At 38.2% G+C, this 72,089-nt stretch overlaps 5 protein-coding genes across 6 annotated transcripts; 3 read left to right on the top strand and 2 right to left on the bottom strand.

The window, feature by feature from the left end:
• Nucleotides 1-4,578: 4,578 nt before the first annotated feature.
• On the top strand, nt 4,579-11,383 carry nr4a1 (nuclear receptor subfamily 4, group A, member 1). 2 transcript variants are annotated; one of them, XM_046870064.1, is made up of 7 exons: nt 4,579-4,730; nt 6,422-7,212; nt 7,574-7,703; nt 7,834-7,988; nt 8,500-8,702; nt 9,168-9,346; nt 10,045-11,383. In XM_046870064.1, exons 2-7 carry the CDS (start codon nt 6,424-6,426, stop codon nt 10,299-10,301), a joined length of 1,713 nt encoding a protein of 570 aa, XP_046726020.1. In that variant the 5' UTR covers nt 4,579-4,730; nt 6,422-6,423; the 3' UTR covers nt 10,302-11,383. The 2 variants fall into 2 exon arrangements, with proteins under 2 accessions (XP_046726020.1, XP_046726022.1); XM_046870066.1 differs by having other exon boundaries at nt 4,604-4,730; nt 6,513-7,212.
• A 12,713-nt stretch (nt 11,384-24,096) lies between these two features.
• Nucleotides 24,097-25,522, top strand: rprm3 (reprimo, TP53 dependent G2 arrest mediator homolog 3). The gene is made up of 2 exons (XM_046869912.1): nt 24,097-24,715; nt 24,820-25,522. Exon 2 carries the CDS (start codon nt 25,017-25,019, stop codon nt 25,329-25,331), a length of 315 nt encoding a protein of 104 aa, XP_046725868.1. The 5' UTR covers nt 24,097-24,715; nt 24,820-25,016; the 3' UTR covers nt 25,332-25,522.
• Nucleotides 25,523-41,320: 15,798 nt separating this feature from the next.
• zgc:56699 (uncharacterized protein LOC405758 homolog) lies at nt 41,321-46,464 on the bottom strand. The gene is made up of 8 exons (XM_046869443.1): nt 46,446-46,464; nt 46,131-46,244; nt 44,361-44,470; nt 44,116-44,242; nt 43,800-43,880; nt 43,174-43,237; nt 43,002-43,072; nt 41,321-41,679 (listed from the first exon to the last, which is right to left on the bottom strand). Coding segments are annotated over exons 2-8 (537 nt in total). The 5' UTR covers nt 46,213-46,244; nt 46,446-46,464; the 3' UTR covers nt 41,321-41,677.
• Nucleotides 46,465-47,942: 1,478 nt separating this feature from the next.
• On the top strand, nt 47,943-58,292 carry letmd1 (LETM1 domain containing 1). The gene is made up of 9 exons (XM_046869440.1): nt 47,943-48,195; nt 48,792-48,946; nt 49,031-49,146; nt 51,014-51,096; nt 52,304-52,490; nt 52,580-52,681; nt 54,268-54,420; nt 55,347-55,443; nt 56,527-58,292. The coding sequence occupies exons 1-9, from the start codon at nt 48,077-48,079 to the stop codon at nt 56,601-56,603; spliced, it is 1,089 nt and encodes a 362-aa protein (XP_046725396.1). The 5' UTR covers nt 47,943-48,076; the 3' UTR covers nt 56,604-58,292.
• A 484-nt stretch (nt 58,293-58,776) lies between these two features.
• LOC124398918 (CD63 antigen-like) lies at nt 58,777-71,874 on the bottom strand. The gene is made up of 8 exons (XM_046869442.1): nt 71,720-71,874; nt 69,786-69,863; nt 62,136-62,324; nt 60,540-60,614; nt 60,264-60,359; nt 59,544-59,684; nt 59,311-59,394; nt 58,777-59,199 (listed from the first exon to the last, which is right to left on the bottom strand). Exons 2-8 carry the CDS (start codon nt 69,843-69,845, stop codon nt 59,134-59,136), a joined length of 711 nt encoding a protein of 236 aa, XP_046725398.1. The 5' UTR covers nt 69,846-69,863; nt 71,720-71,874; the 3' UTR covers nt 58,777-59,133.
• Between the last annotated feature and the right edge of the window lie 215 nt (nt 71,875-72,089).

Below are 72,089 nucleotides of genomic sequence, written 5' to 3'. Positions count from 1 at the left end.
GTTGCAGAAGAGCTGTAATATGATCCCACACTCTTTCACTCTAACTATAACTGTTACTGCGTGCTAACGGAATGCTTTTTTACAAAGTCATTGACAAGGTCAGGTTGTTTCAAACATAATAAACACTAACACTAAACCTTTCATGTCCATGTTCACTCTCTTTCATCTTTTTCATTGTACATTTATGTAAATGTATTTATTGGCATGTAATTTATGTATAGAACACATAATATATTACTTAATACATAACACATCTATATATTTCTCACACAACTTTGTTTTAAACTGGTTAACTTTTGCCGTGTATCCTTAAAGGAAGGATTTGGAATTTACACAGTTTTTCCTTTAACCAAAAATGTGGTAAATCAGCCATGACAAACAAGACATTGCTCCTTTAGTTTAGCTTGGAAGGTACCTTGGGGAATGTAACTACCATGTTAGCGTGGGTGAATGACTCAATGATATGAGTTGAAGGGTATCTCGAATGTTATGGGGTTTCTGATATAAAAAATATAAAAGGCAGATCAATTCCTTCCTCAGTTAGCACATGGCATTTGGTGAGATGACCAAGAAAGCCAGAAGTGGCATTGAATTGTAGGTCAGAAATCACTGTTGTAATACGGCAAACTCAGGTAATATGATTGTTGTGTGTGTGTGTGTGTGTGTGTGTGTGTGTGTGTGTGTGTTTGTGTTTGTGTTTGTGTGTGTGTTTAAATTATATATACATACAGTGTACACATTATGAAAACAGTTGGTTTCTGAATCCATTTTTCCCTCAATGAACCGCAGCTCCCCAGTAATAACAGCACTAAAGCAGCCCCAGACCATGATGCTGCCACCACCATGCTTGACTGTAGTCAAGACAATTTTCTTGGTCATCCTCACCAGGCTGTCGCCACACATGCTGGACACCATCTGAGCCAAAAAAGTTTATTTTAGTCTCATCAGACCACAGGACATGGTTCCAGTAATTCATGCTCTTGGACAGGTCGTCTTCAGCAAACAGTTTGCAGGCTTTCTTATGAGCCAGATTCAGAAGAGGCTTACTTCGTCTTGTTGCACTGACAAGCGGGCCTTCTGCTTCTGCAACCTCTAAAGCAGTGATCCCCAACCTTTTTTGCGTCACGGACCGGCCTTTAAGGTGTGGCGGATAAATACAACAAAAAAAAAAAAACCTTTAAGAAGGTAGCGGATGGAGGTAAGACCTGTGACCGGGGCATCATGACATGCATCAAGAGTGAGTCATAGACAGATGTGGTGGAGAGAATCCGGTCATTTTCCAAAATAAAACATCGTTCAGAATCAGATAATAAATAAAACGGAAATAATGTAAGTTATGTATTCTTTCTGTGCGGCCCGGTACCAACTGGGGGTTGAGGACCACTGCTCTAAAACAATGCTGGCAGCACTCATGTGTCTGTTTTTTGAAGCCAGCTTCTGCACCTGATGGACAGCATGTGGACTCACCTTCTTTGATGGACCCTTGTGAAACCCTTGGAAAACTTCTGTATGACCCTGGCCACTGTACTCTAAATTCAATTTATATATATATATATATATATATATATATATATATATATATATATATATGGCGTGGGTAAATGGCTAAATGATATGAGTTGTAGGGTATCTCGAATGTTATATATATATATATATATATATATATATATATATATATATATATATATATATATATATATATATATGTAAATAACTGTTTCAACTGTTTAAAGCTTAATTATACATATCCAAAGCTCAGGCCAGAGGCCTCTATTTCCCCCTGCTCATGTTGTAGATCAGGAAGCAGGCTTTTTCACCTGTTACTCTACAGGATGCTAAGAAGCACTGTGTGGTGTCTATAATGCTGCGGTGCTGCTGCAGGAAAATCGACACGTCATTTCTCGGTGTGTGTGATGTGAGGTGGACAGGGGCCTGGTGTCTGCTCTGCTCCGCTGGGCTTCCCCATTTCGAGGATTCCTTCGACGTCAGTTGGACACGTCATCAGACCTGCTCATCTTACTTTTCTCCGTTCTAAATGGAAGTGAACTAGCGTGAAGTTGGGCCTGTTCGAGAAGGCCTGATAAACAGCAAGCGGAAGTGGGCGGGGCTTTGACTCAAGGAGAAGAGAGAGAGAATTAGAGCATAAAAAAACGATGTCATTGAAAAGATAAGAAGAAAGGAAGAAAGAAAGATGTTGATATTAAATGGTAGATAGATCCCATGAAGATCTTTTTCAGAAGAAGTCCACATCTTTCGGATGAAAAATTAAACTTACACTTGAAAAATTTTTGTAAAAGTTTCCTTTAAAAAAAAAAAATAAAAACCTGCAACTTTCGATCCTAAGGCTAAAAATAGTTCTGTGTAAAGAATCCACAGAAGTAATCTTGAAGCTGATCTCGATCAGGGTCTGGACCAGCAGATGTAAATAATATATGGTTTTTAAAGTAAAATCGTTCATCAACACATCATTATCCGGCTTCTTACATAAACATTTAAGGGACATTACATGCAGCCATGTGAGCAGCCATGTTGTGGGTATGGTGAGAACCCAAATCATGTGGCAGAGAGAGGGCCTGTCATGGGAATATGTGTGTGTGTGTGTGTGTGTGTGTGTGTGTGTGTGTGTGTGTGTGTGTGTGTGTGTGTGTGTGTGTGTGTGTGTGTCGAAAGTGAAATCCAAAGGAGGTGATAGGAGACTATTAAAAGCAGGAGGATTCGTCTGTGGCTCTGTTAATAGCTCCTGCTTTCAACATCTAACAGGCTGTCTCATTCACGTGGCACACGTATGAGAGTGACAATAACTCCTGCGTGTTTCTATTTACAATGCTTGAAACTAACACTACTCCTGAATATGAGAATTAGACTTCTGCTCGGTGTGGCTCAGTGTGTGCAGTGCAACTAGTCTTGAGTCTTCATGTTATGATTTTTCTTTTTAAAAGGAGGCTTGGAGAGTCCCAGCCTGCTGTAATGATCTACACTCAAATATACAGTATGGAATATATCAGGGGGGAAAAGGTACTAAACCGGATCAGTTGTTGTTTTTGCCTTCAAGTGAACAAATATTGTACCATCTGTGTGTATATGAAGGTTTTCCTAGAAAGGTGCATAGTGTAACTTTTAAAAAAAACGACAGTGTTTCTAAATAAACCATGATTTAGTTTGCATGTAATTATGAAGAATTTCCATGATATGGAGTGAAACACACACATACAAAACACACACACACACACACACACACACACACACACACACACACACACACACTAGAGTAGGTATAATAAGCAATGGTAATCAACAGATCCTACCATAAGCATTGACTAAACATTACTTTATAATAAAGTATATAAGGCAAAAGAGTATTTTCTCTCTCTCTCTCTCTCTCTCTCTCTCTCTCTCTCTCTCTCTCTCTCTCATAGGTACAAGGAAGTACAATGAACTGCACATCCTGTCTTAAACATACTTTAAGTGTTCGTTTGCTGGCCAATCAGTAAGAGAAAGAAAGAAAAAAAAGAAAAAAGAAAGACATTTCTCTCTCTCTCTCTCTCTCTCTCTCTCTCTCTCTCTCTCTCGTAGCTAAAGGGAAGTATAATGAAAAGCACATCCGGTCTTAAATATATCACTTCAAATGCTAATCAGAAAAAGAAAAAGGGAATGAAAAACAATATGAACTGAATAAAAGAAAGAAAGAAAGAAAGAAAGAAAGAAAGAAAGAAAGAAAGAAAGAAAGAAAGAAAGAGAACATGATGTGCTCTTTCTCTCTCTCTCTCTCGCTCTCTCTCTATTTATCAATCTATCTATCTATCTATCTATCTATCTATCTATCTATCTATCTATCTATCTATCTATCTATCTATCTATCTATCTATCTATAATAAAGTATGAAGAGAAAAAGGCCCTTCCATTAACATGAAATAATCCAAATGAAAAATAAATAAAGTTTAATGTTTATTTAGCAATCACACCATCTGCATAAAAAATTATAGACAGACAGACAGACAGACAGACAGACAGACAGACAGACAGACAGATAGATAGATAGATAGATAGATAGATAGATAGATAGATAGATAGATAGATAGATAGATAGATAGATATTAAAATGAGGACGGTAGATTGTGTAGGTTCTTCTTTAAACACGTTTGTGTCGTTTTTGTCTCTTTTGTTCACGTGTAAACACCCGCCAGCGCGCGCTGCAGTTTCTTTTTTTATTTTTTGTATTATTTTTTTCAAACGGCGAACAGAGGGGATTTTACGCCACTCTGTCTGATCTCCGCTCGTCGTTCTCGATTGTCTCTATCTCTCTCTCTCTCTCTCTCTCTCTCTATTCTCTATATCTCTATTTTTAACCGATTTCTGCGAGTTTTGTCGCCGCTCACTTGCCCCCCTCCGAGCGCGCCACTATATTTAGCTCTGCAGACGCTCCCGGCTCGTTTTGCGTCAATGGAATCCCGAGCGTGCGTCACGCCAACGGAGCTCGCGCGCGCTGATTGGCCCGACGGCCGGAAAGATTTTCTCCTCCGCCCCCCTTGCGCGCGCGTATTGGCGAGTGGAACCTGCGACGTCACGGCGAGCCGCGGTGGTCCCCCGGATAAATATCCCGAGCGGACCCGGGCGGCCCGACGCGTCCGTCTCAGAGCCGGGCAGAGCGCGCGCAGAGCAGCGGCGGTGGTGGTGATGCGCGAGCTTCGTTCGCACTACGGACATTTACACTGAGTCGCAAGAAGAAGCAGGTACGCGGCGTTCTTTATTCCTTAATTAATAGATACAGAACATCTTTAAACAGAACTATATATATATATATATATATATATATATATATATATATATATATATATATATATATATACTTCATAAAATTGTTTTGTTAAGTGACTGAGAGAACCATTTAGGAAGATTGATTTCCGGTCCGGATTGGGTTAGGGATAGGGATTGCAGTTTTGCGTTTGGATGTGGCACCTGTCTTCAGTTTAAAGACACTGTATAATCTAAAAAAGATTTGTAAACATGGGCAATGTTTAATGCACTTTTATAATATTGTTGTCTATAAACCGATGCATTAAATTTCATCAGTCGATTTATTTGACTTCCAATGCTGTTCATAAACTAATCAACTGATTTCATGAATCGATTCATTTGACTTCTGTTGATTTCTTTAATCAACTTGTAAGCAACGATGTTATGTAATAACCACATTCTACAGTCTGAGTAAATGTTCGGCTTATTATAGTTTATCTGATGATCAGAAACAGTGATGAAACTCCAAAAGCTGCTCCACATGGCTTTGTAACAGAATATAACAACAGTCTGAAAAAAAAAAAATCTGAAACACCCCCTAAAAAGTTTTAAAGCTTGTTCGTTATGGCATAGAATTCTCTTTCAGCTGTTTCTCATTACTGAAAGATTAGATACCTAAGACCAGAAGAACGCAAATTCAACCTCACCTCTCAGAGTATCTAAAATCTCTTCAGACTGTACCAGACAGATCTTCATGCAAAGCTCGGATTTGGCTTTTAAATCTCAACAACATGCAAACAACGAAAAATAAGATTTCTTTGCAAGACAAAAGAGCTGCATTTGTTTACCAGGTTGTCATCAGTATCTTCTGAGATGTTAAAAGACTAATTGATAAAATCGATTTGAATGGAATTATAGCCAGAAGTTTTTATATTATGGTCATGCTGATGAGCTATAAACATTTCAAACAGGAGGTTAGATGCATCTCAGGCACCTGATCTGATTCGGCTCGTAGATCATCTTAAGGTCAGTGTGTTAGACGAGGCTAGGCGATAATCTGTCAGGGACAAGGCCTTCCTGGGCTTTAAATAGTCCTATCTGACATGCTCGTGCATCCATTTTTGCTTCTCGTTACATTCCAGACTGTCAAGTTGCACCTCAAAGACTGTATTGTGTTTGTGGTTTTGATCATCGTAGAGCTTCTATGTGTATAGGTTCCAAAACTGAGATTGTAGGCGTTTTCCCATTGACAATTCCCTTCTTATTCCCAATGACAATTCCACAGAATTTCATTTAAACCTGAGACTTTGTGTTTTGCATTCAGGAGATTTTATTGTTGTTGTCTCTTTAATGTCTTCTTCAGCCCTGGTGCACATGTGAAAGCCAGTTCTAGAGTTTCTACAGTTATTTATATATAATATATATTCGTATGGGTGATATATAAATAGCCCTTACGCTGCTTTCCAGGCTTTCTCAGAAACGTCTACTCGAAGTCAGTTCATGTAGTGGTGATTACATTACTCATCAAGTTCTTGCTCTGTTTACTCTGAGATCATATGCATGCTGCAGTCTGGAAAGGGATTTCATTTATTTTTTAACACGAGTATCATTAAAAATGAGCAGGACAAAAAAAACAAGAAAGCATTTTGCGATACTGAAAAGTAGCTCTTGTGGTTCTGCTCTACAGACATGACTTGTGTTCAAAGCCAACATGGAATCCAGCCTTATGAGAGCATTCTCTTCAGCTCAGAGCTTATGAACCCTGACTTCACCTCCAGGTTGGCCATGGACGTGAGCGAACAGCGCGAGCAGCTCTCCACCTCCTCTCTGCCAAGCATCACATCTCTGGTGGGAGGCTACGGGGGAGAATTCGATGCCTACTCCTGTCAGCTTTCTAGTGCTTCTGCAACTGCTTCAACCTGCATCGGCGCCACGTCAGGACAGGACTTCTTCAAGCTGGACGACCTACAGGTTCACGGCTGCTATCCCGGCATGTTTACCTTGAGCTACATGGATGATGCGCTGTCTACATCAGGTGGCTCGAACTGTTTCGGCAGCCCCGTCTCGGCTCCTTCACCCTCGACCCCAGGTTTCCAGTCAGTGCCTTCCTGGGATGGAGCGTATGGGTCCTGCTCTCCTGATGCAAGCTGCTGGGGTTCAGAGAAGACTCCTCTTCCTCAGGCCTCTTCCTTTTTTACTTTCGGACCTTTCTCAGGAGAGGACATGTCTCCTCTGGGGCAGATGCAGCAACATCAGCTTCCTGATCAAGATCCATTTTCCCAAAGCCATCAGAACAGCTTCAGTCCACTCAGGTTGGATCCCAGCAGCAGGGACAGTTCGGTTTTGGTGGACAATCAGCTGTCCCCCAAACTCAAGAGTCCAACGGGAAACGAAGGGTGTTGTGCGGTGTGTGGGGACAACGCCTCCTGCCAGCACTATGGAGTGCGCACCTGCGAGGGCTGCAAGGGCTTCTTTAAGGTGAATATCAAGCTCAATTTTAAAGGGGCAGTCTGTGATTTTTTTAGAGACCATTTTTAGAGTGCCTGCCTTCTCTTCAAACTGACCCCACCTTCTAACTTGAAACTCTGTATGCCTTGTAGGTTATTTTAAGGCCAATCTCTCATACCTTAGTAGGCCTATTTTGGGGCAGAGATTATTTACGGGCCAGAAAACTTGAAACAGAACCCCAAAAACAAGAAGACTATGATATGCTATACATATAGTATAATATAAAGTAGAACTATGTGTCACCTTCAAGATTTTTTGACCCTTATTGCACCTTTGACCGCTTTGACCAAGCAAATTGAACATATGTTTGTTGCTTTCATTTCTTTTGTAGCGTACAGTACAGAAAAATTCCAAGTATGTATGCCTAGCTAATAAACAATGCCCAGTGGACAAGCGACGACGGAACAGGTGCCAGTTCTGTCGCTTTCAGAAGTGCCTGGCAGTGGGAATGGTGAAAGAAGGTGAGAAAAGCCTTAGCAAGTGTCACCTCCTACGCACAACAGATGAATGAATTCAATTATTCTTTTTAGTTTTTTATGGTAATTCTTTTATATTTGTTGTAATGCTTGTGATTTTCTACTTCCTGTTCAGTCGTAAGGACAGACAGCCTAAAGGGCAGAAGGGGTCGGTTGCCTTCTAAACCCAAACCAGTCACAGAATCAGTGTTCCCTGGGAACATCATCACCTCCCTTGTGAATGCTCACATGGAATTCAACCCAGACGCAACAAAACTGGACTACACAAGGGTGAGCATTTATTAAGAGAACAATCTCAAACTTAAGTGATAATGGTCATGCTGTTAGCTTCTTAAATATAGGGGAGATCAATTTCTCACTCACTATTTTCCCTGTCATTTGAATGAGAAACCCCATGTAGAAGTTGCCGACTTTGGACTGAAAGTTCTAGAAAACAGAAACTAAGAGCAAGTTATTAGTAAGCTATAAGGAATTAGCATGAATGTTGAAGCTTAGGAAGCTAATTTGTTTGGAGTTGGGGTCTAAATCTTACCCTACCGCTATTAGTAGGTAATTAATTGGCATTGTGTGTAATGTAACAAAAACTATAATCAAAGTAAAAGGAAAGAAAAAAAACCTCAACAAAATCAAGACCACATGCTAATAATCAAGTCATTCTTTTGTGGGTTTTTCCTTTTTTTTTCCCTACATTGCATTTATGATCTTTATGCTTGTACACTTATATACTCATGAAGTAAGAAAGTCCAGTTGCTGATGATACCTGTTCCTGGTTTCTTCTCAGTATCAGCAGACCATGGTTAGCATGTCTGAAAAAGAGGACGCCCATGACATCCAGCAGTTTTACGACCTGCTGACCGGCTCCATGAGCGTGATCAGGAAGTGGGCCGAAAGCATCCCAGGATTCACCACGTTCTCAAAGGAGGATCAGGACTTGCTTTTCGAATCAGCCTTTGTCGAGCTCTTCATATTACGACTGGCTTACAGGTATCTCACTACGATAATGATCGTAATGTAACTGAATACTCAAATCAGGAACTGGTCAGAAATCGTTGATGAATTTTAAAGAGGAGATTTTTTTACGTGATCTAAGGACAATAATAAACAAACCGAAAAGTATTTTAACAATGAAAACAATATAACTGTTAATATGGTGAAGGGTTCTGATGAGTTCATATTTATGGACAATGTTTATGTATTAGTGCTTATTAGTGTCTTTGCACTTTGTGATTTATTAGCAACAAGTCAAACTGTGCTTCTTTAAATCTATTTACCTTCAAGACAGAAAATAAACAGACACATTTGTGGGAGGATGTTGTTTATGGCTGCTGTCATTGGGAACAGGAAGTCATTTGTTTTGTGGATGTTTCATGACATTCATTGAAACCACAAAAAGAAAAGAAAAATTACGTGTTTTTTATTCATTAAAAAGTTGCGTTTTTTCCATTTTAGATTGCAGCCCGATACGGACAAACTGATCTTCTGCAACGGGGTGGTCCTTCACCGCACGCAGTGTGTGCGTGGATTCGGCGAGTGGATCGACTCCATTATGAAGTTCTCACAGAGTTTGCATCGTCTAAACTTGGACGTGGCGTCGTTCTGCTGTCTCGCCACACTAGTCATTATAACAGGTGAGTTCTACACTGATCTTTGTGCCTTTTTGTTACATTGTTCTACAAAGACACTGTTATGGAAAGCAACCCTCAGCATACCGAGAATGCTAAAACCAACCGTTTCTGTGGAGCGTTTGTGCACTATATTAACGTATTCTCCGTTTAAGTGACTGCAGGACAGATATTTATTGGAGGAAGTGAAATTAAAGTGTGGTACAATGAAGAAAATTTCCATGAAACAGGGCGTCTCTGACAAAAGTTCTTCATCAGATGAAAGCGTCCTTTTTTAAAAAGCTGATGAAGGACTTTTATGCGAAACATCCTGCTTCTCTGGAAGCGCCTTCGTCACTTATTTCTATTTTTATTGTTTATATTGTTAATGATAATATTAAAATAATTGGCAAAATTATGTAGTCTTGAGCTTTTCATTCATCAAATCATTGTGCAGGAAATGATCAAGAATGAAGCCGAATGTAGAAGTCAATTATTATGGGATGGCTCTTGGAATGTTTGAGCTTTCTGCGCAAACCTTTGGACAATAAATTTCATTAAAAAAAAGAGTCAAAGATTTGATTTACCGACAATATATTGTTAGGCAAAAATAATAGATTTGAGAAGCTGTAATTATTTATTCATTACTATCAATTATTAGAGCCTATAGATTATAGAAGCAGCATAGAACCTCCTACCCTTACATTCTTCTCTCTTCATCACAGATCGCCACGGCTTGAAGGGGCTCAAACGGGTGGAAGATTTACAAAATCATCTTATAACGTGCCTCAAAGACCACGTCACCACGAGTGTCTCCGAATTGGCACGTCCCAACTACCTGTCCCGGCTGCTGGGGAAACTGCCTGAGCTCAGGACCCTTGGTACTCAAGGCTTTCACCGCATCCTTTACCTTAAACTAGAAGACCTTGTCCCACCTCCTCCGATCTTGGAGAAGATCTTCATGGAAACGATGCCTTTTTAAATCTGACTGTAATGCTATTTTGAGACACGGTTTTCAACACAAGATTGTGATGACATGAACAAACGTGAACGTGGCAGAGAAGATATTTGGAAGCACTTGTCAAAGCCTGGCAGCTGTTTATTTTATTTCCTATTTTTATAATTTTTTTAAAAATACAATCTTATCAAAAGGAGAAAAATTATCATTCTGGGAAAAAAACTTGCCTCATGTTCCCCTAATTCAGTTTTCCTACTCCGGAATCGTGGCTTTTTTTTGTTTTTCGGAACTTAAACAACAAAAATCTGTAATTTTGTGCAGCTTATCGATTGATACACGATCAATGATACGTGGTGTGTTTGTATGTGTGTGTTTGAGAGGAATCACAACCTATCACTTAAACAGTATTAGAGCTTTATAACTTATAACTTGACAATACCGATGTCATCAACATCCAGACAACATCGATGGTGCTTTAATAACACACCTGTGGTTTATTTGAAAATAAAAAGGCCATGGACCAAAACTGATATTGTTTACTTGGTTGCACAAAATGACTAAATAAAGCCATATATCTCCACAAGACTTAGGAGTACAAAATGAATGTGAATGCAATAGAAAGAAAGAGAAAATGGGGGGAAACAATCACTTGCTGTGCAGAAAACACAAGATGTTTATGCCGTCTAGACTTTTCTTCACCAGACAACAAAAGTTTACACATCATTCAAATCCTGTTTGGGGAGTTTTTTTTTGCCATACATATTCACATCACTAAGCAGCGATAATAATCAATTTCCATCCCAACATTTCTAAAGATGTCCATGTTTTTTTGTTTTTTTTTTGCAAGCCATTTTATTCTGAGTATTATCACGGACTGAAGAATTTGTTTAGTGTGCCAGCCAGACTTATACATATTTGGATGTACTGTATGTAAAGAGATGGCTCGATATTATGCTATATATTTTGTCTTTATACTGGCATAGTGAAAATGTCTGGGCATTATGGTGTTTTTTTTATATATAATATTTTTGATATTCTTAGATGTTTGCTATCTTTCATTACCACTGTTGTTCAGCACTATACATTAAACAAATATGAACAATCAATTTGATGGATGTTTTTACTTTCAGCAAGAATATAAATGAATAAGGAGACAAATATACGTTTGTACAGATTTTTGCACAGTTTGTTTAAAAATGAAATTAAATAATGAAATGAAGCGGTTGAAGGGAAACCATTCTTCTCCTTTCGGCTGCTCCCATTAGAGGGCGCCACAGTGGCTTATTCGTCTCCATACCACCCTGTCCTCTACAGCTCCCTCTTTTACACCAACTACCTGCATGTCTTCCCTCACCACATCCATAAACCTCCTCCTTGGTCTTCCTCTTTTCCTCCTTCCTGGTGGCTCCATCCTCAGCATTCTCCTACTGATATACCCCATGTCCCTCCTCTGCACATGTCCAAACCATCTCAATCTCGCCTTCCTCACCTTGTCTCCAAAACGTCCTACATGCGCTGTCCCTCTAATAAACTATTTTCTAATCCTGTTCATCGTCGTCACTCCCAATGAAAACCTCAACATTTTCAGCTCTGCTACCTCCAGCTTCACCTCCTGTCTTTTACTCAATACCACTGTCTCTAAACCAAGTAAAGTATAAACAGTGTGGTATGTACAAATTAATCTGCAATGTATATTATGATATCGTGCAAAAACTACTATTCCAATATGTATATTCAATGGCTGTACCATAGACATGGTACATGCATTGTTTATATGCAGCAAACTATGCAATTAAACGCTTTGAAGATTTACTTTGACCAAACAAAGTTCTAAATGTACAGAAAAATCCTCCTTTAGCCTGAAAAGCTTTCCACACTCTGGGTACCCAATCAGTTCGTTTCTCCAAACATTCAGTTGAAATACTTTGCCGTGTCTCTTGTAAAACCTGCCAAAGGTGTTTTTTGCTAGTTGAATGAATTAATGAGTTTATTTATACTTGATCATTTATACTTAATCAGGGACAATGAACAGAAAACATTAGTCTAAAAAAGAAGAGATGTCATAATGATATATACTGTATAGGATTTTCAAGGACCTGCTGTAATGAAGTTCATTATTACTGTAACCATTTTCTTTTCACAATAACAGCACCCCCAGAAGTGCTTTATTTCTCTTTTACCAACTGCAGTATGACTCCAGTGAAAGTAATTCCTTTAGATTATTAATATTTTAGTTTAGTTTTTTTTTTTTAGACAGTGGCATTAACTAAAAGACAGGTGGCAGAGCTGAAGATACTGAGATTTTCATCAGGAGTGACGAGGATGGACAGGATTAGAAATGTGTTTATTAGAGGAACAGCGCATGTAGGACATTTTGGGGACAAAGCGCATGATTGAGATGGTTTGGACATGTGAAGAGGAGGGGCATGGGGTATATCGGTAGGAGAGTAATAAGGATAGAGCCACCAGGATGGAGGAAAAGAGTAAAGAGTAAAGCCAAAGAGGAGGTTTATGGATGTGGTGAGGGACGACAGCAGATGTAGAGGATAGAGTAGTGTGGAGACTGAAGATGTGCTGTGATGACCCGCAATAGGAGCAGCCGAAAGAAAAAGAAGAAAAATAATGTAATATATATAAATATATTTATTTTTATATTTTTTTACATTCCCACCAAGATGCAGTCAGTCAAGGCAGATGCCATTGGTCATGTTTTGCCACATGCCTCACCCTGTGTTACATGTTCCCCCCTGGGGATCACAGAACAGTTGGCTAATTTTGGGCTAGTGTAACTTGATGACATATCTGATGAGGGGCGTCGGAAATGTTCCAAATGTTACCTGTAAGTGAACTACAGCTGGGTGGAACAAGTGTTGACTCCCCAGAGAGTACATTCAGTCCAAGCCATAGACAGTGAGATATGATAGAGGGGGACTGTTATGCAAGGAACAAATTCTTGGACAGAGTAATAAAATAATCTACTCAATTAAGAGTACAGATATCCCCCAATCACAATGGCTTTGCTATTGATGACCCCAATATAACTTAATTACTAAGTCGAGACGTGGCCTGGCCTGCCCAGTAGTCCTAAAGCATGGTGATCAGTATGAGGAGGTATGTGATTTATTAATAATTTAAAAATGACAGCACATAATTTAACAAAACAGAGCAATTTACACTACCGTATTGGATAAAATATACAGTATATATGTATGTGGCATGGACGAGCGCCAGTTCATGAGTGGAGGACCATGTTCCATGGATAAAAAGGAAAGAGACAAGAGCTAAAGTTGGTCTTTAAAACACCAAAAACACAGAAAGAAATATGCGCTCTAACACTGAGACAACATCGACCGCTAGGCGAGAGTAAGGCATCTCACGAGGTGGGAGATACAAACATCCTGGCAGAGTTCTAATGTACCATACAAAAATGTAAATACTGTGTGCAAATTGTGATAAAAATAAATTGTAACATGTTCAAAAGGTCCCCTAGTGGTCTAGTGGTTAGGATGCGGCGCTCGAACCGCTGCAGCCCGGGTTCAATCCCCAGTCAGGGAACCAACCCCAGCCACTCTTAGTGCCGGTCCCAAGCCCGGATAAATGGGGAGGGTTACGTTAGGAAGGGCATCCAGTGTAAAAACGTGCCAAATCAAACATGAGGATGATCCGCTGTGGCGCCCCCTAATGGGAGAAGCCGAAAGAAAGTTTTTTTAGTTTGTAACATGTTCAAACTGTCGAACTTTTGTAACTCGGGGACTACCTGTACTGTTACTTCAATAAAATAATATTCAAGTACAAGTAATCGGTCTGAAATCTACACAAGTAAAAATAAAATGTAGCTCGTTTAAATTGTTCTCAAAGTAAAATGTACCATGTTGTTTTTTTTTTTCTTTTTAACAGCGGGGGTGGGGATTCTATTGTATTGTTAAAAAGAGAGAGGGGATATAAATCTCCAACTAGATGTTTTTAATTGGAGGAACACCTTTATAAATTAAAGTGCAATAAAAAAAACTAAAACTAACTACAAACTTGAGTCTAATGTGAGTTATGCACTTATTATTATTATATTATTATTATATAACAGCTCCTGTTATGTCATTTATGAAAATGAAAGAAATCGCAAATGCAGATTCAGAATTTAAATAGCGAGTTTACTCGTTGAACAATAAATATAAATTAGTAATAAAAGTAATAAATATTATTTAAAATGTATTAAAATGCAATACTTCAAACAACACATACTTAAATGAAAGTAAACTACTAGTTAAGTAGATAATAAAACTACATTACAGTAACATGTGTAAATGTAATTTCAGTCGTACTAGAAGCAAAGTGGTGCCAAATCTCTCCCAAGATAAGATGTAACGAGGTCAGTACATGACAATCAACATCAAGCAAAGCTTTTTAAATGTATTGTTTTTTATGGACGCAAGAACAATAGCGCCGCCATAGGTAAAAATACACAGAATGGTATGAAGAAGAGACAAACACAGGTCAAGAGCATGTCAAACAAGTCATCTCAGCAACTTTGACAGTGGCTTGGTTGATGATGCCATATGGGCTGCTTTGAGTATTCAAGAATTTTTGCTGGATGCTGGATGCTACACAGAATCTTTGATGGGAGATGACAGAGACAAAAGGGCAAGGTAGGCTACAGTGATTCAAATACGCACTCTTGACAACCGTGGTGAGCATAAAATCATCTCATGTCTAAGCTTGAGCTAGAACAGCTACAACAGAGGAAGAGCACATTGAGTTCCACTCACTGAAACTAGACAGAAAAAGACCAGTCTGATAATAGCATCTACAATACACACACATATAAATATGAATTTGAAATATGAAACCAGTACAGAATCTTCTATTGACTTCTGAGAGAGGATTTGGACAATGCAACTCATTGAAGCAGTGAAAAATATTCCAGAATACAAACGCTCTTTGGAGAACTGCATGAAGTGTAGAAATCGTAATTGAGCATGTTATACCCATTTGTTGTGGAAGAACCATCGGTCTACATTGAAGCGTTAGATAATTATGCACAACACAATAGAAGGTATGCAGATTTTTTTTTCTTTGTGAATATGAACCAGTTTAAGTTTCCACCCTCTCGCTTTCATACGAGACCTGAACGCACAGATGTTGAGTGACAGAGGAAATCCTAGGGTGGATATAAATAGCTCATCATTGTGGTTGAGTAACTCGATCAGCTGCTTTCTGAAGCAAACAAAGAAGTACTCTGACAGGGAACGTTCGCTATATCAAGCCTCCAATGTAATAAAAATTTTTGCCAGAGCAGTGAGATTTTTTAAGAGCAAAACTCAAATGTTAATACATACAGAAAGTGTGCACAAAGAATACAATACCAACATTTAATGAGTGAATAATTCATGAAATACTTTTATAAGAATGATATTCTGAACCCTGGGCTACAGAACATTCCAACTAATATTATTCAATTCATTTTTATTTGTATAGCGCTTTTAACAATGAACATTGTCTCAAAGCAGCTTTACACAGATAATGTAGTGATAAAGAATGAATATGTTCTTTATAAGTGTGAGTTTGTCCCTGATGAGCGACTGTGGTGAAGGAAAAACTCCCTGAAATGGCATAAAGAAGAAACCTTGAGAGGAACCAGACTCAAGAGAAAACCTGAAATCTTCATCTGGGTTGCACCGAATGTCCATTTATTACAGATAAACAATGTTAAGGTGTGCAGTGATGGTGATCAGATGCAGACTGTAGTCCCGAGTCAGTGTAGCAGACTGTTGGCATTAACTACAGTTCAAATCCACAGAGTTCCTGTTATTACTCCGTAATTTCATGGATCTCCAGGGCGTTAATAAGAATCGACATGTTCCAAGGTTAAGGCTGAGGTTAAAGCGATAATGTTCTAAAGATAACGTGTTTAGAATGTTCAGAAAACATTTCCATGATGTTATAATGTAACTTTCCTGCATAGAAATAAACATTATGTAATTATTATTATTATTAATTATATAAAAGCATTGGAAATACTTTTTTTCTACAAATTTTTTGCGTAAAGCTATTAAAAGCTTAACATTCGTAACATATTCTCCTAACCTAGAATTGTTAGCTGAGATGACGGCCTGTTATGAAATATTCAGTCTGGTATGGGAACCCAATAAGTGCAGCTGAAGGACATGGAGATGCTTTAGTAAAAAAGCCTTGGCTCATCCAGAAGGATGTAACTGGATAAAGTCAGTTTCACTCCAATTACAGCTGTTATGTGAAAGCAGCGTCTGAAAATAACCCCATGCCTGGGCCACACTGTGCTGTGCAGGCATCCTGCCTAAAAGCACACTGTACATGCAAGAAATAAGCAGGATTTGCCCTTTGAAAGGAGATAATATTACAGAGCGGGAAGCCGCTCTAAACTCCGACCGCCACCACACACCAACCGACGGTCAAAAGCTCTCGCACTGGCTGTCAGGACATGAGGGGATGAGAATGCAAGGATAATAAAAGAGAGTGACAGGACGGCCCGGGTAGTCGGGACACAAATCTTGGCTGTGGATTTGAAACCTGTTTGTCGCTACGTTCCGAAAGTCAGACGAGGCAGTGAGACGACGAGCCGGAGCTCCTGCAAGACACGTACTGCCAGGTGCCACTCACGCAATCACATTTTTCCCTCAACCAAAGACAAACAAGACTTTTTTGTGTTTCATCACAATGAATTGTTCTTTTAGACAAATGCATTTAAGTCTCTAAAAAAAACCCAAAAAAAACCTGTTCAGAAAGAAAAACCTGTTCATCTTGAACTCTTGAAACAGTTGTGATACACAATGAGCTGCTCCTTATTGAAAATTATGGTGTGTATTTAATGTAATAAAATAAAGCCTATCAGGGTATGAGTCTGCTCAACCTGAATCGTTTTATTACTCTCATACCATAGACATTTTGGCAACAATTATATATCAAAAATATCAAAAACATTGAGTATTTCACAAAAGTGAGTGCACCCCTCACATTTTAACAACCATTTTAGTACCTTCTCAAGGGACAATACTGTAGAAATGAAACTTGGATATATTTTACAGTGGTCAAGTGCAGTTTTTATAGCAGTACAAAACATACATCTATTACAAAATAGCTGGCAACAAAAGTGAGTACACCCTCAGTGATAACAGCTGTATGTGGTTTAACTGTGCAAAACCACATGATCTATTCATCATGCTCATGTTTTTGTCTGCTTGACAGGACCGCTACACAGTGTGTATCTTGTATTAGAGCAGTTAAAATTTGGTGCTTTGAGTCTAATTCTCTCATACTGACCACTGGATGTTCAACATGGCCCCTCATGTTAAAGAGAATTAGAATTGCTGCTCTCCACTATGATGCAGAGGCTATAAGAAGATCAGTATCACCTTGAAGCTGAGTTACAATACAGTGGTCAGGGTCATACAGAGGTTTTCCAAGACGGGTTCCACTCGGGACAGACTTCACAAGAGTCCATCAAAGAGGTTAAATCCTCGTGCTGTGCGTCAGGTGCAGAAGCTGCTTCAAAAATCAGACGCCTGAGTGCTGCAGCATTGCTTTAGAGGTTGCAGAAGCGGAAGGTCCGCTTGTCAGTGCTCAGACTATACACCGTACACTGCAGCAAGTTGGTCTGCAGACCGTCGTCCCAGAATGAAGCCTCTTCTGAAGCTGCTCACAAGAAAGCCTTCAAACAGTTTGCTAAAGAACCTGTCCAAGAGCATGAATTACAGGAACCATGTCCTGTGGTCTGATGAGACTAAGATAAACTTGTTTGGCTCAGATGCTGTCCAGCATGTGTGGTGATGCCCTGGTAAAGATGACCAAGAAAATTGTATCTTGCCTACAGTCAAGCATGGTGGTGGTAGCATCATGGTCTGGGGCTGCCTGAGTGCTACTGGTACTAGGGAGCTGTGGTTCATTGAGGAAAACATTGATTTCAACATGTACTGTGGCATTTTCAAGCAGAACATGATGCCCTCGCTTCAGAAACTGGGCAAAACGGCAATTTTTCCAAAATAATAACAACCCCAAACACACAGCCAAGATGACCTCTGCATTGCTGAGGAACCTGAAGGTGAAAGTGATTAAGTGGCCAATTATCTATCTCCAGACCTGAACACTGTTGAGCACCTGTGGGACGTCCTCAAGCGGAAGGTGGTGAAGCGCCATATGTCTAACATTAAGCAGCCCTGTGATGTCATTATGGAGGAGTGGAAGAGGATCCCAGCAACAACCTGTGCAGCTCTGGTGAATTCCATACCCAGGAGGATTAAGACAGTGTTGGATAACAGTGGTGCTCACATAAAACATTCCCACTTTAGACACAGTTTTGACATGTTCTTTTAGGGTGTACTCACTTTTGCTGCCAGTTATTTAGATAACTGGCTGAATGTTGACTACTCTAAAGTATATACAAGTTTAATTTCTATAGTATTGTCCCTTCAAAATACATAATAAAACGGTTGCTAAAATTTGAAGGGTGTACTCACTTTTGTAAGATACTTTACCTTTAGTGCTGCAGAAAAGCCTGTAAAAGAAGTTCTCTGTCCTGAAGACTAAAAACTACACTCAGTCTGTGTAGTCAGATGCAAACCACTGAATGATTGTGCGTGCATATTATTGTGTATATATTTATTGTAAACTGTCTGAAAAACAGACAGAGAGATTAGTTAGGTAGGTAGACACTGACAGACAGATTTAATATATACTGCTAATTTTCAGACAAGGCTAGACGGACAGACAGACAAACAACCAGCTGAACAGTCAACCAGCCAGCCAGCCAGCCAGCCAGGCAGGCAGGCAGACAGACAGACAGACAGACAGACAGACAGACAGACAGACAGACAGACAGGCAGGCAAGCAGGCAGACAGACAGACAGACAGACAGACAGACAGAGAGATAGATAGATAGATAGATAGATAGATAGATAGATAGATAGATAGATAGATAGATAGATAGATAGATAGATAGATAGATAGATAGATAGATAGATAGATAGACTATTTACATAGACCTTTTTTTCTGAAATCACTTGTGATTCTGTTTTTCTTAATTGCACAAAAAACAAAAAAATAATGCACTGCAAACATTTTAGCTTCAGCAAAACATTACATGTATGCCACAAATTCAACCTTATATTTATTACACATTACACCTTTCTGTTTTTTATGTGTCCTACAGCAATTCTCCAAAGTTTTTTCTCCAATTTTAGTTACATTTAAAGTCTGCATACATGACAAATGAATTCTGTATGATCCTGTCATTGTAAGCTCATTGTTACAAACACGCCAAACAGGTTGTATTGTGGTTGGGACGCACACAATGTAAGGTGCTACTGTCATCATAATTTTTCATTTCTTTTATACACCTTTTTTTTATTTATTGACTATTAAAACTGCTGCACTTCAAATCAAAGTAGCAAAAAAATCTTTTTTTCTGATACAAATTTTTGAAATCACTCTGTTCTTGAGAAATGGTTAATATTGAGGATGTTGAGAAAACTAGGAATGAAACTATGAATGATATATTGTACAATGTGTCCTTCTTTAATAAATGAAACAATGTTAGTGTTGAGAAATTGTTATGCAATAAAAGAAATGAAACACTCCAGGATATGATGTTATTGCAAAATAATGCTGTGGCACAAAGAAAATCTCAAATCTCATTTTGTCTATGATTTAATAAATGATGTAAACCCAAAAACAAACTACAGTCTTACAGATGAGATAACCTAATGCTGTGTCTGAAGCACCTCTTCCAACTGTCACTGCCCTCATCTTGTGGCACCGAATGTCCATTCATTGCAGTTCCATAGTTGAGGTTTATGGTAATACAGGTAAACTGTATATTACTATACATAGACACCATATCCTATACCTTCTGCACCTTCTGTACATCCCCTTATCAATCACTTTCACCTCTGTAAATATTGACCCATACCCTAATTTATCATATTGCTATGTATTGGCTCTGAACAGGTACTTTGCACAAAGACCATGAAGATTCATTTTATCGAATCGAATCGAATTGAATCAGTGCTTAAATGCAGAAATGTTCATGCATCCTGTAGTAAAACCACCTGCCTAATATTGCATAACCCCCGCCCCCACCCCTTGTGACAACAAAACAGTCCTGAGCTGATTCTATGAAGGTGTGTTATGGTATCTGGCACCAAGAAATTGAAAGCAGATTCTTTAAGTCTTGTAAGTTGCAAGATGGCACCTTCATAGATCAGACTTTTGGATTGGGGAATTTAAAGGGCGAATCAACAGCTTGAACTCTTTGTCATGTTCCTCTGAACAATGTTTGCAGTAAGCTGCTGGAAGACACCTACGCCATTAGGGAATACTGTTGGCATAAAGGAGTGTTCTTGTTGTCAATCTGACATTCATATGAAAACCAGGAACATTGCCCAGAGCATCACATTTTCTCCACCGGCTTGCTTTCTTCCAATTGGGCATCCTGGTGCCATCTCTTCCCCAGGTAAGTGGTGCACACACACCGAGTCGTCCATATGATGCAAAAGAACATACAATTCATCAGACCAGTCTACTTTCTTCTATTGTTCAATGGTTTCAGCAATGGACAGGAATTGGCATGGGCACTATCTTGTAATATTCCACTTCTTGATAGCATCAAGTTAATCAATGTTACTCTTTTCTCATGGCTTTACGTTTACTGTTGTTTTTTTTCCCTGAATATTAAATGATCATCCTCCAACGTCTCATCTGGCACAGAACTGCTTTAGCAATGGATCATTTTCTAATTTGTCTCAAGAGCCTCATTAATTTCAATGATTATTTCACTCATCCTTTCTATTTTATACATAACAGACATATTCCTTCGTACATATTGCAACTTTCCTGGCTCGACCATCTCGTCATTCTCTATTGTACTCTGTATCAGGTGATCAAATCGTATGTAAACGAGAGCAGATCTGCTGTGTGTGAAAATGCGCTTTGCATGACGTGCATGTTCAAAACGAGCATCTTCATCAGCTTGTTTCTCGCTGTTACTATGGAAACAGTCAAATGAACCAGGCATGAGTAATGAATAATATCTTTGTACCACAATGTTCTGAAGATGTTTGATTTGGTGCTGTTGGGCTGAAGACGCCTGAACAGCAGTGACTTGAACTTTAGCTTTGGGTTTAAAAATATCTGTCCTCTCCCCACATGAAACCCATAATGCCACTTAGATGTGAGAGAATGTGTGTGTTGGCAAGGACACTCTGCCCTGAGATTATCACACCACATGGCAGGTGTAACTGACACCCTCTCTCCCACCTGCAGGCTCAGGAAAACCCCTCAGCAGATAACAGTCTTACTCACAGGGACACACTGACACATAAAGGGGAAACACAGCAAATTAGCATTGACAATGCTTTTATCTTGCAATTCAATTAACACCAAGCTCACAATCTTACATAATAAAGATACTCTGCTACTCTACTTATAAATATGTCTTATTCTGGTATAAAAAATTACTGACCTGCATACCTGAAACATCTCCAGTGTTTTATATTGTATAGTAAACAGCTTTATGCATTATCTAATACACAACTTTGAAGGTTTTTTTTTTTTTTTTTTTTTGCATCCATCCAAAGCCTCATTATTTACTCTTGGTGATACAAAGTACACTTAACCCAAAAAGCTGCTTGTAGAAAAATGGGATTAGGAGCCATTTTTTTTAGGGAACAAACGTCAGATGTGTTTGAGTGTGACATAAATTACACAACAGCGACATCTAGTGACAAAAAACGAACTGCAATCTGCTTGCTGTCTGTCCTTCTCTGTACATTCACACAGACCTGACATAACTTTATGGCCACCAATCAGACATAACGTTATGACCACATGCCTAATATTGTGCTGGTCTAACCTTTTGCGGCTAAAACAGTCCTGACACGTCGAGAATTAACTTCTTCAGCAGTTTGAGCTACAGTTGGATCGGACCACACAGGCCAGCCTTGACTCCTCACATGCATCGATGAGCCTTGGTCACCCATGACCCTGTTACCGGTTCACCACTGCTCCTTCCTTGGACCACTTTTCATAGATACCACCGCAGACACCCTAGCCTTACAACTTGGCCCTTGTTGAACTCGCTCAAATCCTTACACTTGCCCATTTTTCCTGGTTCGATCACGTCAACTTTGAGGACAAAATGTTCACTCGCTGCATAATATACATCATTAACAAGTGCCATGACGAAGAGATAATCAGTGTTCTTCGGTTCACCAGTCATAATGTTATAAATTGTATATATTTTCACCATATTCTCACCAATATGTCATTTTGCCAAAGTATCAACAAAGGAAGGATTAGAAAAATTATTATAACTATTTCGCTTAAACTACAGCAGGTTACCCTTTTTTGTTTTGTAATAAACATGCTGTAATTTATACATTTATAGCTACATCATATGTTGTAGAACATCCACAAAATACATTGTTTATCCTGTTTTTTAATTAATATACAGTAGTAGCAGCTATAAATATTTTTCCTCTTTCTTTTATTCTGCCATGAAAAAAAAAAGCTATTCAGAAAACAGAAAGCCTTTCACCTGGAGAACATTTTCTGGTCTGAAAACAACTTTACCTCTGATTGCTTGCAAATCACTGTTGTCACAATATTCTTTAATCGGTGTATGCGCAATTCACGTCCCTGTGTATGTTCTTAATTTCTGGAACCCATAACATATATTTCTTTTCAACGAGTGCTTATCTGATAAACAGATCATTTTCCTTGCAGCTGGAACTTTCAGAGCTGCTTGTATTGAAAACTATATGCAACACCTTTAATCAGAATTGAGAATTTAAAAAGTATAATATTATTTATTTATGTTTTATACGACTTTTTTCTACACAGGAGAGCCTGGTGCATTCCAGGTAGGAATGTGCATCTCCATAACTGAGGCCGATGCGATTCGCATCTGGATGTATAGCCGACGATACGATACATTAAAGACAGGTATCAATGTATCACATATCACAACACATATCACATATCATGTGATGCAATACGATCCACCCCCCCACTACGACGCAGTGTGATCCGATTTCCATTTGATTAAACACAATGCGATTAGATAGAAAAATATAATTCTATACAATTCAATATGGTCCAGATAGATGGCTGTTATTTCTACATTTCAGACAGACAGCAAATCAGAAATGTACTTAAGTGCCTTCTGACTTCTAACCTTTTCACAAACAGGCTTTAAAAAAAGGAAAAACGATTCAGTAAAACCAGACGTTCTTTTCCTGTTGTGTCTCCAGGAAGTTACAGCTCTACCTCTGCCATGTTAATCTGCATTCTATGCAACTCTCTATGCAATTGTATAGAATTATATATTTCGAATCAAATCAAATTTTGTTTGATGTGACAAATAAAATTTGATTTGATTTGAAAAATATAATTCTATACAATTCAATATGGTCCAGATAGTTTGCTGTTATTTCTACGTTTCAGACAGACAGCAAATCAGAAATGTACTTAAGTGCCTTCTGACTTCTAACCTTTTCATAAACAGGCTTTAAAAAAAGGAAAAACGATTCAATCAAACCAGGCGTTCTTTTCCTGTTCTGTCTCCAGAAAGTTACAGCTCTACCTCTGCCATGTTAATCTGTATTCTATGCAACTCTCAGGACACGCCTCGTCTCCGTAGTGTTGTGATACGTCACATTTACGTAGCAGCAGCGTTGCTGAGAGAACACACTTCGAGAAACAGTTCGATCTACATATCAAATATTAGTCTGAAATTATTGGTCACTTTCCAAACAATAAACAAATTGTGCATCTGTTTATTTCAGTTAAAACTTTTACTGGTGCAAATAATTTAAAAACCATACATCACAATACAAATGCCATTTATCCAATGCAAACTTTTTCAAATCGATGCATCACGTTGTTATATTTTATGCCAACGAACCGATAGTTCTGTGAATCTTAACAACCCTAATTCCAGGTAACTTAGGGAATAAGGTGTGGGACACCCAGAAAGGGGTGCCATCCCATTGGACGGTTAACACACTTTCACACACATTAGGGACAGTTTTGGAAATGCCAATCAATCTAGAAGGTGTGTCTTTTGATCAGAGAAGGAAACCAGATTACCAGGAGGAAACCCTCAAAGCACAGGAAGAACGTGCAAACTGCACACAGGGTAGGTGGAACCCAAATCCACCAGCTTGGGGGGAGCAAGGATAGATATGGCAAACATTTAAGTGACCCTTGTTGCTCCCCCTCCCCACCGTGTACATTATTACATGTAGTATATTAGAATGTGGTTTATATGAGGAGCAGTAATGTGTGCACTGGGTTTAAGGCTAAAGAGTCCACAGTGGTTGAGAGAAGGTATCTGCTCTTGCTTTGACAGCTCTGATGCTTCTGCAGGATAGAATAGGCTGAAAAGCTGTTTTGATGTCATGAAAAAAGAGGTTGGATCTAATCTTGCCAGCATGCTTTTCCCTTTTTTTTTTTTTTTGGAGTGTTTCCTCCAGAGCATGAATCTTTAAGATTTAACCCCATTTTTATTCATTAGGTTGGAGCTGTAGCCAGAGCAAATACATCTGGATGGTTTTCTGGATTGTAGAAGATTCGCATTGAGTTCACTTAGTTGTGATGAGCAGTCTCTGGTCACCATCTGGATGACTCCAAGTCACGTTTGGACCCTTTTTTGATGTCTGGGGTCTTATGTTCATTCTCCACTCCAGGTGCGCACTCGGACATTAAAACGCCATGAACGCGTCTGAGGGACTGGGAGTCCTGAACCGGACGCAGGAGCGGCTGGAGGAAGCGAGGGGCTGCTGCAGCTTCACCTCCGCCTCCGCCGCCGCGGCCACGTCCGTCACCGAGGCGCTCATGCACCACGATCGCGAGCCGTTCGTGGCGCGTCTCGTGCAGATCGCCGTGCTCTGCGTGCTCTCACTCACCGTGGTCTTCGGCGTCTTCTTCCTCGGCTGCAACCTCCTAATCAAGTCCGAGAGCATGATGAACCTGCTGACGGAGGAGCGCAGACCTTCCAAAGACGCGGAGATGATCACCGCCGCGTAGCGCGCGCAGTCTAGACTTTCAGATTTCTGCTTCTGAGTTGAACTTCTGCCTCTTCTTCCTTTTAGAATCGTGCACATGATTTAAGACTGCAAAATAAAGCATGCTAAAATAATATACACACAGACACACAGACACACACACACACACACACACACACACACACACACACACACACACACACACAAACACATATAAAATAAAGCATAATGTATTTTAATATAAAAATTAATTGATATGTATAGTTTAGAAATAGAATAAAAGAATAATAATATACCTATTATTATTAATGTTGTTGTTGATGATGTTATTATATTAACAAAATGGTAAGTAATGCAGTAACTAATTGTTTATTCATAACTACATATATATGTAGGGGAATACATCATTTCACACCAAGTTCTGAAGGACTTTCTTCTTATAACACACCTGAATTAAATCAGAAATCAGAAAGAGCGTTAGTAGAAAGTGTGTGTAAAGAGCACAGACAGACAGACAGACACACAGACAGACAGACAGACAGACAGACAGACAAACACACAGACACACAGACAAACAGACACACACGTGGTAAGTGAATCTTCTTGTGCATATGAAAACATTTGGAAAATGTAAGGTGTAATATAATGTAGAAAAGCTAAGAGTAATAGAATACGTGCTATTCTTATTTATTGTTGATTGTCATTTATATGTTCAAGCTTGACACGTTCGGTCTGATCTGTTTTCATGCATTTATTCTTTTATGCATTTTTCATGCAGTCATGCGTGCAATAAAAAGAACCACCCCACTCTGGCAACCTCAAAATATATTCTACACATTAAAAGAGTTGAGGAGATATTTTAGCTGTAACATTGTGAAGGACAAAACTTTAGACCATGATTTAGAACCACATATTTACTACAGATGCCCAAGCACAGGGTGTCCTGAGGATCTGATGACAGTGCCATTAAACACTATCCCTACACTATCATGTTTATGGTGATGCCATGTTTCATCTGTAAGGTAAAAATCAATCCAAAAGAAAGTGCAAATAAATAAATAATACATTCATGTATATGTATACAGTCCTGGGTATAAAAATAATGGATAAAACACTAAATGTAAAAAAAAAATAAAATGTGGTTTACTGCAGTGAACTGTTTGAAATGTACTTCTATAGTCTTCTTTCATGCAAAAGTAAAATTACAAAAATGCTTCAAATGTTTGATGTAAAATTTTTGATGCAATTGTGAGCTGCTGATTTGAACCCTATGGAGACTACAAAAATTTTTCAACAATTCAGCAACACCTAGATGGGGATGGGTTTCCTTCAAAGTCTGGTTCCTTTCAGGGTTTCTTCTTAATAACATTTTAGCGACGTCATAACCACTGACGTGCTCATTACTCATTAGGGTTAAATGTGTAGTGACTAACATATGGATTTTTCTTCTTCTTTTGGCTTCTCCCATTAGGGGTCGCCACGGCGGATCACCGTCTCCACAGCCCCTCTGTCCTCTACATCTGCCTCTGTCACACCAACTACCTGCGTGTCTTCCCTCACCACATCCATAAACCGCCTCCTTGATCCTCCTCTTTTCCTCCTTCCTGGTGGCTCCATCCTCAGCATTTTCCTACTGATATACCCCATGTCCCTCCTCTGCACATGTCCAAACCATCTCAATCACGTCTCCCTCACCTTGTCTCCAAAACGTCCTACATGCGCTGTCCCTCTAATAAACTCATTTCTAATCCTTTCCATCGTCGTCACTCCCAACGGAAACCTCAACATCTTCATCTCTGCTACCTCCAGCTCCACCTCCTGTCTTTTACTCACTGTCTCTAAACCATACAACATCTCAGGTCTCACCACAGTCCTATAAACTGAGTAACATACAGATTAAAAAACTATATTCTCAATCAGTTTATTTCTGTAAGGCTGCTTTGTGACAATATACAATTTTAAAAGCATTATACAAATCAAAATGAATAGAATTTTTGGAAGGCAATAACATTAAATGGAACAACATTGACTCTTCTTCCTATGAAACGCTTTCTGCAGGTTTACCAACCAGACTGAAACATTTAAAGAAGAAAACGTTATAACTTATTTTAGCGATTTGTTTCATTCTTGCTCATTTCCTGAACAATCATTTGAGCAGAATTAATACTCTGCCATTTTGGGCTTTAGAGTGCAGATTGAAATATTGAGGGAAAAAAATGCTTTTAAAAAAAGCGTGTTTATGGTGTTGTGCAGATACGAGACACAATAACAGCTGAAAGGCAACTTGGCAGTAAGTAACGTATCTCCAGAACTCATCTGAAGTGAAGTTATGAAGAAAAAAAAGAGCGATGACAGATTAGAGCGCTGTCTAACATGTCACTATAATAGATACAAGATATAGACAAAAGTATTGGGACTTCAGACTTTTTCTATCTACAGTGGTGTGAAAAAGTGTTTGCCCCCTTCCTGATTTCTTAACTTTGTGCATGTTTGTCACACTTTAATGTTTCAGATCATCAAACTAATTTAAATATTAGTAAAAGAGAACACAAGTGAACACACTATGCAGTATTAAATTAAGGTTTTTATTATTAAGGGAAAACAAAATCCAAAACTACATTGCCCTGTGTGAAAAAGAGTTTGCCCCCTGAACCTAATAACTGGTTGGGCCACCCTTAGCAGCAACAACCGCAATCGAGCGTTTGTAATAACTTGCACTGAGTCCGTTACTGCGCTGTGGAGGAATTTTGCTCCACTCATCTACGCAGAATTGTTGTAATTTAGACACATTGAAGGGTTTTCGTGCATGAACCACCTTTTTATGCCAAAGCATCTCAATAGGATTCAGGTCAGAACTTTGACTAGGCCACTCCAGTCTTCATTTTGTTTTTCTTCAGCAATCAGAGGTGCAACACTTTTTCACACCACTGTATATGTGCTTCCTCCCCAAACTGTTACCACACTGTTAGAGACACAAAACTGCATAGAATGACTTTAGATGCAGTAGCATTTAATTTTCCCTTCACTTAAACCAGGAGACCCAAACCAGTCCTACCATGATAATACACCTCTTGTGCACAAAGCCAGATCCATGAAGATCTGCTTTACATGGTTTGGAGTGGAAGATCTCCTGCTATAAAACTCTGAACTCAATTCTACTGAAAGCCTTTGAGATGAATGTGAACATTGACTGCACCCCAGGAATCCTCACCTCATCTGACTTTACTAATTTGGCTGAATGATCACAAATCTCCACAAGCACACTCCAAAATCTACACTGGTATGCCAGAAACTTAATATAAATATAACCCTAAAATTCTACAAACTTGGACAGTGCTAATTTAAGTGTTTCAGGAAGAGGTAGGTCTTCAGTCGTCGCTTGAAGATAGTCAGGGACTCTAGGGGAAGTTCGTTCCACCACCCCGGTGCCAGAACAGAGAAGAGTCTTGAAGTGTACTTTTCTCTCATTCTGAGAGAAGTTGGTACCAGTCGAGCAGTGCTGGAGATTCTCAGACAGCGTGGTGCAGTGCGAGATGTGATGAGGTCACTGAGGTAAGAAGGCGCTGGTCCATTTTTGGCCTTGTAGGCAAGCATCAGTGTTTTGAATCTGATACATGCATCTGATACGTTTACATGAGCAAATATCTATATGACTGATCAAATATTTAACTTTAAAAATAAACACGATGAACATTCTGGATCCAAATGTCTAATGATAAGATGATTGTTACCTAATAGCAAAAACTGTTATACTTTTGGTGATCGAAGGGTTATTTGTACAGTAAGGGCTTTTTTCCCATTTTCATGTTTATTTATTTATTCGCTTGTTTTCTGTTTGCTTATTTATTTATTTGTTTGTTTGTTTATAAAATCACTGAAAGGTCAAATCAGAGGGGAGAATCTGGACATCAGTTTTGTACAAGACTAAGCCAGTATTAGTCATGTGACACTGTCAAATGTGACTCACCCTTAATCAGGGGTGAAACAGATGGTGAAGGAGACATATGGGATAGAAGAGAAAGTAATCCAAATGAGAGATTAGAGTTAATTGCTGCTGGCTATCACTGACCCTAATCCTAGGCCAGATCATACATACAACATAAACACTCACATGAACAAGCTATAAACATATGCATGATGATTATAATCATGAACACAATCACACGGGCCTCTCTGATCAGCTTCTGTAACTTAAAAAGTCCGCAGACGTACGTCCTGCGTTGACCTCCTTCTGCGTTACCGCAAAGATCCATGTCTGCGATCAAAGCAAAGGCTTGGTTTGAATGGCTCAGCTGTGAGGTCTGGCATAAATATATCTATAAATCAGCTCTATAAATGTCACGGGTGGTATAAAAGCTACAGTTAGTGGAAGAGAACATGTTTTGTGGAGGAAAAGGTTCGTCTGAGAATAGCTGTGTAATCAAGATGGAGAGTGAAAAGGAAGCAATGGTCCGGGGAGAAAACAGTACCACAGAATGCCACAGAGTGCCCCCTCCCTGCTGAGCGAGATGAGGCGACGGCTTCAATTCTGAGAAAAGAGGGAGCGAGAAAAAGAGATGATGGAGGAAAAGGTCACTCCTGGTGGCGGGGCTGTCAGGGAGCGACACGCTGCTGAGGAGTGATGTGGTATTAGGAGCTGACGGAGCTGCAGAAAGGCACTGGACGAGAGGAAATGTAAGGGCGAGAGTACAAACACACACATGCATAAATGCTAGCATGACAGTCAAGATTTAAGAGAAGAAACCAAAACTCGGTCGGACGTCCCTGTCCAAACAGCAAGAGTCATGCAATGAAGAGATACGGCTTTTACACTTTTATAAACATAAAGAAAATGAAGCACGAGCAATTACATACTCGCTGACTAGGTTATTAGAAACAGCTGTACACCAGCTATCTAATTAGCCAATCACATGGCAGCAGCACAATCTATAAATTCTCAGCTGAAGGATCTCGACTGCATAGTTGTAAAAAGTTACCAGAAGGGTAAACAGTACCTGAAAATCAGACTTGAGTAAAAATATAGAGACCTTACTGCAAAACTTACTTCATTACAAGAGTCTGAGTCTCTGATTTGATCAGTATTTAAGTATTTGACTCATATTGAATGCAGGCTTAAAAATGCACTAGTCCTCAACACCCTTTTCTTCCTTCTCTCCCGTCCTTTCCTTTCTTTACAGGAAGCTGTACACCTCAGGCTTCCACATGACATGATATAATATCACAATATATGATATATTAATACAGAATTTAAGAATCTGGTATTTGACAAAAACATAAACTCTTCAATTTCGAATCTTTTTAATTTATTTTTATTCGTACAGCGTTTTTAATGGAAATTGTCTTTACAGAGAGAAAGCAGTTATAAAATAATGTATAAGTTTGATCCTAATAATTGTTTATCCCTAATGAGTGAGTCAGTGCTGTGGTCTTCAGCTGTTGTAGTAAACAGTAGCAGTCCAAATCCATCCTCAAATTTCTTGAGTTGCTCAGTAACTTCATGGATCTTCAGCCTATTGGTGTGGATCGATACGATACGATACGATACGATACGATACGATACGATACGATACTCCCATTGTAATTTTATCAACTTTGTTCAGAATCTGGGTTAATTTGACTATTAATTCAGAAATACTCATGTAGAGAAGGACTATTTTTAACTAACAAAGTTAAGGCAAATCCACTTCAGTTGTTTTTTTTTTTATTGATTTATATCCATCAAGTGATATTAAACAGTTTCACAGAAGATGTTGCTCATTTGCTAATCTAACGCTGAACAACAACTACGAATAACGATAACAGGAATTGACCTGCGGTGATAATAAAAGGAGGGAATTTCCTGTTAATATGATTCAAACCGAATGTAGTGACTGGGTTTTATCAGTGGAAAGTTCAAACGTTCAAAGTTTTTAAAAACTCTGATAAGATTGATATTAGAATAGATTTGCTTTATGCATTACAAGGGATTTTTTTACGCTGAAATGGATTCATGACTGCAAAGGATCTAAGTAATTAAACTATTTACCAAGACACACACAGATTAATTTTGAAATAAAAACGCTTTAAAAGTGAAATTTAGTTCAGGATTAGATGTACATCTTTAAAGACACATTTTTACGTTGTTTTTTTCAGCGCAAGGAACTATCTGAAAACTCAGTGTTTAAGGCTTTGGTTTACCGATTGGAACGTTGAATCTTGGGGGTTCAATCCCTGGTATCACCAAGCTGCCAATCTCGGGGCCCCTGAGCAAGGCCCTTAACCGTCAATCCTCTATGTATCATGGCTGACCCTGTGCTCTGACCCCAGCTTCCTAACATCACTGGGATATTCAAAGAAAGAATTTCACTGTGCTGTAAATGTACATGTGACAAGTATAAAGCAGCTTTCTTTCTTTTCTTTTTCAGCAGGATGTATTTCTATTTGAAAAAAGCTGCTCATGTTCTTTATCGGAGTTCATATGGAAATGATTTACTCTAAACTGTGATGATGTAAGACAAGCCTTTTTCCTAGACATCTTTTTTTTTTCCAAGAAACAAAACAAAACATCAGTCTGGTCGATTACATCACGAGAACTGCAGACTCACCGTCACTAAGCAATGAAATCTGGAGGTCAAACACGACACAGGAAGTGCAGATAGATCCATATCTCAAACGCCCACCCATTAGAGGGAATGATTTGGTAAAGCTGATGCCTCATGGATAAGAGCAGGTTTATAAACATAACCTTAATCATTTAAATGTACAATGTTTTTTCAGCTATTTATTATATTATTTATATATATATATAAATTATATGCATACACCTAGATACTGGTAAAAGCAAAGAAATCATAAAAACATGAGGATACAGATGAAGCTCCGGAATTTATTAGATTTTGGCATGGTCTGATTATTTCCAAAACTTCACAGCTAAAACAATACCATCTTGTGAATAAAGTCCATTAAAGTATTTCCTAGTATCAAGTATTTCCTAGGATAAGATTAGGTAATGATTGATTTGATTAAAGATTGACTTGATTTGACGAGATGAAACCAGTTATAAGACATTGATTTAAACCTTGATGTAGTCTCGATTTATTAGAAAATCATTTTGCTTATTTTAATCATTTGCCCAGATGCAAGAAAAACCGGTAGCAAATAAAAGATGTATAGTAATTGGTTAAATGTTCTTTTGGTTTTGTTGTATTCTAATAATAGTTAAACATCTAGTGCAAAAAATCTAAAAATATCTAGTACAGAAACACTTATGTAAGTCCTAAGAGGACATGCATTATACGATTTCTTTCTTTCTTGATTTCTCCTGATCTCAACATAGGTTGTTTTCTCGTTATCACAAATTAATTTTCTTGTGATCTTGACATGGCATTGTAATCAGTAGTTGTGTGTAATCAGTTTTTCTGTGTAATAATAAGAACGTTTTAGAGGCAGCATCATCGCAGCATCATGGATGATTGCATTTGCGTTTACTTTGATCAGGGACTCACTCAAACTGAAAGAGCTCTGTGTCTGTGCCGCAAACCATTCAAACGGCATCTTTCATGCATCATTCGGTAGCAGTGCAGACGTCTCGGTAACTCAAGTTGCCTGGCAATGAAACTAACACATTCAGGGTTTCTATATCTTCTTCAACGATAAAGTTGCAGACCTGACAGCCTCCTTCTCAAGAGTCAGACACTAATGTGTAAATTGTCAATCGCAGACAGAGACAGAACTATTTCAGTTCATCTATGATGCTTAATAAAGCTGCTTCTAGAGCGTGCTCTAATCCTGAATGCACAGAAAAAAGTGATCATGATCAGGAGGAAACAATGTTTATGTCAAGATCATGAGAAAATTAATTTGTCATAACAAGAAAACAACTTATGTCGAGAAAATGAAGACAAAAAAACATCTAGTGAGCAGCAGTTCTGCTCGTAAAAACTGATGAGCTGACAAGAAGGATACTGTAACTCAAATAGCCACTCTGTACAGGAGTGAGCTACAGAAAAGCATTTCAAAAACGCACAGTGAACCTGGATGTGAATCGGCTACAACAGCAAAAGACCACACTGGGTATTTGTACCATTCGCCACGAATAAGCAACTGAGATGCCACTGGAAACACTCTGGGAAACTGTGTAAGACTCCTAGCTCCTAAACTCTGGAATAGTCTTCCTGACAGTGTTCGGGGCTCAGACACACTCTCCCAGTTTAAGTGCAGACTAAAAACGTATCTTTTTAGCAAAGCCTATACATAACACACGTCACATCATAACCTTGTGCTCCAGAACATCTGATCACATGCACATTATCAACTTGTGCTGTTAATATCATGAACAGCAGCTACGCTAATTCCTCTGCACTGCTTCTCTTTCTCTACCCATCCCGAGGCATCCTGAGGTTGCTTCAGCCCCAGTCACGTCCCACCTCATGAAGATTGTGGACCTTAAAGTAGATGCCGAACTCGCAAACATCCCGAACCATCTAGAGACGTACCAGTGCCAAATGGATCCCACTTAATGTGGAGTTTGGACATTGGACCTCCTGGAGTGTTCAAAGGCTCAGGCATGGAGAAGCTGGTGTTGGATCTGTGATGATCGCAAATGTTGAGCTATTTTATGAGTTGCTCAGTAGCTCCTAGTTTTATAACCACAAATGACTGTATAAGACTGTAGAAAGATCATTACTTATAATCTTACACTCCAGTGCTCATGTTAGTTCTCACTCTCCAGTGTTCTGTATTGTTTAAAGTCTATAATCACACTCTTGATGTCACCCAAATGAGGATGTGTTCCCTTTTGAGTCTGGTTCCTCTCAAGGTTTCTTCCTCATAACATCTAAGGGAGTTTTTCCTTCTCACAGTCACAATGGCAGCTCATCAGTGATAAATACACATCGTTCACCTTAACTGTTGATTTCTGTAAAGCTGCTTTGAGACGATGTCTGCTGTGAAAAGCGCAATAGAAATAAACTCGACTCGACTTGCCCTGACCTGACCTGAAAATCTTTCCCTGGTATGTTTTTTCGGTCAACCTGTGCAAACTGTATCCCCAGATTCCTGTTCTTAGGTGATAAGATTGGAAACTGATGATTTTCTACGTATCGGAGATGTATAGAGAGTAAGCCAAGACAAGACGGCTCACTCTGTCCCTCCAAAATGTATATTTATTTATTCTTGCCCTAATGAACTCACACTGTTAAATCAGTTGTTTATAAATTCCTCGTTTTTAGGGCGAACTGTGTGCATGCGTGTGCATGTTCCCTGGACTCCTCTTATGTCCCGGTTGGGAAAAACAGCTGCAGCGCCGTTCTATCACTCGTAGGACAGACTGTCCCCTTGATTCAGTGGTGTGCGAGGAAAAGGAAGTGACAGCCGCTTTTACCCCGTCCCTTACTTTTTTTGTTCAGCGCAGCGTTTCTAACCGATGATTGATAGCAAAAGGCATTTGAAAGCACCACTGCACTGGAGCACGTCCCTAGTGCTTGTGCAACAGACAAAAATATTGCGTAACGAGACCGTAATGGGAATTGACGCTCTGAGCTATAGGCTGAATATTACAATAACAAGCTTCCTCTTTTTCTCCCACTTATTGGGAAACTTTGTGCAGTGACAGTGATGATGTATGATATACATAAGAGACTAAATATTTTCGTGTATGCTGTCACTCTTCCGTTTTCATCAAAGCACATGAAATTAGACTTACATGAAATTAGGAAATCATAGAAATAGTCACACGATTTGGCCATAAGTATTGTGACACCCAACTTTTCCGGCTATGCGTGGTTTCTCCATGGAGGCGCAAAATTGTATAGGATAGAATTTGGTCCCATTAAACTTTGGTCATCATTGCAGTAGGAGACACCAACCTGATCCAACATGACAATGCCCCTGTGTACAAAGCCAGTTCCATGAAGATATGCTTTACATGTGATAATGCTATAAACCCCATTGAACAGCTTTGGGATAAAAATTGGAACACTGACTGCACCCCAGGCCTCCTCACCTCACCAACATCAGTACCTTGTTTCTGAATGAGCACAAATCTCCACAACCACACGCTAAAATCTCAAACACCTGATCAGTCAGAATCCAGACTAGACCTTACATTTTAACTTAACAAAGCGAGTGTTGGTTTAAGTGTTTCAGGAAGAGGAAGGTCTTTACCTGTTGCTTGAGGGGACTCCGCTGTTTGGACATCTAGTTGAAGTTCATTCCACCACCTTGGTGCCAGAACAGAGCAGAGCCTTGAAGTATGCTAATCTCTTACCTTGAGAGAAGGTGATACCAGTCGAGCAGTGCTGAAGGATCTCAGGCAGCGTGGTGCAGTGTGAGGAGTGATGAGGTCTCTGAGGTAGGGGAAGGCTGGTCCATTTTTGGCCTTTTGTAGGCAAACATCAGTGATTTGAATCTGATGCGTGCAGCTACCGGAAGCCAGTAGAGAGAGCAGCAGTGGGGTGAGGTGGGAGAACTTGGGCAGGCTGCACACTCGCAGCTGGGTTTGGAATCATTTGCAGTGGACGAATAGCATCCAGAGGTCATCCTGCCAGCAGAGAGTCCAGTCTGGAAATGACGAAAAAGTCAAGAGAGTTAACTACTATTTGGTTTGATTGAAAGGTTTCACTACTCATCAGAGCAGCTTTTTCAGTTTGAGGGAAGTTGGTGTGATTCCACAAATTTGTATGCTTCACGTTCATGGATCCTTCACTCTGTGGATAGCCTTGTTATGGGAACAAGGGGGATGTAAGGGTGTGGAGAGAGGTGTTAGGTGTAAGGGGAGTCTTTAGAATGTAACAAACTCAGAGTAGAAGAATAAGAGGAGAGTGTATAGACATATTAGAGGGTGTAATGATCAGCGAATGTAAGAGTGGATGGGGGTCCTTATGTTCCACTGTGTATGTGTGTTTATTTTGCACCATTTTCTGAATCCATCAAAAACTCTTTTGCACTGACACATCCCCAAAGACACATAGAAGGCCGTGTGTGTGAGGTGATAAATGCATGGTTTTAAGACAGCACTGTGAGACACACAGGGACCCATTACCATCTCCAGCAACTGCTCATTTAATTCATTGAAGAACACACCATAATTTGCTTCTGCATTAAGAGCTATTTATAATGGTGTGGAACATACAAGAAAAATAGTTCCTATTAGCACTCGCGCAAAAAACCCGTGGCAGACAAAGTACATGTACTGGATTAGAATTGAAGTAGAGATACACTCAGTAAAATATTTCATTTACTTGAGTAAAAGTACAAAAGGATTTGCCTTCAAATATACTTAAGTATACAATGTCATATTATAATTTTTTGTCACAAGACTCTGCTTAATCAACTCAGTTTATGTGAAAAGACTCTGTTACTCTTAACACACCGATCTATTAATAGAATGATATTAATGAGTCAAACACTGATTGATATTTATTATAATTATTATGAGCCCAAAACTGGTTTGTTTGACATTTTAGGAACTAGGTTCTTTAAAACTTTTTTACCTTTGAATTGTACAACTACAGTATATCACAATATATCAGAATATTGTTTGCAATGTAAATGATGTTGTGAAAATACAGTGGTCCTCCAGTGGTTACGTTCTCCGCAGCCCCTATGGTACCTTAGTAAAATTATCCAGACATTATGTCACTTTATAAATGTAATAGTGAACAGTATTTGAACAAAAACATCATTTAAAATGTTACTCCTAAGTTTCCTGAACATTCGGTCCCGCTGCGGATTCCCGCAAATTTTAAGATAATCCGCTAACTTGCTGTTAGTTAGGTTGAAAATGAGAACCCGTGAATTTTCAGAGCCGTGAATTATCGGGGGTCCACTGCACACTTTTTCTCATAGTCTTTTGAGAGACAAACAAACACAAAACAATTTTTTTTTTTTTAAACTCAATTCCGCCCATCATTAAACACTGAACTAGAAAAAAGAAAAAAGAAATTGAATTTTATTCATTAATTAAAAAATCCAGTGAAAGTGCAAACACAAATTTCCACACGAATTTAAAAACTAACCCAAACAAATTGAATTGTTAAAAAAAAAAAATCCTTTGTAAAAGCATACAATGTTTAAATAGAAGAAATAAAAAACGAACAAGTCTATAACTATGCTGCAAACTATTAACACTGTATACAGGGGAAGGTTGTAGCTCAGTGGTTAATGTATTGGATTTTGGATCAGAAGATCGTAGGTTCAAATCCCACCACCATCAAGCTGCTACTGCTGAGCTCTTGAGCAAGTCCCCTAATCCTCAACTGTTTAGCTGTAAGTCACTCTTGATAAGGGGGTCTCCTAAATGCCACAAATGTAAATGTATAAAAACACAATATGAATCAACATCATGCCATAAACTAGTGTTTACAGTTTCACAGGAGGACAGATTCTCATCATGGACATATTTGCTCTAATCTGATATAGTTTTATAGACCTATAGAATACACGGGCTACACTGAGCCGTCCGTTCACTGGGTTTTTTTTGGTACTACCCTGAAAAAAAAACTGGGGAAAAAAAGGTCACCGAACGCAGCTGCCTCCAACCAGACATCTGCTACGAAAACAAAAATACTGTCAACCTGAAGTCCGGCGAGATTTATAAAACCTTGAGAAGCCCCCCAACTTTCCTGAGGCTTCAAATAAATGATGTGCATAACAAGCATTTTATATCCTGTGTGAAAACATTAGGGGATGCTTTTTCTCCATTTGTCAGGAAGTGTTAGAAGACTTGCACAGGGAGTACTAACTATTACTAAGTGCTACTAAGTATTCAGTAGTACTACGTATTAGTAAATATACACATTTTAATTTGTTCATAAATCCAACAAGAGTGTGGTGTGGTGTGGTGTGGTGTGTCATGTGCTTTCTATGTTCCCTCTTCCAATTTTCTACTGACCCTATTTAACTAAATGATCCTATTAACCCATTGGATTAATATTTTACAGGGTGTAAAAATCTCTATAGGAAGGGATTTGAATTTGTTTTTATGCAAAATGCAATTCGAATCCCTTCTATAGAGATTTTCACACCCTGTAAACAATAGAGAGAGAGAGAGAGAGAGAGAGAGAGAGAGAGAGAGAACGAGATTACTGCACAGTATCTCAGTTTATTAGGAAGCTGGAATCAGAGCACAGGGTCAGTCATGATACAGAACCCCTGGAGCAAAGAGGGGTAAGGGGTTTGAACCCCTAATCTTCTGGTCAGGAACTAAGAGCCTAACATCAACAGCTTAAAGATCTGAGCAACTCAAGAGCTTTAAGAATGGATTTGGACACTAATTAATATCAACAGTCTACTACAATGGCTCAGGAGTTTGCACCGAGGAGTCTGGTTTCTCTCTAGGTTTCTTGCCACAGTCGCCACGGACTCACTCATTGGGGATAAACTACAAATTATAAGGAACAAGCTTACACTGACTGACACTAAAGTTATACATTCTTTTATGCAACTTTATAATCGCTTTTTTTTAATCTGCTTTGAGACAATGTCCATTGTTAAAGTGCTCTACAAATTACAATTTCTTCCTCATATACCGTCTCTAGACATTTAAGGAATTCCGCAGACGCCCTTATCCAGAGAAAGTTAGAATGATCTTATTTATACCCCTGAGCAGGTGAGGGTTGAGGGCCTTGCTCACAAGCCCAGCAGTGGCAGATTGGATTAGGTGGGATTCGAACTCACAACTTTCTTATCAGAAAATTCAAAATCTCTCACTCATTTATAAAGTGGAGTTTAGGAATTTATACATAATTTATACACAATATATTATACAATATATTAGCATTATAATTCCTTTAAAATGTTTACAAATTTATATCCAGCAGTGGAAAAAGGTTTTTTAAACAGCATTTCGTCGGCAGTTGTGTCAGATTCTTTTACAGCCTTAAGGTAGACGTGGGTCTTATAAAATGTGAAATGGTCCTTGAATTACCTGCATATTCGACAGAAAATACAAAGCAGTAATAAAAAAAGGTATAAGTTTGTCTCTGATGAGTGAGCCAGTGGCAACTATGGAAAGAGAAAACTCCCTGAGAGTGGATGAGGAAGAAAACTTGAGAGGAACCCAACTCACAAGGGAACCTCACCCTCACCTGGGTTACACCAAATGTCAATTTATTACAGTTCCATTATTGTTAAGGTGTGCACTGACTGTGGTCCTGAGCCACTGTAGTAGACTGTTGCTATTAATTACAGTCCAAATCCATCTCTAAAGTTCTTGAGTGGCTCAGTAACTTCATGGATTTTCAGGCTGTTGATGTTGAACCATCCCTAGATGGTCAAACGCAAAAAACATAATCTATATATATATATATATATATATATATATATATATATATATATATATATATATATATATATATTATAAACCTGAATGCATTTACAGACCATCAGTAAACACTGAGGAACTTTCACGCTCAAAGAACTGCTGAATGCTTTAGAATCGTACACACTTGCAGTAAAATGTTGGAAGCAGCGCCAGAAGGGTCCATCTGCTGCGCCCAGCTGTCTGCATGGGATAAATGAGGCAGTGGAGAGGAAGAAAAAGAGGGCAGACCTGTGGCACTGCCACACCAACTAGCACTCCGATCATTTCAACATTAACAGGGTAGATCGTGCATCCTGCATCCTGCCTGAAGCCCGAGTTGACACCAGAGTGATGGAGAAGAGGAAGAGACTTGAATTCATAATTTTCCCCCACAAGCAGCAGAATTGTTAAGAACACATTTGGGTAATTGATAAAAACACTTGTGGTAAAAGGAAAATAATCTCCATAGGGAGGTGGAAGCTCAGTGGTTAAGACATTGGACTCAAGTTTAAATCCCAGCACCAGCAAGTTGCCACTGCCGGGCGCCAGAGCAAGGCCTTTAACCCTCAATTGCTCAGTTGTAATTTGTCTACCAAATGTCATTCATGTGAATGCAATTCAACATTCAGTACCAAACAATATGAAAGCAGGCCAAAGCAGATCACTTTCCAATAACAAACCATCCAGGAGTGTTTTAATCTTTATAAACCTCAATTTTCTTTTTGTCTTGTTTTTTTATTAAAGAGTATTTAATTTTTTTTTTTTTTTTTAGTTGTGGTGTATTTGTTAAAAGTTACAGATTTGGTTAGAATTTTTTTTATTTATTTACACTTATATGTATGGCGTTTGGTAGACACTCTTATCCAGAGCAACTTAACTACTAAATGATTAAACCATAATGCTGGAGACGCCGTCCATAAAAATGTAAATAGTCAAATTTCCACAACAACCAATGACTGGCTTTTTTTTTTTTTTTTTGTCTATTAGTCTGAGATTGTGCACTTATACTGGTCAGATTAGCAGTTACTATAGTAAGGAAGTACAAAATAACACAAGTTATTTCATACTTGTGTTTAGTAGTAATAAAAATAAATAAAAAATTATATAAATATGTAAAAAGGGATCATTAAAAATTAGATCAAGCAGCTTAATGCTTTATTGTTGGACCTGTTGCTGCTCAGGTGCTTATTCACTCTCTCTTTATTTCAAGACCGGACTAATGAAACACTCTGCTGGCAGGTTTACGCCTGAACGCAATTAGTCAGTCATCAACAAATTATCCAAAACCCAGCAGATCCAAAGCCAAAAATGGAGCAGCACCCTCTTACCTCAAATCTCTGATCACTCCTCACACTGCACCATGCCCTCTCAGATCTTCTAGCAGGGTAAGAGGTAGATATACATCAAAACTCCCAAGGAATTAACTACACCTTTATGTCCAAATAGCTGAGCACTGCGCTGGGTGAAGACCGGACCTCTTCCTGAAACAATAAAACTAGCACTGTGGGTTTTTTTTGTTTTGTTTTTAAAGCTTGCATGTTATAATTCCCTCCAACAGTCTTCAGCTGATGGTATCCAAGTTTAAAACCTGGTGAACCAGTGTTGATTCTCTCATCTGCATCATTGCTGTGTATGTAATGGACGTGTTCTCACTTTGACATTTGCAGGTAAAATCCTGCCTCTGAAAAAAAACTCCAAAACTCAGAATTAAATACCAATCAAAAAAAGGAGACGTTTTAAATAGTTTTGCATTTATTAATAAGAACAACTGATTACAGTTCCCCCTTCAGATCTTATGTACAGGAGCAAGACATTTGAACAGAAGCCAAATTGGTGTGTTAATTCAAACCCAGGGAACAAGGGTCAGTTTTAAGCAGGTTTAAAAAATAATAATAATTCAAGGAAAAGTAGGAAAAAAAAAAAAAACAACAACAAGCAGACACAAAAACCCCACATAGTCAAATAAAATACAGTTTAAGAAGCGTATAGAAAAGCATGCGGTGCGATTTTAAAAGTTCACTAAAATCGTTCTTCAGTTGCATCAATGCTGGCTGAATACACAGACCAAAACACGAGGAAGGGATTTTTCCTGTAGAAAGGATGAGAAAATATTTACATGAAGTTTCTCTTAAAGCAGGGAGTGAAACATGACTAAAAATGCATCGAGAAAACACTCAATGGCTGCGTGGTGGAATGAGGACTGACGTGGAGCAGAGTTAATGCTACAACCATAAAGTTTAAATCTGTCCTATAAGTGCAAAGTCTTTTATTTCTCTCGTTACCAACCAACATTTATTGTCCTCTTTGCAAAAAAAAAAAAAAAAATTAAAAAAAAAAAGGGTCCAACTACACAAAATCTATTCACAAACAAGATACAACTGGTGCCTAAGCAATACACCACCACGTACATGCAACCAATGATACCAGACAATAAAGATGATTCTGATCACTTAAGGATTCAAAGGGATTTGGTCTAAAATACAAAAATTAAGAATTCAGGAATACCAGACTTAAATTTTAGCCTCAAGTTAGAACCATAAATGTACAGGTCGTCCTCTACTTACATTGGAGATACGAGGGGGTCGTCGTAACTTATCTCGATCCCAAGTCAAAAATATCAAAAATAGTGCTATGACTGTGACGGTCTTTCATGCTGATTTATCATTTTCTCTTTCATTAAACTTACTGTGTTCCTCTTCTTTTTTTCATTACAAGCAGGAGATATGCTATGTTTCTTTTTTTTTTTTTTTTAGGATGCTAGAAAACAGATGAGAATTCTGCACATTTGAGATTAAAACTTTTTATCTGCATTTTGCAAGTCAAAAATGACACAGCAAAAGGGTGTGTGTGTAAGGGATCATTTTTCTTATTATTTAATTAGTAAACTCAAACAATTACTGTAAATTAAGACTCTGTAGTAAAGTTTGTCAGTAACTGTTTCATGGCCTATTTATGATGAAAGGCAGGATATATATTTATTGGGTTCTGTAATCTTAGATTTTTTAAAAATCATACACTTAAAGAAAATAAACAATTAGGTTATAAATCAAAGCAAATTAAATCTTCAGTTAGGGTACCTAACAACTATTTTCTCTAGTTTTTTACTTTAACTTGATTGTAATTTGATGTTATTGATTAAGAACGTGATTTTATTAAATTAGCCATTTTTTGGGGTGATTGAGGACACGCTAAAGTGCGGATTGGCAGAAAAAGTTTGAGAACCACTCTAAAGGTGCCCCCAGCCTTACAGTTAGCCAAGATCATTGCTGCCACCTAGAGCAACTATGGCATAATGACAATCTGCACACTGAAAATGCTTTCGGGGAGGAAAAAAAAAAAAAGCTATTTGGGTTATATGGATTTGGTCAATACAGTAATAAACTGGAGTGAGGATTTGAGATCAGAACTCACAGGACTTCCAGGGGAGAGTTCGAGGTGCACGGACTCCAGGATTCAAGATGTTTGTGGCTCGTGGCTCGGGCCTAAGAACATGCAATTGCAAATCAGACTTGAGTATATATATTTTTTTTAATTATTATAATAATAATAAAAAATAAAGCTTTAATTCCGGTTTCTGACTTACTTATTTACGGACAGTAGATTTTTGGACACGCCCCACACAAATGTAGCAGCATTATCATCAGTCTCTGCAACAACCAAGAGACGGAATCAAAACTACAAAGCAAACCTGCACCCCACTTCACAAAAATACCAATGGATCCATTAAGAAGTTGGACTTTTTCATTATTGTTGTGTTTGTTTGAGCAAAGCCAAACAAAGCCATTTACACAAACTGAGTCATCCAGGAGAGTAACTGCAGAATAAACAAACAAGCCTGAATTTCATCCATCTTGCAAAATTTTAGTTTTATTTTTTAACTACACTGACAAAACGTTCTACTAGAGGTCACAGCACTGACAGTTGATTGCTGGAACTATCGGGTATAAGCAAAAATCCATAACTGATAGTTTTTCCGGCATCCGGTAAGCAGTCATTACAAGAGCGGCCTCCAGAGGCGAATCAGTGACACCACATTCAGTTTTTACATGTGCTATATAATATTTTTAATTCTTAAAATAAATATTTAATTAATATACACAACCTAAAGCAATGTGCTCATAAAGCCGATGTAATCTTTGCTTATGCTGAACCTATTAATACAGAACATTTACAGACACTAATGCAAGCAATAGTCAATCTTGTACTGACCCGTTTCCCAGTCCTCCTCACAATCAGGGGCTGTCCACTTCATAGGCACATGAAACTTTGGGTCCATCTTTGTGATCCCCTCTACACAGAGATAGATTTACAGCTAATAAGGCAATGTGGGCTTAAAGACAAAAAAGTTCAAGTTAACTGTGCTTTTAAAAGCACTTTTTAAAAAAAAGCAACAAATGGCACATCAGCTTTGGTCAGATTTATTTTTCTAATGAGAGAGAGAGAGAGAGAGAGAGAGAGAGAGAGAGAGAGAGAGAGAGAGAGAGAGAGAGAGAGAGAGAGAACACATTACTATCGAAGTCCTTACCACTATCAGGAGTAAGCGGTTGCTTATTCACACAGTGCGCAATATGATTTGCCAGTTCATCCCTGGGAACCATGTGCTTGGCATTGAAGGGGCACGTCTTAAGACTGCGTGCTAGTTCGGGGTGATTCTGAACAGGAGAAAGTAATGTAATAAAAAATTTAATAAAAAAAAGAAAGAAATAAAAATAAATAAAAAAACCCACACAAATTCACCACTGAAATATAAAAAAAAAAACAAGCACCAACCTTGGCACACTTGACAATATGAAAGGGGAAGCGACACGCCCGAATCTGATGGTTCTTATCATAAGGGCACTGAATTATTGCATTTGGATCGGCATCATCGACCGGTTTTCCTGTAAAAGTATGACATACGATGAATGCGCTAAATAAAAAAAATTAAAAAATTAATAAATACAAGAACACCATTTATATTTAGTATAAACAGCTTTGTCATCAAGAAACTGTAAATCACAACCCCTAACTGTTACAAGTTCTCCAGCACTGGAGACTCCTTCCATAAACACCAAATGTCTCCTTAAACAAAAAGGTTCACTTTAATGTTTTGATTTGCTAAACAATCTATTATTAAGCCCATTAAGTCGATCAATAGCTTATGTGGACCCTGTGATTAAGTTGCGTGCTATTAGTCACACTAATGCATAAGAACTAGACACACGTCTTTAACATTAAAGCCAGAACTACAGTCTGAGCAGTGCTGGTGCACAAAAATACAATGACCTGCTAAGCAATCACAATTGAGAACTGCTATAATAGCCTTCAGCTCATTGCATTTTTCCTATTTTTTTTTATTTATTTTTTTTTCCCCCCCCCATACAGGTTAGACAAAGCCTTGGGGCTTGTGGTGGGTTTGGTTTTTTGGTTACAGTATATTTAATTTTCAAGAACAGCAAAGCAGTATGGAAAGAACTATCAGTCTAATATATGAATGGCTGAATTAAATACAGAAAATCATATGTACTGAGAGAGTACATGGAACATAGTGCTTTGTGTTACATGTCTAGCTCTCTAACTCTCTCTATACCCATCACTCTCTCGCTGTTTGCCTCTCTACAGCTGTGGCCAAATGTTTTGAGGATGGATGGATCGATAGATAGACCTTTATTGTCATTGCATAGTACAGGTACACAGCAACAAAATGCAGTTTAGCATCTACCAGAAGTGCAAATAGTAGCAATCGTGCAGTTAATTATGTAAGTATATGTACAGCATGTAATATTCATACACACACACACACACACACAGAGGTTATATACAGTGTTTATACAGTGATCTAACGGTGTAGTGTAAAGTTCAGTATCGTGATGGTAGACGGAAAAAAGCCGGCCCTGAACCTGCTGGTTCTGGTGCATATTGTCCTGTATCTCCAGACACAAAATATTAATATCTGCCGCATCAGCATTTTCAGATCTTTTCGCCAGATGTCACGAAGGTACACCAAAGCACAATTACCAACATTTTATAAGAGTCAAAGGATTTAATTCACAACTGCAAATTTATGTAAAATGTTCCGACCCTTTTTTTTTTTTTTTTTTTTTTAAGAATTCACCCTGGTATGCGGTCAGTCAACTTCTGGGACACATCCTGACTGATTGGAGTTGGTCAGAACTTGTTGGTTTTTGGTTTTTAACTTTGATCACCTGCCACATTGTATATCTTTCACATTAGATCTTAAGTAGAACTCTGTGTGTGTCTCTCTGTGTGTCTCTCTGTGTGTCTCTCTGTGTGTCTCTCTGTGTGTCTGTACAGTGTGATCAGGAATTTCTTCATATTTTACAAGAACAAGTTGGAATGTAATCAGAACAGTTTTTTACGACTTAATGCAAGGGGAAACACGGGTTTAATCAGTTCTTAGACCGGAAGTTGATCGCGGGGTGTAAATTTGAACCCGGCGGTCAAACCAATACAGAAGTCACAGGACAAACCTGGCAAACTGCAGTACAATGGCACAGTACAAATCATTACAAAAGTTAAGAGATCTGATAGAGTTCTCACCTTCATCCTCCTCCTGGAACCCCTGAGCGTTTCCTGTGAACCTTGAAGGACCAACACTGGATCCATACCTGAAGGTGGACATTGTCTTCCCCTGGAGTTCACGGCGTGGATGATCTTTTGAAGAAGTTTACGATTTATAAATTAATTACATAATTAGATCATAGTTATAGAAGATAATAATAAATATAAGAATAATATCAGAAAAAAAGAACGGCGTACTTTTACATCAAGGAAAAAACCCATACACCAGCAAGAGTTTTGTTTAAGTTACAGTATTAATAAGATCCCGAGAAAGCAATCACTCCATAAACTCACCTTTCCCTTCCTCGTTTATGAATAAAAACACAATCAAACTGTAACGGGTTCAACCAGGCCTTATAAATCAACTCCTGAGTCACGTGGGAAGTTGTTTAAGCCACGCCCACACGAACCTACCTCTATCCCAGCTTCACCATCCTGGTCCTGGAGAACATCCTACATTAGGTAGATGAGATTTTTTATTTTTTTTTTAAAGCTTGTCCTGCTTCCAAAACATGGTTCTTATTCAATTTAATCTACATTTCTTTCTTAAAAAGAAAATACAGAAATAATAATAATACTATTTTTTTTCCATTGTCCAACATCCTACATTACACACGAAGGTAAAAAAATGTCGACTACGCTAAAATTACAAGTTAGATGGAGTCTTCTTTGAAGTTACAAGTAGGATGGGGTCTTAATTACAAGTTACAAGTTGCATGGAGTCTTCATTACAAGTTAAAAGTAAGATGGAGTCTGAATTACAAGTTACAAGTAAGATGGAGTATTCATTACAAGTTACACGTAAGATGGAGTCTTCATTACGAGTTACAAGTAGAATGGAGTCTTCATTACGAGTTACAAGTAGAATGGAGTCTTCATTACGAGTTACATGTTAGATGGAGTCTAAATTACAAGTTACAAGTTAGATGGAGTCTGAATTACAAGTTACAAGTAAGATGGAGTATTCATTACAAGTTACACGTAAGATGGAGTCTTCATTACGAGTTACAAGTAGAATGGAGTCTTCATTACGAGTTACAAGTTAGATGGAGTCTTCATTACGAGTTACAAGTAGAATGGAGTCTTCATTACGAGTTACAAGTTAGATGGAGTCTGAATTACAAGTTACACGTAAGATGGAGTCTTCATTACGAGTTACAAGTAGAATGGAGTCTTCATTACGAGTTACAAGTTAGATGGAGTCTTCATTACGAGTTACAAGTAGAATGGAGTCTTCATTACGAGTTACAAGTTAGATGGAGTCTGAATTACAAGTTACACGTAAGATGGAGTCTTCATTACGAGTTACAAGTAGAATGGAGTCTTCATTACGAGTTACAAGTTAGATGGAGTCTGAAATACAAGTTACAAGTAAGATAGAGTATTTAATACAAGTTACACGTAAGTCTTGCCCGTCTCCATCTTGTAGCAGGGTCTCCACCACTGATCTTTCTTGTAATTTTAATGTACTCTAAATTGCTCATTCATGCAATTTGATTGACTCAGAAAATGACTGACTTTTGATTGTATTACATATGGTGCACTATTATACACAAAAATATTTTTTTAACCAAATATATAATTTTATCAAATATAATTAAACTAAATTGAATAAATCAATATAACACATTAAAAACCACTTGTTTTTATGTCATGAATAACTCTGTACCTTGTAAAGTAATTTCCTCTATATAAATTAAGCATTGCTCTGAATCGAAATAACGTTTATTATATTATTTATATTTGATTTATTATATTATTATTGGAGGAAGTTAAGGGGGCATGGGTATGCCTAATATAAGAGCACGTTGGCCACGCCACGCCTCTAGACCACGCCACGCCTCTAGGCTACGCCCCGCATCTAGGTCACGCCCCGCCTTCTAGGCCACGCCCCCTCTGAGTTGACAGCTGGGTTTCCTTTCAAAATGGCGGCGTCCTATGTGCGGATGTGCTGCGGTGCTTCGAGGACTTTTCTATGCGGGATTCGGTACACGGGGGTCACCGCAGGATTGTGCAGGACTAAAATATCTTCCACGCAACTCAGGTGACACATTTTTAATTGATCAATAGTCACTTTCATGCTGTCGAAGCTGTAAAAGTCATGTTGCATGTTTATTAACTATTCCCAGGCCAGGGACTGACAGGTATCCAGGTGACAGAGGCATGAAAAATGTTATTTTACATACATGTTATATTTCTATGCCACGATTATTGTCTTTAAGGCATTTTGCTGCAATGCCCATGCAAAACCATTCATTCAGATGTTTGAGGTCTTTAAGAGGATTTTTGGATCTTAGTTTGGAGTTCATCTAGGGCTGCCTTTAGAGTTTCATCTCCAGATTTAGACAAATAGGACCATGAACAGTTTTGTCATAGTCATAACATCATTTGTCTTCAATAAATGTTTTCTCATTCATAACTCACATAATCTTTTGGATTATGTGACTTAAAGATCCATTTCAGGGCATGGGATGCATGCGTAGAACCCAAAAGAAACCCATGAGAAAGCTTCAGCAGGCACCCCATGTAGAAACTAACTCCGGATCGATCCAGGGATTCTGAAGCTGTCAGGAGACGACGCTAATTCTTTAACATCATAAACTGTCATGTTAGTCAACTGTCTCATCTCCATTTCTACAGATTATGTCCAATAAGGCAGTATTCATCTTCTCAAGCGAGGTACGGCCTCGGCCAAAGCGTCGCTTCAGGATTGAAATGGGCAAATGAAAAGTACAAGAGGTTCCTTCAGAGACGCTTCCCTCGGTTTTACGTCCTCTATTCCACATTCATACGAGGTGAGGTTCGAATAATTTCTGGTTTGTATAATATAATATTCATTCAGTAGCATCGGTTCTGATTTTCTGTCTATTTCCTGGAAGGGTTTCGACTCTTATTTGAGGATGCCCTAGAAGTGCATAGGATTAGAATTCGGATGATCAAGAACAACATCGATCCCAAGAAGTTGCCCTACCGTGAAATGGAGAAGCTCAGACAGGTGAGATCATTCGAACCTTTGTTTATATCAGTGGTTAGAGCCAACCAGGTCTTCTCTGCTGGAGTAAACCCTATCAAAACTACTGACTTCATATATTTCTGTCCATGAATATTTTAAATTATTCCCAATACTCTTTATTTCGCAGTGCTCATTTACGTTAGAGTTTCTGTCCAATCAGATTTCAGCCATCACATCACATGCTCCCAGGGTCAAAGAAATCTGCTGTGAGGCTTAGAATACTTTTGCATTTTCTTTTCTGGAGAATGCAAAAAAAAAATTGCCTTCATTTGAAATCCCAGCTGATAGATGGTGTCATAATGATGTCGAGAAACAATGAAATTGTTTTATACACAATTCTAACTAAAATGTTCCTAGAAACCACAAGGCTTGAGATAGTCAAATTATGTTAGTTGTAAAAGCCTCTGGGTCAACTAATATTTGCATTCTGTCAGCAGTTTGCACTTCCAGCTAATAGTGTTCTCAGGTTCAAACATCACGATTACAGGGTCTGTTCAAAAGGACATGTTACGTTACAGTTCATTTTATTCGAACAGAATGGTGTTTGAAAGTTTTGCATTCAGTACATGAGGATGAACGCTAGAGGGCGATAGTGACGATAAATCAATTTTTTTACTTTGCTGTAATTGAAGTGCATATAAAATTAAAACCCGCATAAATATATTTTCTAATATTCAAATCCACCATAGAAAAGATAGATTGTTTCTTGGTTTAGCAAGCGGACAAAAGACAAGGTAGATTATTCAGTATTAGTTAATTTAATAAAATTTCATTTAATATAATTTAAGTTCAATTTGAGTAAAAGACAGGAGGTGGAGCTGGAGGTAGCAGAGCTGAAGATGTTGATGTTTTCGTTGGGAGTGACGACGATGGACAGGATTAGAAATGAGTTTATTTGAGGGACAGCGCATGTAGGACGTTTTGGAGACAAGGGGAGGGAGGTGAGATTGAGATGTTTCGGACATGTTCAGAGGAGGGACATGGGGTATATCAGTAGGAGAATGCTGAGGATGGAGCCACCAGGAAGCAGATAAAGAGGAAGACCAAGGAGGAGGTTTATGGATGTGGTGAGGGAAGACATGCAGGTAGTTGGTTTGAAAGAGGCAGATGTAGAGGACAGGGGGTATGGAGACGGATGATCCGCCGTGGCGCCCCCTAATGGGAGAAACCAAAAGAAAAATAAGTTAATTTATAGAAATATCATAAACAATCACTGGCCAGTTTTCTTGTAATTTTGACATAACAAACATCGTTTTCTTGTGATTTTCGGGTGTGTTCGGAATAAGAACGTGTTCCAGAGGCAGCATCATGGATGATTGCATTCGCTTTTACTTCGATCAGGGACTCACGGAAACTGAAAGAGCTCTGTGTCTGTGCCGCAAACCATTCAAACAGCATCTTTCATGCAGACGTCCCGGTCCCTCGAATTGACTGGCAATGAAATTCAGAGTCTCTATATCATCTTCACCGTTAAAGTTGCAGACCTGACCGCCTCCTTCTCAAGTGTCAGATTTGAGTCCCTGATGCATCTGGAACGTACTCTTATAAAGACGTGATCATGAGAAAAGAAGAGAGAAAGAAAACGATAATGCATAGCCTGTTACTTTTCATAAGAACATCTGCATATGAAGTTTGGACCAACCAGATGTCGCCATTCAAGTCAAAAGTTCAGCTTGAATTTAACATGGTATAATAGAACCTTGAGTGAATACAACACATAAAAAAATTCTTAGTATTTATTTCTCTCAGGAAAATTCATTAGTCTTCACTTGTGACTGAAATTGAGGCGGCATTCGATGAAGATTCTTTGCGTTAATATGTGACCTAAATACTACGTTTCTTCTGACAGTTTCACAGAGACATGATCAAAGCCGTCCCTCTGGTGATCATCTCCATTCCTCCTTTTGCCAACTACCTGGTGTTCGTTTTAATGTGAGTACTGAATAAAATTTATGCCCCACTGTCATTATTAATCAGTTATTTTATTATTTTAAACCAAAGGAACTTTGAACTTTCTCAAATCCTTTTTTAAAAAAAAATATATTTTTGTATGGCAGCATATTACACGCGATCCAATTGACAGTTAAGAAAATCCTAATTCGTATTTGCGCATTTTATATTTCTACACTATGTTGACAAAAGTATTGGGACACCTGCCCTTTCCTGCTATTTGTGGTTCTTTTTCAAACTGTTACCACAAATCTGGAGGCGCTTAATTGTGTCTTTAGATGCGCCACAATAACATTTTGCATTCACTTGAAACTTGGAAACCCAAAACCTGCTCCAGCATGGCGATGCCCCTGTGCACAAAGTGAGCTCCTTGAAGATCTGGTTTACATGCTTTGGAGAGGAAGATCTTGCTGCTATAGAGCTCTGATCTCATCCCTACTGGACACCTTTGGGATGAATGTGAACGCTGACTGCACCCCAGGTCTCCTCACCTACATCAGTACCTGCCTTTCATAACACCCTTGTGGCTGATGAACACAAATATCCATAAGCACACCCCAAAATCTGGAGGAACATCTTCCCAGAAGAGTGGAGGGAATTATAAGAGTAAATTGCGACTAAATGTGGAATGCGATGCTCAAAAATCACATACCGTACTTATGACCAGGTGACCCAATACTTTTGGCAATATCGTGTATATATTTCCAGAATCCTATTTTTCCCAGTGTTTTGTTCCTCTGATACTACAGCAGATCTGGTATTTTGATACTCCAGTGTATCTTTTGCGGTGGTATCAAAAAGTTTCGAGACTTGCTTTGTTTACAAGAAAGTACTATATATATTTTACACACTCACCTTCAAAATACACCCTTGCACAGCAATACAGCGCCCCCAGCGTTGAGATTAGTGTTCGCCACGGTGTCAAGACGGCGACCTTCGAGTTGGATCTTCATCTTGGTAATGCACGTGTTCAGAATAACACCATTTGCACTGATCCAGATGTACACAGGATGGGGTCTATGGCACATTGACTTATAAAGGTCGGTGCTCCTTGTGACTGTGCATGCAGCCTTGTGCTCGCATGTCACAAAACTAGTCTCGAAGCTTTTTGATACTCTTCTCGTTATTGCGTAATAACCATCTGCTCTCATGCCACACATCTCATCCCCGCCTCCTACTACTACCCCAGGTACCTCTATCCCCGCCAGCTTCTGATCCGTCAATTCTGGACACCGCAGCAGCTCTTGGAGTTTCAGGGAGTGTATCACGCTCAGAGAGCGCAGCATCACCTGCCACTGCTCAGCGGGTTAAAAACCACAGCGTCGCACATCACACATGAGCAACTGAAGAGCCGACTGACGGAGCTGTGCAGGAAAGTGAGTCCCTCTGCACAGCATATTTAATCACATTCAGACTTTCTGATGTAATAAGTAATGTAATCATATTAAGTAATCATATTTTCCAGGTCCAGAGTGGCGCTCAGCCGGCTGTATCTGATCTCCATGCAGTGAGAGCTTTATTCTCAGGGCCTCCACTGGGTATCAGAAGGCTGAGTGCAGATCAGATGGTTAGTTCTTTAAAGCAAAACTAACAGCCAGAAGTTTTTTTAAAAATTGCTTGAGCAATTATAAATGTAAGATATTGTTTGATGTGTGTGTTTGATGTTTGGCTTGTCGAGACGTGGCCCTGCCTACGCAGGAGTCTTAAAGAATGGAGATCAGTATGGGGTAGGGGAATGTCAGTTGTTAATAATTTAAAAACTACAGTACATAATTACATAAAAAATGTGGCCGCGTGGTTCGCAAGTGGAGGGCGGAGCATACGCTACTACGTTAAGTCGAACCATCGTAACTCTGGGACCATCTGTACTTGTATTAAAATACATATTCCTAAAAAGACCTTAAAAGAAACAAATCTCATAGTCCTCATCTTCTGTCATCTGGTCAATGACTGCACTCTGTATATCAATCAAATTTAATTTACATTTATTACATTTATTACATTTGGCTAGCGCCCTTATCCAGAGCGACTTACAACTAAGCTAAATCAATCGGCGTAGAAGAAAACGGTCTAGAATGTTGACCATACGTCGTCCGACATGGTCTCCTCAACATACATAAGTGGAGTTACCTGTCTTTAGCTTTCTGTGTGTGTCTGATAATAGATAAGACAGAAAATATTTTTGTATGCTGTAGAAAGCAAAGGCTTGGAGCGTCTTTTTGCTCAATAAGCCATTTAATATAATATACAGTTAATACACAGTATTTAAGCAGGCAGCAATTAACATTACTGCTAATGGTCCATATTCACATGACGACTTCTAATGAATTAGTTGAGAAACGTTTTAGCCAGTTAGACGTGCATGATGTGCATGTATCATGTCATGTCATGGTTATGGAAGAGAACAAAAGGCTGTGCAAGTCATGAACATGGTTTCTGGCTAAACTGAATCATTGCTCGTAACAGTTTCGGATAAAGAACAAACGTCTTTTTTACATGAGAGCATTGCATGACTTCATTCGATCGGTTCAAAATTTTTTGTGCTCATAGCAATCATTTGATTGTGTGTATGTATGTGTGTGTATGTGTATGTGTATGTATATGTGTGTATATATATATATATATATATATATATATTGAGAGACACTATATGGAAGGTTTGTGGACTGACCATAAGATTGGTATGTGCTTTTTGAACATCTCATTCCACTGTTAGTCCCCATTTGCTGTTAGAATAACCTCCACTCTTCTGAGATGTTCCATTACTTTTTTGAAGATTTATACTCATTCAGCCACAGAGGCTTCAGTAAGTCAGGTACTAATGTAATGTCAGATCTCTATAGCAGGTCACTCAAGATCTTTCACTCCAACCCTTGTATAGCGTGTCTTCATGGACGTCGTTTTGTGATGTGTGTTTTGTCATTCAGGTCTTCTAGTTCAAAGGAAATAGTAATGCTAAAACTTCATACAAGTGTGTGGCTCTGACTTTGTGGTCACAGATTGAACAGAAGGCACATATGGCTGGAAACATGTTAATACTTTTGTCCGTGTATATATTTTAATATAGCAATGCTGAGATCACTGCTTGAATCACTATCAAAGTTCGTCCTTCTCGTCTGAGCTGATCACATGCTTGTGAATCGCTTCTTTCAGAGGCACCTTTGCCCGTTGCTCTTCCTAACACCCCGCCTCCCGGCTTTCTGGATTGGCCAGCGCTTGAATAGTCACGCCCTCGAGTTAATGCACCTGGACCGTGCCATCATCAACATGGGCCTCCACCAGCTCGATGACACAGAGCTCAAAGAGGTGTGACTCGATTACATATCCATCATAAACTCCTCACTCTCACTCGCCACAACACCTTTTGCGAGTTGTTTAAAAGATTAATGTTACTCTTAGCGCACTGATCTATTAATAGAATGATATTAGAGTCTTTTCATGTAAACTGATTTGATTAACTAATTAGCTCAGCAATTAAGCAGTTAATTAAGTAATTTTTGTCCTGTGACAAAAATGATAAGAGGAACATTACAGCCATAATAAATCATAGTATTTTGGATATTTAAGTACATTTAAAGACAAATACTTTTGTTCTTTTACTCAAGTGAAAGTTTAAAGGGACACTTTTACTGGAGTAACATTTATTTTACTGGAGTTTCTCTCTATAACTTCCATCACTCGTCCATCGCTGATAAAACTCGGCTCTGACGTGATTCCAATGGCAGGACTATAGAAATCGGCTTGTTCTGATACGTCTTTGATTCTACATGAATCTTCTATTTTGAATATGAGCTAACATTTTAAGTCGGATGTTCAGTTCAGTATCAGTTCGATTAATGTAAAATTGATTTATTTGTTCATTTATTTACCATAGAGAGAGGAAATAGAGTCTGGTGTGATAAACAACTCTGTCTAGCTGCTATACTGTTAGTCAGAAATTGTTTCATGGGCATTCTGCACAAGAGCTGCGACTCCAAACAGCAAAAAAACGTATCATATTGATAATAAATTTGTATAAACCGACATTTCGTGAGGGGAATTAAAGACGTTACGACGTGCTGGAAAATGTTGAACTCTGCTCCACGCACATCAATCCCCCCCTAACCACCCCTGATTTCTTTCCAGTAACAGCACACCCCCAAGTGTTTATTCCTGACTGAACGCACCGCTTTTTTAAGTGTTAGACGTGGGTGAGCTTCACAGTAGTGCGATCATGTGGTGTTTGTTTGCAGGCGTGTTACATGAGAGGGCTCAACGTGGAGCTTCTGAGTCCCGCACAGAGCCGAGACTGGCTGTCAGAGTGGCTTCAGTTCTCGGTGCATCTTAAAGGTTAGATGACTTTTTAAATGTATTTATTTATTTAATAACCTGAAGGTTCTCAAATATTGTGCACTGTATAAAATGTTGAAAAGTTTTATGTTTAAAACCGTTCTTTCTTTGCTTATTTTTGTTTGCTCTTGCGCAGTAAAATTGGCAAAAAGCCAGTCCACTGAAGAGGAAACAAATCAGGATGTGGAGCAGGTGCACTCGCTTTTGTTTGCTCTCGCCGTGCAGCGCCATGCAGATGCGTTTTACATCAGAGCGAGGGGGAAAAAACGTTCAGTAATAACGAATGCGCAGGGTAAAGCCCACCATACGCCATTATTAAGACCAGTTTAGTTTAAGCCCAGCAGTGGCTCTTTGGTGGTGTTGAGGAATTAAACTCATATCCTTTTTGTGTTTGGAAGTCCTTAACCACCCCTTCTAGCCACCACCTTCTTATTATTTCTATATTTTATCATTTTATCATATAGCCTTTATTTGTCACATATACATTAAAGCACAGTGAAATTTGTTCTTTGCTCAGAAGCTGGAGTCAGAGCACAGAGTCAGCCATGATATGGTGCCCCTGGAGCACAGAGGGTTGAGGGCCTTGCTCAAGGTCTCAGCTTGCCAATACCAGGGCTTGAACCCCTGACCTTCCGATCAGTAACCCAGAGCCTTAACCACTGAGCTCCCACTCCTCAGGGTTTATCAACACTGTTGTCACTGTTGGTTGAGGTTTTCTCCGCCATGAAGGTTGTGTGGTAAACCTTTTATTTTTTTGCCACTCGATTACTTCCCCGTATGCAGAAATGTCACGACTTCGTGAATATACATAAACTGATTAAAACGGAAAATGAACCATCTAGTAAAGTAAAGGATTTTATCCCGGGTTGAGACGAGGAAGGCTTTCAGGAACCTTTTCTTTTTTTCTTTTTCTGAAATTTCTTTTCACAGGAAGTGAAAGACGCCTGATGATCCACGTGGTCATGAGACATTTTACATATTGCATTGCATTTCTGACCTCATTCTTACCTCCCATTGGTAAACTGCATGATTGTTGACTTCTCCCTAACATACCCTGTTCCTTCCTCATTTTCCTCTTCACAGAATCCGAGACCTCGCTGTATTTGCATGGCATGATGCTCCTGACAATGAACTACCCACAAAACCCACCACGCAGCTGACCCCAATCCCTGGGGTTCTCAGCCTCGGTGACCAGCAGTAAAGTATACAGAAACTCTGATGGAGAAGGAAGACTGATTGAGTCAGCGAGTACCGTTATCAGCGATGTGCCAAGGCCAGCTTCAGGATCAAACTTGCTTCCCAATTACAGTGTTGAGTGAATATGAAAGGGAATGATGGCAATCTTTTACTTATCTTTAGACTTTTGTTTACATGAGCGAAGTGATTAGAGGTCGGCAGGGAATCGCGATGAAAGCGGTAGGGTAGAAACAACAGCTAGCGGAAGTCGGGCTTTTCAGACTTCTGTAAATGGGGGAATTGAATCACATGCCACATTTACGTACACACAAACACAGAATGTACCTCAGAAACACAAATATTTTCAGCCATTAATGAGCATGAATATGTGTATAGAAAAAACCCATCTGTTTACATGGACTGGTGTGGTTTTTGTACCACAAATTAGTGTTTCTTTCCAATTCAGCATGTTCTTTGCTGCTTTTTTTTTGTTTTCCCCTCTGCATACACTTTCTCCCATGCACACAATCCATCTGTACTCTGGAGCCTGACTGATTTCATCATTAGAATCATGAGGACCTTTTAAGGGTTGCCAGGTCCTCAAAACAAGAAGCCAAAAGCATAAAGATAAAATAAAACAATATATGCAACTTCATTTATAATTGAAATGAACATGAAGCAACACCATAAAATACTTTTGTGGTGTAGTGTTTAATTTTCTTATATATCAGTATAATTATACACCACAATGTATTTATAAGTCATTTATTATTTGTACTTCATATTAATTGACATTGATATACTAATTTAATCATATGCAGTGCACTGCTGAATAAAACCTGTGGAATATGAGTTCGTTTAGATTATATTAGATTTTTTATTAGTGCTTTCACAAAGTTACTTGCTACAAAAATAATAATGTATTTATTGTGTGCTCAGATTATTATAATTTTTTTATTTAAAAAGCTAAATACGGCTTCATTGATCATTCACCTTCACTGTGCACACTATCCTTTTAAATCAATTCCAGATTAGACTTGTCTCGGCTGTTTATCTATGAGCTTTGTACGTTTTTTATTTTTTCGATGAACGTTGCACTTTTTTTTGTTTTTCTTTAAACCTAACATAGATTAGATGGAGAATGTTTGAGCCTAGAAGTATTCAGATCATGACACAAGCTTTCAATCGGATTGAAACTTCCAAAAGAAAAAAAAAACGTTTTATTTAATTTATTTTTATTTGTATAGCGCTTTAAACAACGAACATTGTCTGAAAGCAGCTTTACAGAGATAAAACGTTATGAAGTTGTATAAAAGAGTTTATAAGTTTTAATGCCTACAAATTTGTTCCTTATAATTGTACGTTTATCCCTAATGAGCGAGCCGGTGGCTACTGTGGCAATGGAAAAAACACTGAAACGGCAACAGTAGGAAACCTTGAGGAGAACCAGATTCAAAGAGGAACCTCATCTTATTGGCACCTGATGTCCAGTAATTATAGTTCCATCATTTTTGAGGTGTGCTGTTCAATGAACTATTTTGTTAAGCTATTTTATTGTGTACATTGCCACCAGTTTTACAGTGGATATCAGACAGCGTTTCTGTCAGACAATTTTGACTGGCTGTTTACACTCCTGGGCAAAAGAACAATAAAATATAAAGCTTTACAACAAATCATTGGTTGGAGAAGAATGAAAAAATCTACTCCTGAAACCCTCCTGTGCCACTATTTCCTCATCTACTCCTTCACTTTGTAACTGCATGAGGAGAAGCTAAGAACAGAGAAACTCACTTCTACAGTCTTCTTGCAAAATTCCACACACGGCTACGTTCGAAAATACTTTCAACACCTCTTCATCTTTCTATAAAAAGCAGGCTTCGGGTTTGCCCACAAAGGCTACACAATGTCAAATTGAAACCCCATAACATACTAACATGCTTTTTTTTTTCATTGTTGCTCATTTCCCGACCAACAATTTGTTGATATTATCATTGAAAGCCTCTGATTTTTTTCCCCCTCTGTTGAGCTTTTTAGCCTGGAAGTGCACATATCTAATCTAATTCTCTTCCTATTTCCAAATGCACAATGCTGAATTTCTTGATTTTTTTTTTGGAAATCTGAACAAAAAACGAGCCAAAAAAACGTCAGACACCGATGTTGGGGGAAACTGTAAAAGTTTATTATTTGTTTTAAAATTTAGATTTAAGTATTTTTACTTTAAAATGTTGATACTAAAATACAAGAAAATTGAGAGTAAAAAAGTACAATCTTTATCTCTACAAGATGAAGTCGGTGAAGAATTCTAAAGTACAAATATATGAGATAAGACCAGACAGAAAATAAACTCAACATCTGTGATGAAAAAATACCAGTGAAAGATTGAAATGTTCGTATCTGTATATAGAGAAAAAGATTTGTCTGTGTAGAACATCAGGCCTTGCAGGAATCCATTTACAAATCCGAAGTGTTTAACTGCAGTGTGAAAGTGAATTTGCTGAAGCTTTACAAACGTGATCACATGACTTCGTAGCCGCTGCGGATCCCCTTCATCAGCGTACAGGCGAACACGACACCCAAGATCTAAAGCAAACACGAACGAGAACCAGAGAGGTGAGAAGAGGTGACGAATGGAGTATTCCGGAATAATCTGTATGATCGACTGGCAGTGAACAAAAAAAAACTGTGTGTTACCTCGATGAACGCGATGACGAGCGCCGCTATTCCGACCCACAGAATGTTTTGTTTGAGTAAAGCCTCCACAGCCTTTGCACAACCCTGCAACGAGAGCAACAAGTCGGCGTCATCGTCATTACAGGATTATGTTTGAATTGATCGAGTTAGCATTTTTTTTCCATTTTGTTTGTTTTTGCACGGTGGTCTGAAATGCCTCTCCAGAGCACAGTGCTTCTCCCCCTCCGGCTTACCTCTGTGTAGATCTTGTTAGAGTTAAACATGGCATTAACTCCACAGCCCTTTGTGACATTCTTGCAGCAGGAATCAGGGACGGAGTTGTTAGGCATAATGTTCGCCCAGTCGGTAGAATTCACTGCTCCGCAGCATTTAAACTACACACAAGACAGGATGCCTTTAAGATGACAGAAATATATATATTTTTCTATATAAGGAATAACAGAATAAATATGAGAAAGACTTTATAGCATTCGGCAGACGCCCTTATCCAGAGTGACTTACTTTTACCTCATTCATACATCTGAGCAGATATAAGGTTAAGGGCCTTGCTCAAGGGCCCAAAATTGGCAGCTTATTGTAGCTGGGATTTGAACTCAAGACCTTCCGAGCCAAAGTCCAATGCTTTAACCACTAAGCTACCGCAATCCTTCCCACTGTCAGGTTGATTCTTTTCCAGTAACTGCATGAACCCTGGACTGTTTTCCATTTAACAAAAACATTTACAAAATTCCCAAAACCTAAAAACTTTCCCTTCAGTGGAAATTAAAGCTACACGCAGTTGTTACGTTGTGGGTGCATAATTATCTTCCAGCTACAGCTGCTATGACAATAGTATTCAACACCTTCTGACCAATCAGAATCAAGCAGCACCGTTTATAAAAAAAAAAATTAATGAATGCCAGTCAAAGCTCATAGCTTTGATGAGCACTTCATAGATGATGTGAAAGACAAACCTGTTTCTGAGAATTGTCCAGTTCTTTCTTAATATCCGGATTTTTGTTGTACTCTTGGATCGCTTCCTTAATGCCCTTTTCCACCAGATTCTCCAGCTGCATGAAGAAACAAGAGCCTTCACGAAATGCAACATCATGCCAAGGATTCGTTAAAATGTAAAAATAAATAATAGGCGAATTCTTGGCAAATGAGAAAAATACATGACCATTTTTATTTCTGTTTAGTTATAATGCAGTTTATTTCTCGATTTGACCAAAACAAACGTACAATCTCACCTTGTTTCTGTAGACATATGCAGCAATGGCTATTCCAATTTCAACGATGATGATGATGGAGAGCAGGACGGCAAACTGAGAGAAAAAAAAACAGGAGGATCAGTGTGCAGTTATGTGTCACAACACAGAGAAGTACCCAGGAATAAACTGCATCATCTCTGTTTACAGATCAACACAAATCTAAACAAGTATCTGGTCGGACTTGTTCGTTTGGGATTCGAGTTCTACTGGAAACTTACGCTGGAAAAAACAGAAGCACGACACGCAATTCGATTTTACTGTGGCTCATTTCAGTCTAAAAAAAACAGTTATGTTAAAGAAAAATCAGACAAAATCATACGAGATATTAAAATAGAATATTACAGAAAAAGTATTGATAAATTTTTAAACGTACTTTATTTTGTTAAATTTTTAAACATAACGTTATTTTGTTAAATTTTTAAACGTTTTATTAACATCCCAAAAAAATTTTAAGTAGTTTAAAAACAATTTTTAATAATCAAGCATCTATATTCTAATAGGTTATTTCAGCTTTCACAATTTCAGTTATAATAATAATAGTAATAATAATATTTAAAAATAATTACCCCAAAAATGCTATTTTACGTATACGGTACTGTACTGTATTAACATTTTACATTATTTTATAATTAATATTGATATTTTTATTAATAAATTTAATTATTTCAATAATATAAAACTCTATTAAAAACAAGTTTTTTGGTCTATTGTGGTATCCGCGAGAGACTGGGAAAATCAGTCAAACAAATTACCGTATTTTTCGGACTATAACCCGCTTACTTTTTTCTCACGCTTTGACCCCGCGGCTTAAACAACAAAGCGGCTAATGTATGGATTTTTCCTGGGTGTTTCCCGGTTTCACAATCTTCAAGCCAAAAAATGGAGCCCCATAATATTAGACCAATGAAATTGCAGAACGGGTTCAGGTGAACCAATGAAACTCTTTATATTAAATCAGATGCGCTCCCACTGAATCGGGCCGCACCACATCATAAATATGGATGATGTTCCTCTGACGTTTGACCTGCCGCTCACTCGGACTGTCTACAGGAAATGCGAATCATTCGTCACGCTGAAAACAACCGGGCATAAAAAAACGCATTTCACCTGTGTTCTGAGCTGCACGGCATCGGGAGAAAAGATTCACAGATGGTGATTTTTAAATGCACGACGATGCCAAAAGAAAAACTCTCGAGAGAAATTGTTGTGAAAGGAAGGAGGAAGACAGTGAACAATGACTTTCTTGGTAGGCCACTGTTTAGATACAAGCCGTGTAACAGACACTGTCTTTCATTATAGCCTGTGTAAAGTTCATTAGTTTCAATGGCTTATTTATGTTCAAAATAAAAATCTTTGTCAAATTCAGTGGGTGCGGCTTATATAAGGGTGCGCTTAATAGTCTGGAAATTACAGTAGTTATGTGGCAAAGGCGATTCCACGATCAACTGCGGTAAAGTGTGGGATTACTCTACTGTAATAAGGAATAATAATCCAAGTCTTCATATTAATAAATGATTCAGGTCTCTCAGATTAGAAAAAATTTCTCAGCTTCCCTTGCCGTGCACACCGCCTTACCGTAGTGACCATGCAGTAGTTGTCTTTCCACGCTCCACAGCAGCCAAAGAAAGCGATGAAGAAGATCACGGCTCCTACCACGATGATCACAATGGGGGACGCAGTGTTGGCCACCTGCTCAATCCCGGGGATGTTGTTGAGTGCCGTCTTTGCCAAAACGCCCACTATGATGAGAGCCAGGCCGCACAACTAGACAGAGAAACCGAGAGAAGAAAACATCAGAACGCAGAAATTCAAGCGCTTCGACGGTATCATGTGAGCAGCAAACGACTCCATGAAGAGTCACATGTAAGTCACATGTTCCCATGAAAAATGTGTGCGTTCAAACAAAATGTCTCAAATTCTAATCTCTTTCTCACATCAAGATGCAAATTCCAAACAATCGACTCGTGGACTGTGAAACTATTTTTCCCCCAAGTCATTTGACTGAGACACACACAGAACAAACTTGTTAACTGTTTGCTACCAAATTGCTGACAAAACATTTAGTGTACAGTATTTATTATACAGGCAAATCATTTGCACTACCATTAACCTATTGTACTGGTCGATGCTGCAGTGTGACTCTGTCTATCAGGTTTGTGTAGCTCTGGTCTGAGGAGAACATTGTTTCATTTCACTTTGCACTGTACTCTGCATAGCTGAAGTGACTACCAAAGCCTACTTGACTTGATGTTCACCTATTGAGCGCAAACCCAATTGGTTTTAGTGTACAGGAAAAAAAAAAGATTTAGCCTTGCCGTTCCAATACTTTCGAAAGAGATGTACAGTGCGTGTGAAACAAACAATACAAAACAAATATGTGCAAAAATGAGGAACCGAGTAAAAGGACATTTATGCTGGCGGTGTATAAGGAACAATACAGTTGCTTAGCAAACCCGTATCATAAGCAAAGGAGAAAAGTAACAAATTGCAATATACATCTTTTATAATACTGTGTAGCAGCTCCGGCCAGTCAAGGCATGGAATCTACAAAATCTCTGAAGGTGTGCTTAAGGTGTCTGGCACCAAGACGAGTCAACACCTTGAACTATTAGTCATGATCGTCGAACCACTCAACAAAGTTTTCAAGGCGTCAGGGATCATCATACTGCTGGAAGAGTCCATTGCTGTTAGAAGATTACCATGAAGAGGTGTACTTTGTCAGCAACAATGTTTAGGTAGTTTAGGTGTTAAAGTAACCATATAAACAAATGCTAAGACCCAAGGTTTCCCAGCAGAACATTGCCCAGAGCATCAGGCCATGTCCACACATAAGTATTGGTTTGAAAATGCATATTTTTCTCTCTGTTTTGGTTGAAAACACTCTCCAAAGTGTTAAACAGAGGCTTTTGAATACGATGTCGCATTTTTATTTATTGCTATGTCAACATTTTTTAAAGAGCCAGAAAGTAAATAAAGACCAAGCAGAAATGACGCACGTTTCCAGAAGTTTCAGTGTGGATGAGCAATTTTTAGGAAACGATTACAACAAAAGTGTGGACATGGAGCCTTTTTTTTGTTTGTTTTTTTAATGCTGTTTTCAAATCTATCTGGATTAGTGTAGATGTAGCCTTTGACTGCTCAGTTTGCCTTCCAATAGTGCATCCTGGTGCCATCTCTTCCTTAAGCACACAACATACACAGTCATCCACATGATGTAAAACAAAAAAAAAAGTGATTCATCAGACCAAGCCACGTTGCTCTGTCGCTCCAGTTCTGCTCATATGCTTATTGTAGGTGCTTTCGTTTAGACCACAGTTAAGCATGATATCTCTGACAACACAGACTAGCCTTCGCTCCCCAGGCAGGACTCCAAGCTTTGGTTGCCCACTGACCCTTTCACTGGTTTCACTGCTTGTTCTTCCTTGGTCCACTTTTGGTAGATACTAAGCTTGGCAGAATGGGAATACCCCAGATGACCTGATGCTTTGTCTAGCCAACACAGCTTAGAACATGTCAAAGTCACTTAGATCCTACTGGCTACCCATCATTCCTGCTTTCAACAATCAACTTCGAGAACTGCCCGTTCACCCGATACCCTTCGACTGGTGCAATTGTAAGAATATAATTAATGTTACTGTTACATGCCACAAAAGCATGTATATGTTTGTTTGCTATTTTTTCCTTGTGTCTCCCTGTCGTCTTGCTTGCAGGTGCTGGTTCCTTTCATTGGGTGTTATGTAGGATCTGCCACACCCCTAGCAGAAGCAGACGTGACCAAAGAGACGGGTTTTAATGATTAAATCGCTACCTGAAATTTTGCTGTGCGATTAAACCAAAACCCCTGTCTGCTGTTTACCCCCGGTCGATGGTATTGATTGCTGTATTCTTAAAAGACTCAATGATCTGCAAAGGCAGCGATGTTGTTGGGGAGAAGTTGGACTCTCAGACGATAGTGTCCGGAAAGAGATTGCTGTCCAAAGTACATTCCAACTCTTTCTACCCACTACATAAAACGTTCAGACTCAAAAATTGAAGATTCACTACAGAGATATATTTCTGCCTGTGGCCAACAAACTACATAATTAATTCTTATGAGTGTTAAGCAGCTGGTCCACGATATAAATATAGTGATATATAAGTGTGACATGAAAATGTATCACTTATATAATCTTAATATCTTGAGCAATTATGTGCAATAATAATAATCATCATCATAGTTACATGTGTTATAACTTGTATTACATATTCTATATCTTCTATATTCTGCCATCTGTTTTAGTGCTGATACAAATTTTATACAATATATCTTCAATAAGATTGGACATTTATTCAATGTTCAGCATCTATACTTAATATATAGATTATTATACATTTCTTAGATTTTATTTTACTTTGATCTGTACCTAATACTTTACTTTAATTTTAATGTGAGCAACTGCAACCCAAAAATTTCCCTGTGGGATCAAAAATTATTTTTATTCTTTTTTATTTTTTTTTCTTGGATTATATTTGATATTATAGTTGACATCTAGGAAGGAAGTTGCCATCCCAGTTTCAATAAAGTGACAATGAAAATATTCTATTCCAAAAGAAAACTCTACTTTCTTCTCACCAAACTGTGTTTCTATATGATCAGATATTTATGAAGATTTAAATTCCTAACAAATGAAATATATAACAAAGTATACCTAACTGGCTGTCCCTGGTTAGACTTAGGTCATGTTTTCAGTGCTCCTTGGTGAAAGTTTAATGTAGATCATCATTAATCTCACATCGCTGATTAATGTCTAGCACCATTGCCATGAGCTTTTATAATCTCCTGCAGGCAGTAAAACAGACAGTCCTGTTTTATCATTAAACAGGAAACTTTCTCATAACCACATGACCAACCGACACATACAAATCATTTTCGAGGGAGTGGTTAAGGCTCTGGGTTACTGATCGGGAGGTCAGGGATTTAAGCCCCAGTATCACCAAGCTGCCACTCTTGGGCCCTTGAGCAAGGCCCTTAACCATCTGTGCTCCAGGGACACTGTATCATGGCTGATCCTACACTCTGACTCCAGCTTCTAAGCAATCTGGGATATGTGAAGAAAGAATTTCACTCTGCTGTAATGATATGTGACAAATAAAGGCTACTCTACTCTACTCTATTCGATTCGATTCGATTCTAATTAAAGCTTTACGTAAACATTTACACTTTGTATTATTATTTTGTTTACATTATTATGCCATGAGTCATTTATTTTCACACAACTCCATATTATTTACCTAATGACACAATGTGTTTAATTGATACCAGTTCTTCTGCACCTTCTCACATTTCTCAAGTTTGAGAATACTTAATACTTACATGGTCACATGGTCGCGTTGTGAAATGTATATATCCATGTATGACGTGTTACATATGGACCTCGCGTGCTTTTAAAACCACATTATATCCGGAGGCCTTGAAAATGTCAAGTGTATTTTTTTTTTTTTGGTATAACTTTCCTAATATCTGTATTTGCTAAAGGGGTTGTGTTTCAGAAGGGCATCACGGCCATGTAAATACACTGGAGGTAATCAGGAAAGCTCTGCCTGACACGCCTTGGCACAAACACAGGACATCTAGACGGCTGTGAAATACACACCTTAGGAGTATGTATATATAAACTAGACTCGCAGTTAAACAGATAAAACTATTAGGAAGAAAGGGAGTGTAATATGATACATAATTTGGTAAATACTGATTATATATACAGTATATAGTCAAAATGAAATCGTTAAAGCAAATTCACAAATGTTATTAACACCCAATTAATGCAGCGTGCATTTCTGTTTTTATTAAAAATATTAATACATTTAAAAGAGTTGAAATTAAAACCTGCAACACTTTCTTTACTAAGATTTAAAAACAAAAACTCCACAGAAAAGTTTTTAATGATGCCCCAATTCAATCTCAATTCAAGCACGAAAAATCTGCCATGGTGCAAACATCCGGCAATTAAAACCGTCCGTGTGGAAACAGCAAAAGTTCCGTTTGGTGTCCTGATGATTTACATAATTTAAAACACAACAATTACAAGATTATTTTGTCTTCATGCTCTATGTTGAGTTTGGATTCACTAATAATGAACATACATTTGAATAAATCACCCATATTTGTCTATGGCCATGTTTAAAAACTTAAAAAAAACTATTAATTCATGGTACATTTAGAACAGATAAAAATGTGCGATTAAGTTGTGATTAATCACAAGTTAACTCCTAACAATCATGCGATTAATCACGATTAAAAAAATTAAATCAATTGACAGCACAGATAGATAGATAGATAGATAGATAGATAGATAGATAGATAGATAGATAGATAGATAGATAGATAGATAGATAGATAGATAGATAGATAGTAGATAGATAGATAGATATGTGTTAAGAAAATAATGTATAAATATTGTATTTTTTTCTTCTTTATATTTACTTACTTACTAATTTTTCACATCTATTTTTTATTAGATTTTATTCATATACAGCTTTTACACTTATCAAAAACAGAATGTATGTAAAACAAGTTCCTTCCTCTTCACACTTAGGTGATGGCTGCTACATAGTCATTTCCTCACCAACTTTGTCAGAACAATTCTACATTTGTTGCTCACAGACAGAATGCAAAAGCACCAGAAAGCCCTGAAAACTTTTGTACGGCAGAAACCGCCTGACGCTGGAGACTCCTTTCACTGTTCCTTTCAATAGTAACACATGTTTCTCCGAGTTGATGTGATGTGATAGGAAGTTCATCGATGTTTTATAAGAATTTCACTGTGGTTTGGTTGCAAAATGCTAAGGCTTGTGATACACTCACCACAGTCACACACACAAACACACACTGCCTTGTGTGTCTATATATATATATATATATATATATATATATATATATCATGCCTAGTCACACCCTGGGGCTGAGATATAGCAATTAATTTGTAAACTACTACAGAACACCTTATATTCAGATCCACCATATTTACAGTTAATGTTACATTAACCTTGACATGTGAATTCAAAGAGAAAAAAAAACACAGTGTACTGCCATTCCTCACATCCTCATCTGTGGGCACACACAGCAACACCAGTGTAAATATTTAAGTGTTGAATTAATGACAGTAGGTGGCAGATGGAGGCAAATCTGTTGCAAGTCAGCCCTCTCAGCTTTCCACAGCTTCCTAAAAAGCTGTAGGGTTTTCCATTTTTCCATGTTTTTTTTTTTTTTTTTTCGCTGGATACAGCATTACGGATTACAAAGAGTGGAAAAACCCTCACATGACACACTCACATGATGCCGTCACCTTAGGAAACTTCGTCACATGGTTGCCTCACGCTCTCGCTTACTCACAATCGCTAATGCCGCAGGGGGGAAATCGTAAAATCGTTCAGTAGCTTTTCACCTCCCTTTTCAATTCAAAAGACAGAAATAATACGTGTCCAATAGTAGAAATGAGGACTGTTAAAGTGTATGGCATAAAGAATACTGGGCTGGATACATTTCATAGTTAATACAAATCAATCTGACACTAGAAACTAAGACAGGCACTTTTTAAAATAGTGAAAATTTCATAACAAGGATTTTCTGAAAATATATCATGACACCACAAACACCAAAGGAAATGCAAGCCTCTGTTTGATCATGAGTGGGCGCTTATACGTTTGTTCCACTACGTGTTTGTCAGCTGACTAGCTCTTATACAAATGACCATTATAATAATAGAAGCATTACTCTTCTGAGGAAAAGTTCATTTGCAACCAAGGTAACTTCCAAACCCCACTTATTTCTGTAGTATATACACGCCTAGGAAGGCTTTGATATACTAAATTTAGATACTGTTTTAGCCAGAGGGAAGGAAGTTTCAACACTTTCAATTAATTCTCATACAGGAGATTAGCGAGCTGACCTGCTTTAACAATAACCCACATAGATTACATTGTGGCTCCATTTACAAGCCAATATTAAGCAAACTCATTGAGCCATAATGACCAGGAAAACATGTTTGTGTTTGTTTAGCAGATTTCAATTAAGTTAATGAAGCCATGATTCATGATTTTATTATCGAACTAGTTACCAAGTTTACCTACATCTACAGATTAGATGAAATTAAATAAGATATGGACTTAATCAAAGGTAGAATTATCACATTGTATGATAAACATGGACATTTAACTCAACAGCATGGGATTTTTACATTGCTGCCTCTCAGAGCTGTATGCTGTAGACCAGAAAATGGATGATGTCTGTTAAATATGAAATATTTTATTCTCTATACATAATTGTGGTTATTGCTCTTAATACCATTACATTTACAAGAAGAACATTTTAATTTTTTTTCCGCCTCTAAATAACCACGGCGTAAACAAACTAATGCTATTTTTAATAGACAATACTTGTGTTATTCTTGACTTTTGCAAAGAAACAGCATTTAACACTTGTTAGAAAGCAATGATGCATTGTCTAGCCTAGAAATTGTATTTGAAATTCCTTCTGCATTAGGAACAACCTGATCGAGGCCTGTTTAGCATCCAAAATGCATGTCTCAAAGGCTCACGGTAAACAAACTCCAACTTCTCCAAAATATGAATAAGTGAATCACATGACAGTAAAACTCATACATGAAATACTACTTAAATCATAACCAATTGAAATGATTGAAATAGTGTCTGACTGCAACTATCTAACCAGCTCTTTCAAGATTAGACACAGAAGTGAAATCTTGCTAAACATTTTCACAAACAAAAAAAAACACCACTCATTAGTTACCTCAACAACTGTGTAAAAATTGATTCACATTCATTCAACTTATATATCTTCAATTTAAATATGTCTAGACGAATTAAAAAAATGTCTGTGTCTTCAAAGTATTCTTCCAGGAACCAGTAATTACTAGCAGAGTACTATTTTACCCACTAGTTCAAGATATCTAATGGCAATCATTCTTTCCTGATAAACATATGGGTGTTGGCAAACTTAAACGGAACTGTGTGTGTGTGTGTGTGTGTGTGTGTGTGTGTGTGTGTGTGTGTGTGTGTGTGTGTGTGTGTGTCAACATTTTCACTGACATTGCAACCCAAAAAATGATTCCCAGACATGAATCTATAAATATTTCACAATCTTATTACAACCACACAAATGTTCAATCAAGTTGCGATGACTAGTGACTTCAAGTTTCATCCAAAACAAAAAGACTGAAGACTTACCCAGAAGATAAAGTTGAAGAAAAAAAACAGGAACTTCACACATTTCATTGCTCCCTCCATTGTGCTTTTATTTGGATTCTGAAAATAAACAAAACAACACATCAGATGTGTCAACTGCTTCCATGTAATTATACTGTGAGGTCTACAATTAGTTGCACTTTATTTCATTGCATGGACTTTACTTGTGAATTCTGTGTACTAACAAACGACCTAACCAACCTAGTAGTTTATGTTTTGTACTCATAAACAAAAGTCTGTGAGCTCAAATTTTAAAAAAGAGTAAGAGATCCACTATCTGGCTTTAAAGCAAGCCTTAATCCTGAACTGTTTGGACTGGATTTTGTTTCAGTTGTAAGCCACTTTGAATTAACAGCACCTGCTAAATGAATTAACCCAAATCCCACTATGTTACACCCTGCTTAATGAACATCACCCGATCCTCATGAATGATCCCATTTTGCTTTAACCAGAAAAGACCTTTGGAGTATGAATAAAGGGGAAAACCTCTATACTAGTATAACAAAAACCATAACGGGCCTTCAAAGTGGGGCAGGGCATTCGGGTTTAGGGAATGAAGACGCCATATCCACAGTAAACAAATAATAAAACTCTAAACACACCTATGTTTACAACACGCCTAACATACCTGAGCTCACCTAAGTATCTGATGGCAATGGGATTAAAAAAAACAAAGCGCAAGTTTGCTTTTCCGTACGAACGTGTCCTAATAATCGTTTAAAAAAAACAGACAGTAGACAATGTGATATGATGTTGCAATTGTGAACAAAGTGTATGATGAAACATGACAAGTCACATGACCTACTTCCTGTACCTGTTGGTTTGGGATATTCATTGGAAACTGGCATAGAATAAAAGAAAATAGTGGTAAATATTAATATTGTTATAATATTTTGATAGATAATAAACCGATTTATTAAACGGACAAATGTAAGGAGGTAACACTTATCCCATATGATTTTTTTTTTAACCCCTCAAAGTAAAATCCTTGTAGAAAGCTAAACCAATCAAATTAACACCTAAATTCAAGTTTTTTTTTTAAATAAGAATACACCGAATTAACTGTTGAGTGTAAACACGATGAAAAAAACCGCATCAACTCCTGAATCAGTGTACAAACTACAGATCTCAAGGTGACCCGGGAAACAAGTTGACGGCTCTTTAAAACGTTTATTTTCACTAATTTTATGTTGAATTCCCGTAAATTTCCGTGAAAAAAAAAAAGATCACGTTTCAGTGAACACGTGTATTTAACTCTTTCGCCCGTCAAATCCGTTGTATACAGTTGTGTGTTTTCCATATTTGTAACGCTGAACTCAACATATGGTGTCATACGTGTATCATTACCATGATATAAACCATTATCCATATGATTATCCAGCGTTTATACTCCATTCGTGTCACTTTAAAGTCTATAATAACGCTATTAAGGGTTAAAAAAGTAGACTAGTTCCTCCATCTTAGAACAATCTTTGTGTTTTTGTTGTACCTCCGGAAAAGCCCCACCATTCCTCACCAAGACCACAAAACTCGGCTGAAATGTTCTTTAACTTTTATTAACTCTTAAAACTGTTCTTCTTTACGATTTGTTGATTTATAATAGCAAGTGAACGTATTTATTTTTTTTTATGGGAGGGGAAAACACCCTAACGGAGCACATACACAATGTTCCTGTTTACACTGACAACTGCGACTAATTTAATCAACATATAATTTAATTTAACGCCTAAGCAAAATGTTATTTTTCCCCCAGGAGAAAAAAAGAAGAGAAACTCTCCAAGCAGTTAAAAAAAAACAAAAAAAAAAACATACAGAATAGAAATGAGAATAGAAAAGACCTCCTAAGTTTCCTCCTATAAAATATATTTGTATCATTATCCAGGCATAATAATTATAAATATAATTGTAACACATACCTTTTAATCTTCAGAAATGTCCTGAGGAGCAGTTAGCAGTTCAAATGATCCTCTCCTGTTCTGCTTTTAAAATGGTCACTCACTCCACCCTCAACACAATGCATAGTCACTGAGCTTGAAGGCAGGTCTCATGAAGAAACCTCTCTGCAACACACACACACACACACACACACACACACACACACACTGAGAAGGAAGATCTGAAAAACCTTCTAAAGACCAAATTGTGGCCCCTGACTGTATCAAGAAACTCATAAATGCAGTAAAATTTCTAACAATGTTAGTCAAAGGCTATTTTCTGACTGCTGGAGAAATAGAAAAGTGTCATAAAGGTAAATCTTTTCACACAGCCTGTCGTCCGGTACATGTG

The sequence above is a fragment of the Silurus meridionalis genome, chromosome 16, assembly GCF_014805685.1.
Source record: "Silurus meridionalis isolate SWU-2019-XX chromosome 16, ASM1480568v1, whole genome shotgun sequence".
NCBI classification, from domain to species: Eukaryota; Metazoa; Chordata; class Actinopteri; order Siluriformes; family Siluridae; genus Silurus; species Silurus meridionalis.
The sequence above is the reverse complement of the archived record's forward strand: the minus strand, read 5'-3'. Positions and strand labels throughout refer to the sequence as shown.

What these genes read in the sequence shown, in the direction of transcription:
- nr4a1 (XM_046870064.1), top strand. Translation starts at nt 6,424, where the DNA reads ATGACTTGTGTTCAAAGCCAACATGGAATCCAGCCTTATGAGAGCATT. An exon ending in GCTGCAAGGGCTTCTTTAAG is followed by an intron (nt 7,213 to 7,573) that starts GTGAATATCAAG and finishes TTTCTTTTGTAG; the next exon opens with CGTACAGTACAGAAAAATTC. An exon ending in CAAAACTGGACTACACAAGG is followed by an intron (nt 7,989 to 8,499) that starts GTGAGCATTTAT and finishes GTTTCTTCTCAG; the next exon opens with TATCAGCAGACCATGGTTAG.
- rprm3 (XM_046869912.1), top strand. Translation starts at nt 25,017, where the DNA reads ATGAACGCGTCTGAGGGACTGGGAGTCCTGAACCGGACGCAGGAGCGG.
- zgc:56699 (XM_046869443.1), bottom strand. Translation starts at nt 46,212, where the DNA reads ATGTCCACCTTCAGGTATGGATCCAGTGTTGGTCCTTCAAGGTTCACA. An exon ending in TGAGGAGGACTGGGAAACGG is followed by an intron (nt 43,238 to 43,799) that starts GTCAGTACAAGA and finishes TGGTTGTTGCAG; the next exon opens with AGACTGATGATAATGCTGCT. An exon ending in AATCTACTGTCCGTAAATAA is followed by an intron (nt 43,073 to 43,173) that starts GTAAGTCAGAAA and finishes GCATGTTCTTAG; the next exon opens with GCCCGAGCCACGAGCCACAA.
- letmd1 (XM_046869440.1), top strand. Translation starts at nt 48,077, where the DNA reads ATGGCGGCGTCCTATGTGCGGATGTGCTGCGGTGCTTCGAGGACTTTT. An exon ending in CTATTCCACATTCATACGAG is followed by an intron (nt 48,947 to 49,030) that starts GTGAGGTTCGAA and finishes ATTTCCTGGAAG; the next exon opens with GGTTTCGACTCTTATTTGAG. An exon ending in GTTCTCGGTGCATCTTAAAG is followed by an intron (nt 55,444 to 56,526) that starts GTTAGATGACTT and finishes TCCTCTTCACAG; the next exon opens with AATCCGAGACCTCGCTGTAT.
- LOC124398918 (XM_046869442.1), bottom strand. Translation starts at nt 69,845, where the DNA reads ATGGAGGGAGCAATGAAATGTGTGAAGTTCCTGTTTTTTTTCTTCAAC. An exon ending in ACTACTGCATGGTCACTACG is followed by an intron (nt 60,615 to 62,135) that starts GTAAGGCGGTGT and finishes TTTTTCTCTCAG; the next exon opens with TTTGCCGTCCTGCTCTCCAT. An exon ending in CATATGTCTACAGAAACAAG is followed by an intron (nt 60,360 to 60,539) that starts GTGAGATTGTAC and finishes TTCTTCATGCAG; the next exon opens with CTGGAGAATCTGGTGGAAAA.